Genomic DNA, 72089 nt, shown 5'->3' with positions numbered 1-72089 from the left:
TGGAAGAGCTGTAAGACATAAAAATCCATGTACCTAAAATCAGGCCAGAGCTCCCAAGGAAACTAAAAGGTTGTTTAATTTGTGGAAAATGACAAAAATAGATGATCACCCAACCGAGCCAACTGAAACATGCAAAAATTACCAGCCAGAGGGGCCTTGCTCCCTAAAAGGCACTAACGGGACTGTCACTGTTACAACAAAGCAGCATCCTCATTCAAACATTTTCTTTGTTAATGACTTCCACCATTAGTAAAACCCTTCCACAGTTCTGTGGAAGTGTCTCTGCATCTATACATGCACAGAGACACATATCAGACCAAATACCTGACTGCCTCATTTTTTTTTGTAATCAAAGAAAGTTAAATGTATTTTACAAGTTTAAGACTGGTGATAGGTGAAAGCTATTTTCATACAGGGACAGAGAGATTCATAACAGTGACTTGACATTTGCTTCACAATCGTAACTTCGTGTTTACCCTTGAAACTCTCTAGTTTACAAATACGAATGAGCTTTTCTCAGTCTTTTTCATCCTGCAGTAGGACAAAAAAAAATACCTGACTTCGAATTTGATTGTACGCTTAAAAGTTCGCAGTCCTTAAAAGCTAATGGTGGTACATTGAATGCATACACAACATGTGAAAAATCATAATGCCCAAGTACTCCAGCGCACCACTTTGGTAGGGTTATTGAGGAAGAGCCACAGCTCATGGCTGCGGCACAGGCACTCCACATTCTCTCACTGGGACAAAGCAGCCCTGCAAATTGACCCCGGACTGCCAGCGAGACTGACTGTAAGGAGAAAGATCCCACTGGGAAGATCAACGTGCGAGGGCTGTGGAAGGGCCCTTACAGAAGGACAGGGGCTGCTGCATCTGCTCATAGGTATTACAGCACTACCTCCAGCTGCTTTGCTCGGCCAGCTCGGGGGTACTTCACAGCTCCTCTGAGGTACCTTCTCTCCCTGCTCAGATGTGTGTTGATGCTCTCAATAGGAATTAACATTTTAAACGGTGAATTAAGCAATACAGAGTGCCAAAGGCTAAGAGAAACACAAGTCCAAGCAGATCAGAACTCTTTGGCATTGTTCTCAGTAAAAAAGTCAACTGCAAAAGAAACTGGTGTCAAAACCAAACACGATGTGGTGACACCAGGAGGGAACACGCAGCGGCATTCAGATGACAGTACCTCAGGATGTTTTATGTCAGTGACAGAACGACAAGACTTCGAGCAGACGACAGACAGACTTCTTTTGTCTGGCCTCCTAAATCCCTGGACCGCCGTTACCTGCCTCAGCATCTCATTCCTCAACTAAAACCAATCTGCAACCCGCACAAATTACCAGACCTGCAACAAATAGAAAATAACGGACTGCTTTTGGTAGAGGTTTCCCTTTGGCAGTGGGGGCACTTGAGCCAACTCATTAATAGTTTGTTCTTCCCAGCCGATTTTGGGTTAACTCCATCACAGACCCATGCAGCACTGCTAGGGCTGCAAGAGTAGTTATTTTCCCGAGCTTTCTTGCCAAGAAACGTCATTCGGGGACGGTGTCGGCGCGCGTGTTCCCAGCCTGGCAGCGCCGACCCATCGCCCCCTCCCCGCCGGGACCCCCGGGCGCCGGGCAGCCCCGGCGAGGCCCGGCCGCGGAACTCACCTATTCGGCCGAAGCTCTCCGATAAAGTTCTCCGCAACTTTTTCATCCTGCTGATCTTCTCGGCGGACTGCGAGTCGATCATGGCACACATCGGGGGGTGACCCACCCCCGCTCGCCTGCCGCCACCCCCGCTTCCCCGACTCCGGGGAGACAACTCCCCTACGGCTCGGGAGCTCCCCCCGTGCCCCGAGAAGCCGCCGAGCGCCGCGGGACAGCCCCCGTCCCGTTCGGGAAAGGAGCCCTACGCCGTGGCCGCGGCTGCGGCTGCTGCTGCTGCTGCTGCTGTTCGGCTCCGCGCCGCCACCGCCCGGCTCATCGCCCCGACCGCCCCCTCCCCGGGCTGCCCCGGCACAGCCAGGCAAGGCGGGCAGGGCGAGAGGGGACTCGCAGCGCCGAGCAGAGATGGAGGAGCGAAAGCAAAGTCCGGCGAGGGGCTGCGGGTGCCGGCGACGGGAGAGAGAGAGAGAGAGGGAGGGAGGGAAGAAGGGCGTGAGGAAGGGAGGGTGCGTTGAGAGAAAGGAGGAGGAGGAGCCTGGGCGGGCCGGGGAGCCCCGGGGAGGAAGGGCGGCGGCGGCGGGGGCGTGAGGGGGGCCGGCGGGGAGCGCTGGGGCCGCGCCGAGGGATGCTCTGTCTGGGGCGCGTCCCGGGCGCGGGGAGCGCTCCGGCAGGGGCAGCGCGGAAAGGGGTGTGCGGTGGCGTTTGCCGGCGGAGAGGATGCCTCGTGTCCTCCCGGGGGTGTCCGCGCCCCCCGCTGCTGCATCGTGGTCTCTGGGGACGCGCTGCGGTGCCCTCGGGCCGGCGGGGCCGGCGCTGCCGAGGGAGCGCTGCTCGCCCCCTGGCCGAGGCTACCCGAGGCGGATGCGAGTCGGGGGAGTTTGGCAAGTGGGAGAATGAACCCGCCCAGACTGCCCCCAGGGACGGTGCCCGTGCTGCTGTGGTGGGAAATCGTTTCTCCATGGGCAATGGGCACCCCGCTCATCGTAAGCACCCGACCTGTCAAGTTGAAACTTGGGCTCCTCTCCACGTGTGTCACCAAGCACAGCCCTATAAAGTGCCTTCCAAGTGCATTAGCCTGCAACTTAATGAGTGTTGGGAGCTTTTGATCTTATTAACTCACTTGAACCAACATTATTGAAAAAGAAATCAGTTTAACCCATCAAGATGGATGGTCATGACTAGTCTAAAATATAAAGCAGGTATTTTTCGAGAACAATACATGTTAAGTAACACATTCTAAAGGCAAGGTTTGTGTGATTCAAATTGTATTTTATTGCATGTTATCTGGTTAAAATGAACTTGAGTTTTAATGAGGCTAGATAACACATTTTACTGGGATTATACAGTGTCTAAGCTCAGTTTTAGAAGTACATTTGTCTAGACAAGTGTTTAGGTGAGTTGGGTTCAAGCCATCTGCAACTCTATGCTCTAGGATTGGACATTTCTACTACAATGTAACGGGGTGGACAGTAGGCAGCATCTCAAGGTGCAACTCTATAATTATCTACTTTAATCGACTATATGTAGACTGTATCTGTCTCTTGTGGCATAAAAGATAATGGGAACTTGTCCTGCTATATAAGTGGTACAGCAACACTGGTAAAATGTCTTATTCACAACCCTAGAATCTACAGACAGTTTGATAAAAAGGTTTTGAGAAACATGAATCCTGTTGACCCTGTTAACATCTTTGAAATGGGAGATAAAATGGCATTTTCGATGTAGTCTATGTCATATTATGGAAGGAAATTGAGTAAGGGTGGAAACTGGAACACTGCAGAGAGCAATGCAGGGAAAAGCAGGAGAAATAAAAACTAGGAAGAAATAGGCAAGGGGGCTAGAAGGAAAAAAGGAGGGAGAACAAAGGTATTTAAGGATATTTAATTCAATCACTGCAAAAAAAAAATTAAGTCCTTAATAATAGCTGATAGTTTGATCTTTGTTTAAATCTAATATAACTACCCGTGCTCTGAGTGGAGAGGAAAATGCCATCATCGTAAATAAAATATTCTGGTCCAGGAGCTAAAACCGAGTTTAGCATTTGAGCCCTTTTCATTTTCTGTGCATGCCATTCACTCTTTGCAGCCCTGCTGCTCGCCTGAGACTTGTACCAACACCACTATAATTCAGTCTGTGGCTTGCTTTCAGCAATTAGGGATATCATTCCTGAGAGCTTCTCAGGAACCTGTAATTAACCATGCTTAATTGATAGATGCTGTCTTACGTAGTGAATTAGCCTAGATCCTAGCACCTAGTGAATTTGGAACGATATTCCCATTTTTCTCCCTCTGTCTGGGTAAACTATCACTTTATCACTTGTGAAGGACAAGTCTCTGCCAGGCTACTGCAGTGGGTTCAGCTTTCTTAGAAGAATAGGCAACCCAACGTTTCTAACAGGCGTCTGGCTTTGCAGCTGCTTGGGAGTGATCTATAAGCATGTGTCAGGGTCTTTTAAATCAATGAAAATTTTGTCTAAATTAGACACCAATGTGGTGCCAGTGAGAGAAATCCAGGCCTTGTCTTCTGAAAATTGTATGACCTCGGGATGCAGAGGTGTTACACAGACTTTCTCCACCAGAGGAAGAATGATCTTCCAGCTGTGCACATATTCTCAAAATGCACACTGCAATTCATGTCATTTTTCCCTTCTTGGTTTTTACTCTACAGAAATATTTCTAAGCCCTTCCTTTGTTCTTTCCACAACCCAAACCTCTTCTGTTACCAAGGGCACTAGTGTTGAAAATTCATTTAATTCAGGAATGCAGAATCACTTTTGTAGCTTTGATCAAGCTCATAAGCTGGTGGTTCCTATTTCTCATCTCTGTATTTCCATCACCCACCTCAGGAAACCAGTAAAGCAGAAACATGTAATTTGTAAACCACAGAGATAGCAGCTACTCTGATGATGATGTTTTACTTCCTTGTAGGGACAGGCTTTCAGCTCTGGTTTTATATTTAAGTCTTGCAATTTGTGGCATAAAAAAATTTACATGAAAAACATGCAAAATGGTACTGCTTTTTGCTGCCTTCTTTCACAAGCCTCTACCAAGCTAAAGCATGTGTGCATTTAATGGGGTATCTAGATTATAAAAAGCCAGACACGTTATTTACAGCATCCTTTCTCACATCAGCTCCCTGAAGATACACCCTAAACAAAAACTGTTTGCAGTTACTTTATGACCCAAGCATCTCTTTGCCTGGCTTTGGTAAGAGTTCCCTATAAATCCTGGCCTCCACTGCTGACACTGAGTCATGCTGAGTCACTCTACAAATGTAAGTACTATCAAGTGCAGGAAAAATAGTTGCCAAGATATCACTTGTAAGTTGGACAACAGGAAACATTTTCCTCCCTGTATCATGCGAGCCAGCGAGCTTCATCATTTCAGTGTTTCACACTGAGGCATAGGTTATTTCTGAAGAAGGGGAGAGAGCAGGGCTGGCAGTTTGTTCTTTATTGTGTGAAGGAACATATTGTTTGGAGCTCTAAGCAGTGTGGTCATGGGCCCGGAGCACAGGGTGTGCCAGCAGTCTCCTCACTGCAGATGGAGCAGCCACGGTTGCGCTATTCATTACTTGCAGGGTAAGATGAAACGACAAAAAGTAAATCCGTGATGCATAGTGCAGATGGTGGCTCAGAGTGTAATGCAGATCTGTGCGCTTTCCAGATCTCGGGGCATTTGCTGTTGATTTTATGGGGTAATTTTATGTGGTCTGAGCTCTCTCTAAACCCCAGCGTTTGTCCCCCCCACCCACTCCCCACCTCGATAACATTTCTCCTTAGGGGCTCTTGAAAGGCAGTGTACTTAAGTTACATTCCTGGGCCAAGTGTTTGAATTTCAGAAACCTTAGGAGCACATAAACAAGCAGTGTGTGTTTGTGGAAGAGGTATTCAATGCCGTTGATTTGGAGTGTTATATGGACAGAGTAAGACCTTGCATCTGGTGGTCTGTCCAGGGAGTAAGACTCTCTGGGGTGATGACACAGTCAGTGTAACTCCCCTCGGGAGAGAACAGTCTTGTCAGGCCTTCTGCTGCCAGTGTAAAGTAGATTTTCATAAATCTCCCTGGTTGGAGACATTCTCCATTAGGCCAGGCTGCTCACCTTGAAAAGATCTCTCTGCTGCAGTGTCTGGGACCTGAGTGCTGGGAGCTGTGTTGCTTGTTAACACAGCAATCTTTTCATGACCCTCCAGTGATGAAGATGGATGTAAAGTCACATAACACCCCCCCTCATCACCCTGCCCCCACAATCTCACTTTCACTTGTCCTCTAATAATACTCAATCCAAGATGACTGTTATCTGAAGAGAAAGCCCGGCTCTGCTAACACAAATGGTGCTGTATCCTTAGGGACACAACCTTTAAGCTCTGCCAGCAAAACACATTAGTGACAAAAAGTAAACTTTGGCAATTACAGAACAGTACCTGTGTAATCGACATCCACATCAGAACTTGTTCCCCCAAAAAGGTCTCAGAGCTGACGTATTGTGTTGCCTTACTGGTTGGTGATTGTCGCGAAATCAAAGTTTTTATTAACCTGAGGAAATTTCCCCTTCTTGATATTCTGTGCATCCCTGCTGATGAATGGAGGGCAAACAGACCCTCCAGCCTGGCTGCTGTCACCAAACCTTGCCCTGTGGGGTAGGAAGGGATGAGTTAGGGTTCACACCCATGATTCCAAAGCCACAATGGAAAAAAAATGGTTTTCCTGGTGCCTTAGGTTTGGCTGCTGGTTAGAAGTGACCTGCTGAGCCACCCGTGGTTTTACACCTCTAGTACCCTCTCGTGGTCACTATATTACATGTACAAATAATGTGTGGGGTCACTTGCTTTCTGTTTCATTCTTACTTTGCACCATCACATTGGGGTGAAACGGCTACAGGTGGAACACAGCATCTTTGAAACTTGTAGTTCCTGTGCCTGTTAGGCAGCTTCCTCGTGGCGTACACGAGTAGTTCATTTCTAGGGAGGCATGAATTCTTTTTGGTTTGGCCATGACATAGAATTATGGGTTAACCACGATAGGCAGCTGAGCACTGCACAGCTGCTTACTCATATCCACAGAACAGAAGAGAAAAGTAAGAGCAAATATGAGAAAACTTGTGGGTTGATAATTTTATAAGCAGAGAAGAATTAGAGTAAGAAAGAAAACAAAAAATAAGAGACACAAGAGCAATCACTTGCCACGTCCCTGAGGCAGAGTGATGCCCAGCCTGTTTCTGAGGCAAAAGATGGCTAATTTACCTAAACTGTGCTCCTCTCCAGCGTACTGCTGAGCATATCATTATATGGCTTGGAATATCACTTTGGACAGTTTGGGTCATCTATCTGGTTGGATCCCCTCCCCACTTCTTGTGCACCCCTAATCTATTCACTGCTTGGGCAGCATGAGAAACAGAGATGGCCTTGATGCTGTACAAGCACTGCCCAGCAATAGCTAAAGCAGTAGTCTATTATCAGCATTGTTTCGATAATAAATCTAAAATACAGTGTCCTACAAGCTGCTATGAAGAGAATTAACTCCATCCCAGCCAGACCCTGTACACACAGATGAATAGAAATCACACTGACAATAGCGAGTGCAGAGAAAAAAAATCAGGACAATGTGTCAGAAACCTACATACTTCAAAGTAACATAATCACTGATTATAAACTTAAAGCTTTTACAGTATATGCTTCTGTAGAAATTGTACCTTCTCAGAGATTCTGCCAGGCAAGTGTACATATGTTAGATTTGCAGGAATGAGCTGAGTTTAGCATCACCTGGCTACCTAGCAACATAGAATTGATGCTGAATGTTGTCCCTGTGAAATAAGTGGAAACACCTTTTAACAAGCTCTTTTTCTTGTGCCATCTTGGTAAAAGTCTAGTAAAAGGGAAAATGGGATTTAATATGTAATGGCCTCAACCACTGTGATATCAGATCGCAATGTTTTGAAGCCATCAAAATGTTCCACAAATACTCTCATGATGAAAACATTGCAAAACGAAACAGCAGGAGGGCTGAGGTTGATCCACTTAGATGCACTGAAAAAGCATGTGTGAATCATGTCATTTGATCATAATCATTGAATAAAGGGTGTTTACTGTAACATCATGATTTTTCTTTGCAAAAAGTCTCATCAGCACTGTAGTGCTATGTGTACAACTCGAAGGTCTGTGCCTCTACACACACAAAGACCAACTGAATGGGCTTTTCCCAACTGGGAAGATATGATAACTGGTATGTGCAGCCAGGGGAACTTTCTCATGGGCAAGGGTGTCTTGTACATAACCCATGATTTTGAAAACACATAGGCACACAAAGCCGGTTGATTCTCGGTGTGAATTTTTAAGCACTATATGTAAAATTAAAAACCCATATGCTGATATCTCTTAGAAACAAGCTTGAAATATTAATCTTACTTTATTTCTAAGATCTCTCAACTTTTTCTTGATTTGTTTTTGGAATTTTATTCCCATTTCTTATCTAGTTAAATCAGTTGCAATTACTATAATTTACACACGATATTAGAGAAGCATGATGGAGAAGCGGTATTATTGGATGGACTCCATTTATTCATATCTCTCTGTTCCTTTTTGGACTGCTCAAGTCTGTAGGACAGAGCATAATGGGAATGTTCCTTCCCTATTCAGAGAGAAACTCTCTCTCAAAAATAATACAAAACATTTGCAAGTTTTGTATATGAAAAGCTGCTTTGTCAAAATGAAGATCTGACCTCTTAATATGAAAATCTAGATGGACTTCCAGCATGTAAGCAACGATTGTGTTCTTTCCACTCAGCACCCATCCCAAAATCAGCACCTAAGCCAGTTAAAAACAGTCCAGCCCAGCCCAGCCCAGCCCACATGCCTCTCTGCTGATGGAAGATTTCAGAAACTGTATCTTACAGTTTTATTTAGTTCCTATCACTGTGGTAACGAAGTACTGCACAAAATTAAGTACCACAAAAACACAGCTGAGTACTGTCCTTCACTACCAGATGGCAATATAGTTGGTTTTCATAGAGTCAGCACAAATGAGTGCTCCAGGTCTCTCAATTCAGGTCTTTCTTACAATGCACTAGCAGTACAGGCTCTGGTTGCCGTTTAGGGGGTTCATACAGTGATCAGGAGCCACACAGAAGTGATATCTGCACAGGGAATGCAGGGAGGATCCCTGTCACAAAAGTGTTGCAGTCAATGGAGGACTGTCGCTGGAGATGTGATAGTCAGAGAACTGTAGTACCCATCATCTGTAAAATGAGTCAGAAGCACAAGGCACGGCAAATTGGCCACTATGGAGTATAACTCCCAGGAAATATGAGGTTTTGAGGAAGATGAAAGAGAGGCTTTGTGCTTGTTTAAAGCTCTGCTTCCAGGAGTTAGGGGAAAAAGTATAAAGATATTTTAAGGAAAATTCAACTAAGAAGAGTTGGGAACACTAATTAGAGGCAGAGGTTGGTGCCACTGCAGAACTTAAGAAGTGCATGGATTTATGTAATTAGGAGTTTTAAAAGGAAAGAAAAGGTGGGGGTGTTTAATGCAGCAGAAGGTGGAGAGGCAGCAGAAAGAAACAAAGTGGGAAAGAAATACTCAGTATGATATGCAGGAAATATGACCTATAAAAAAGATTTTGGAAGCAGGATAAAGAACCTTTGTCAAACCTGAAGGCTAGAAGCTTGTGGCAGCCAGCCTGTGAGATGAAGAGAGTTTTAGTTGCATGAAGGAAGAGGAAAAGCCACACTGGACAAGAAGGGGCTGCTGGATTTAAAGAGCCTAGATCCTTGTGAAAATTAGATGTGACAATTTCCTCAGAATTTTTTTTTTTTAATAATGTATGGAGTAAATGCTAAAAGCTGAAACCTCCTAAAAAATTAGGAGGAGAAAAGCTCAGGTTATTGTATTAAATTTGTGATAGACTCCAGGCACACCAGCTAATTATGGTACTTGTGACAGTCTTGTCAGGACAATGCTGTGAAAACTCAAGGTGGCTGACCTATAAGCCAGGTGACAATACAAGACATTTTAATGAAGAGTTGTTCGTACAAACTAACAAGAAACAAGTCACAGCAGAGAGCATCTGCATTAGATTTAGTGAAATCTTCATTCAGTTCACTCCTGCAGCCTCTGCTATCCAGAGTCCATTCCATCCCTTGCCTGAGCAGTGCTGCACAGTAACAGTCCCCACTGGGATCCTGCTGCCTCTTGGAGGAATTGTATGTAAAATATACAGCTCTCCAAAGGCAGTGAAAAGAATCATGAACAAATATTGTTGGATCATGCTGCTAATAACATCAAGGTCATGGATTTGATCCCCATATGGGTCATTAAGAGTTGGACTTGATGATCCTTGAGGGTGCCTTCCATCTCAGAATATTCTGTAACTGTTATTGTGTGAGATGTGCTGGGTGGAGGGAGTGCTCTCCAAGGGCTGAGCAGTCTCTTTGAAACATGCATTTTTGTGGTACCAGAGCTGGAGGCAAGGAGGCACATCAGAGGGGCAGGGGTGAGAAGATGACATGAAGAGGACAGCAGTGGACTGGGACAATTCAGTTGAACACACAAGAGCAGCAAACAGAGAAGCAGGTTCAGATCTGAGCAGAAGGAAGTCAGTCTAAGACAGAGAGGAAGACCTATGAGTCATCCCTGCAAAGCTGTAAGCTAGAACTGCAGAGTGGCTTCAGAAGTCAATGATAAGAGGTCCTAGTATCCCACTGACCTCTCAAATCAATTAATTACTGTTGTTGGTCTATATGTAAACATGAATTATTACAAGATAAGTCTACTTGCATCAGTAATGCATTGATCCCAAAACACATGCAATTTTGCAACTAACTTTATTTAAAGTTTGTATTTTTTGATTATTTACCTTACTGAGGATTTAAAGATCAGATTTAAAAAACATTGACTTCAAGCCCAGGACATACTCATGTCTGCTAACCTCAAATTTGAAATGAAGTACCTAAAATCTTTGAATGAAAATTTAGATTAAAATAAGTTGGTGATTCAGAACTAATTCCCATTTTTATTTCTAAGTGTATACACAAAAAATTCACAGTCATGAGGCATTCTAGGAGGACTTCGTTTACTTGTACAAAAATTTTCAGAATATGTATTTTATGTTTCTCCGTTATAAGGAGACACATATATAAAATGTGGCAAAATGGACAGGACTTTCAGTATGATTCAGTTTATTACAGTAAGAGTTTAGAAAGTAAGCAATCCCACATTACTTTCTAAAGTATTTACAATATTTCTGAAATTCCTCTTGCAGTTACAGTCATCCAGAATGGATGTGTCTCTAAGTTTTATAAAAAGTGATACACAATATAAATAAGTGCATATACCCAGGGGAAAAAATCCCCGAGGAGTGATTTGGAAGACAAATTCACTGCAAAGTAATTTTTTTCTGGCTAAAGCTTCACTTGACAGATTCCATGCTAGGAAAAATGTCTTTCAGAAAAAAAAGTTTGTGAGTGATACAGTCCCAAGGAAAGCCCCTGATAATTCCAGCTTCCTGAGTTCACAAAACAAGTCTCTCATAATTGCATGTGGTGCTCCAAGCATCCCAAAGGAGGTGACACTAAGCCCTCATTCCTCCACACCAATTAAATGAAACAAAACCTCTATTGCCTTAGACCCATCTTTTTACCTGGTTCCTCCGGTTCACAGATAGCTACTTTGACATAGAAGAACCTTAAACCTTACATTTTATAAAAATTTATCTGTCTATTTTCCAACTGCAATTGAGAACAGAAAGAGGAAGGATGGAAAGCCAGTAAATCAGAATAACTCGTGACCTCACAAAAAGCTCCTTGTTATGAGAGCAACAGCAGAGCAAAGAAACTATCAAGCAGCAGAGAAGGGAGTATATTCTGGACATTCTTCAGGATAAAACAGACTAGGGGGTGAAGGACATGGTACTTCAGGGAACAGACAGATACCCTCAGCTGTAGTCAGCTGCAGTCAGCTGCATCAGAGTGAGGAAAAGAACTTCGCTGCAGTGATATGTAGATATTGGGTAACCTCTCTATTTATTTACTGCATGAGAGAGATACTCCTGGTGCTATCTGTCTCTAGACTGTTGATCATTTTGGACCTTCAAATCAGCAGTGTTGTAGTGCCCAAGCACTGCTACAAGCCAGATCTTTCTCCAGTGTGCTTCAAGGCACAGCAACCACACAGACCTCAAAGGGTTCATTGGATTCTGCAGCTCCAGATACTGTACAGAGACAGACATTTTCTGTCATTTAATCGAGTTCAAATTTGCTTTTTTTTTATTGTTTACCAGAAACAAGATGATTCCACTGCATCACTCTGGTTTTTCCCCTTTTACACTGAAGATTAGAGGTTGGCCTTGGAAAGTGATAGCCAGTGACCTACCAGGGCTTTCTGTGATGCAATGTTGTCCAAAGATTATCTATCTTTTCAAATAAACAATTCAGCTGCTGTGATTCATGGTCTGTGTTTGATGTCAACAAGAACATTGGTCCCACTAATGACAAACAGCTCAGGCTACATCTAGCCTTCTGTCCAGATGAGCAGCTTTCATGCTGAGTAAATCAGCACAGTTTTGAATCATAGATCTTCAGAGAATAGCTTAAAAGTGAAGACTTGCTTTACCGTGTTCAAAATTAATTAAAAAGATACCTGATACTTTGTGTCTTGCTACAAGTCCCAGTTACCAAGTTTTGCTCCTTGGTGCTTCAGTATGCTCTTCCATTAAGTATATTTTTATCTGTCTTAATTTGGACAAAGTCATTTATCTGTATTTTAGAAAGTCATGTATCTGTATTTTAGAATGTCATGTATCTGTATTTTAGAATAGAAGTTCATCAGGTTCATCTAAGGGATAAAAGTAAAAATGTATTTCTAATCTATTTGGTGTACTGAAAAGAATGTCAGGAAGGAAATTTGTAATAAAAGACAGGTTTATGGCTCCTTTTTTTGCTTCACAACATGATCTAATTAGGTACTCGTTCAAATGACAGCTCCTTTGTGATTCTCATTTAAGAAAAGTGCTAACCAATGCAATGATCAAAACCAACATTGTAGAACAATTCCATCATATTCAGGATCCAAGTCCATCACAGGACTGTCTGATCACCAGATATGCTGGTGTCTAGCCTGAGGGTATTAAATACCTTCTCTGCCTGACACGTTCATATCTATTTGCAGAGTCTGTCTATTCATGTTTTCCAAAGTTTAAAAATCTTTTGAAAGAAAAATCTTTCCTCATGAATGAAAACTAAGCCAGCACTGTGCTTTCCTTCCAATGGGGCCAACATCCCCAGGAGTTAAGCCAGGCTGTGGGCAGGCAGTTGGAGCTCTTCTCTGCACAATCCAGCACCGAGGCATGTGTGCCTGCTCGGTGAGCTGGGCCAGGGAACGGATTCTGCTGGAGATTCATTCACACACACGGGGCCAGCCAAAGGGCCTGCAGTAACTCCCACACGGCCTTCCTCCCTTCTGCTGCTGACACAGAGAGGAGAGAGAAAGGTCCAGCCAAGGCGTGCTTGCTACTAACAGACATGATAATAAATATGGAATAATTTAAGGTAAAATGATATAGAAAGTGGCAAGTGCAGAACACTGCCTCAAGGTTAATAGATGGCAAACCTCACCCTGAAGTGTAGGTAAGAAACAGGTGTCAAAGGGTTTTACTTATTTACCTCCCCACTCTCCCAATAGTTTCTAAACCCTTGATTTATTCTCTGAGGGAGAGGAATCTAGCATTTAAGTTGCCAGATTCAACAATATATGTCTGAAAACATCATGTATTCTCCCAAATGAAAGCAAAGAGATTTCTATCTTCCTCTACTTAAATCTGATTTATAATACAGTTTAACAAAGGATCTAGAAGTATATTAAGTGCCGTTTGAATGTGAAAATAAGCAAGAGCCTAAATTCTTGTAATTCTTTGTGTTCTTTTTTATTCCAGTCTGAGAACTAGACTGATAACATACTGTATAGATAACATTTTTAATTTATTCATTATATTGTGATAATTTTTCATATGAGTAATTACATTAACAAACTGGGCATAATCCTTTGAAGTTCAATTTAGAAAGTACCATGTTATCTGTATGTAATAAACCTCATGTATCTATCCTCCCTCTTCTACTATCATGTCTAGTGACTACTATTACAAGCTTTTTTAAATATTCCTTTGCTCAGTCTAACAGGGATTTTTACAGTATCATTACACATTCTAATTGGGCGATTAGGGGTTTCATGCTACTAATAGAAATGCAGGGTGAGTAACTGGAACTACTACAAATTATGTAAAAAGATACGAGCTACAAGGTTGGTAACAGTTTGACATACACACAGAGTGATGACACCCAGAGTCAAGTGTTAGGCATGGGCTGGCCCAGTGCACTGCAGCCCAGAGCAAAGGCCGCGAACAAAATGCATCTGATAAAAAAATCAACCCACCGAGAAAGGGATTCTCCAAATTTCTCTAGGAAGAGGGGTTTGTAACACTGTACAAAAATGAGTGTTTTAAGGTTGCTAAAAAAATTTCTCAGATCCTGGTGCAGCCTATGGGGGAGGAAGGGGGATGCACAACCACAACCATCCATTACTCTTATTCCAATTTTAAGGCCCCAAACCCCCTTGTGCTAGAAGATTTCCTGCATCCAATCATTTTATTGCCTGTTATGAAATTATGGTCTTAAGCTCTGCCAGGGGAGTTTTAGGTTGGATATTAGCAAGAAATTTTTTACAGAGGGAGTAATCAGGCATTGGAATGGGCTGCCCAGGGAGGTGGTGAATTCACCATTCCTGGAGGTTTTTAAGATGAGACTGGATGTGGCACTTGGTGCCCTGGTCTAGTATAGGCCATGGTGGTGTTAGATCAAGGGCTGGACTTGATGATCTCAGAGGTCTTTTCCAACCCAGTTGATTCTATGATTCTGTGATCATCAACCTGGGCAGCTTTGGCTAACCATAATATTTTACATTTGATGAGTGGACTAGCTCAGCATTGTGATAGCCTTGAAAACTCTCCTTTTGCAGTTTCATGGCCCATGTTAAAGCCTTAAACACCCTTTTAATAAGACATAGATGCCCATATGTATGCATGATAAGCTCTAGGGGAGAATTTATTAACCTATTTTGGTAATGTCAAGCACGCATCAGTATGATGAAGGTGGTGCTTCTGATATTCCTAGAACATGGACGTGTAATAAAGACAAGAGTGATTCTGCCTTATGCAAATATTCCTATGTTGATTATTTGTTATTACAAAGATGACTTTTTTTTCTTCTTCATATTTTTCTCACAGATGCGAATGGCAATTCTGATAACAGGGACATTGGAAATGGGCTTGGATTCTGACTACCTCAGCCTAATTTGAGTGTACTGTATGTATTTCCTCCCTGGAAGTCATAGTCCAGCTGATCCCACTGGCTCAACTTCACCAAAGTTTATTCAAGGTCAGATGGATTTTTCCTGTGTGTTCACTATCCCTTTCCTACAACCCAGGAGGTCAGGGAGGCAGGATTTCCCTTTGCAGATGCCATGCTGACTCTTTTGCATACTAAACTCATTTGTCCAGTGCATAACTGATCTGAATTCACTCCATGGCAATCTTGATTATTGGAATTTCAAGAATATACATGAAGAAGACTGCAGCATTAAAGAAAACTATAGTACTTCTGCAGTACAATAGGCAAAATTGTCACCTTCGAGATTACCACCTTGATGCATTGCAAACCCTCTTTTGCCATGGTTGAGAATTTAAAGAGGTCATTGGTTGTAAGAAGTGCCACATTCACAGAAAGGAAAAAGAAATAATGAAAAGAAGTAATGGGAGCTTGAAGGACTCCCCTTGAGGGCAAGAGTGGTGTGTGTGTGTGATTCCTGAATTGATGCATGGAAAATAAGTAACTAGGGCAGGTCTGAGAACACCAAGGGCCTGGTATTATTTCAAGTCAGGTGACAAGTAGGGGTACAGGAAAGGTTGTCCATGAGATGCAGGTCAGTGAAGTAGTGAGCTTAGGAACCGTGACAGAACACTGCTATGAAAATCCACCTCAACATGGAGTAATTAAACATTTCCTAATTCTTTCTACTGTGCTGCAACTTGACAGCTCCTTACACAGAGTAGACTGAAGGTCAAATGTGAAAAAAAAAAAAAAAAAAAAGCCAAACCAAAAAAAAACAACCCCAAAACAAAACCAAGTCTCTGGACAGACTGCAAATAACTTTATCTTTATCCTGCGTCTTACTTCATCATGTTAATACGCAGATGCAAGCTTACAGGGCTCTCAAAGTGACTTTGTTTAGTCTATCACCCATTTATCTGCCACACAACCACTTGACTCAAAGTGACAGCTGAAAAACTCTGTCCTCTATTACTTTTTCTTGTTTAGAAGCAATTGCTATATCAGCAAGAGAAAAGTCACTCCATTTGATTAATAATACATACTGATGGTAGAGACATTCAGTCAGAAGACTGATAAATTGTTAAGCTGCTGAACTCCACTGGCGGGTTTCTTTAGGTCTAGACTTACCTTCTGTCCTTCCTCCTTTGTGGAACCTCATGTAAGACACCACTAAATATTATCTTTGTAAACTGTGCAAGATAGGGAAAAGATAAGGAAGTCAGTGATTTTCAGGCAATCTTCCTACACATGGTAAGCCTGGTTATTGATACAGCAAATAAATCAACCTGGGAATGTCTGATAGAGTAATATAATGTAGCTGTGTATTTTGATTTCTACTTAAGATGACAGGACATAACAAAATATAAAATCAAATCTCATCAAATCTCATCAAACATGTGCAAAAGATAACACCTTTTTTTGACCACTGCTCTATTGTTTCCACACTATCTATTCCCTTTTGCCTCCCTTCACAACCCGCAACTCTTCCCATTCATGGATGGTTTGGTTCATTCACTGATTGCACATATCTGAGCCTTTACCACGTCACCATGGTTTAAAAACAGCAAGGAAGAGTCAGAGTGGAACAAAGAATTCTGTTTTCATCTATGACATTTAATATCTGCTGTAGGAACTCAGGATCAGAAAACCAAGCAGAGATTGTTTTTCTTGATAACGAAAGTGTGCTGTTGAGGACAAGCACACTTGAACTCACACATAACCAGAGACACATGACAAGAAGACCTAGCCAGGAAGCTGACACGGAGTTGACAAAATAGAGTGCTGGGCTTGAGAATCAACGCACACTTCTAAACATTTAAACATCTGATCCTCTCATGCCAAGTCCAAAGCCTTTAATGATGTCACAACAAAGACTAAATGTGTTTGCTCAGTCAGATATTGAGCATAAACCATGTGAAGCCATTAATTAAAATAAATGAAGCTTTTGAAGGTTGTTTGAAGGTATCAGAATCATGACTCTTTCTTCTCACGTTTGGGTGAAGCAGCATTTGGGGAATGGTCTCAGAGGATTCTGCCAAGTGTCACCAAGCAGAAACACGACATTAGGAATACTCTGGAGATGTTGATACTTCAGTCACAACATGCCACTTTCTATGTATTTCGACAAGCGTGCCTCTTTTCTGCCCTTCAAGTGGCTGTTCTGGGACCAACAGAAAAGATTTACCACAAAATGGACAGCAAGCTTGGCCCTGCTGCCTTAGGAAAGATGAGAGCATATGTGAGCCTTGAAAAGCTTTCACCCACAAAACTTCTTCAATTCACACTTTGAAGCACCAACGCAGTGAGAAATGCTGGCTGATTAGAACTTCAAAACAGAGGGTGACCAAGCCTAGACAAAGGCGGAAACTGGGGGCACAGTCACATGCAATTGCTGCCAACTTCACCATCTCCCCAGGCTATTGACCTCCCCAGTCCCACACTGATCATCTCCCCATTATTTCCTCTCAGTGTGTCTTTTTAGCTGTTCACCATGTTTCTGTTTGGTCCCTGAAACTCAGAAGGAAGACAGGAAAGAAAGCATGCCATCTGATTCTCTCCCACTTTCTGGACCAGCTAAAATGTAAACTGCATGTTCAGCAGTTCAGTTGGGGGCATCCTAGGGATGCAAGACACTGGCATGCAGCCCAGGGCCCTTCCTCACACACGTACTTGGTGTAATAAGAAACTTTTGAAAGGACAGATGATAAGAGCTATGTATGGGAGTCTGAAACAAAGATACTCTAAGGAAAAAAAAAAATTACCCTTTTCCAAAGTTACTTCCAGGTGTCTATTTAATAGTCAAATAACAATCAAGTAAGACATGGTACAGACAACTTAATGAAGTCATCATCAAATCCAAGATTTCAGAAGTGGTAAAAAGTATGTTCCTGCATTAAGGTAAGTTAAAACAACACGCTTCAATTTACTAAAATTTTCTTTTCTTAAATAAGTAACACCCACCTACATCTTAAACCTGACCCACTTGATTTTTCAGCACTGGAAGTTCTATCCTGAGGAAAGACAAACACCAATTTTAACTTGTTCACTTCAGAGACTACTCTTCAGGTAGTAATCCTTCAATACTAAAATTAACAGGTAATAACCACTGTAAGTGTACAGAGGAAAGAGAACAGATTGCAAATGAAGGGGAAGTCAGAAAAACAGATGATTAGGAGAGACACAGCTCTGAGGTTTAGGTTATGCTGCTTCCCTACTTGCATTTTGTTATTATGTTGCACCCCTTCTATTTCTTTTGTTGAAAAATTGTGGAGGGGAAACTTACACTGAAAATAGTAAACCCCTTTGTTTCCACACCTGAGAAACAAAGATACAATGATACCTCTTAATACAGTTGTTTTCCCAATTTCTTGTGGCTACACTGAAATACAAAGGCAAGCAACCCTTTTATTGATAAGCCAAGGTAATATTTCTGTAAAAGAAATAAATACTGACATAGAGGAAAGCAGAGAAGGTAATTAAAATATTGAAATATGGGTATTTTCCATCCAATTAATTGCTCCAGTGAACAGAGAAAGAAAAGGCTAAATAATCTAAAGTCTAGAGCTTGTTTGGGGATTTCTGCCTTTACTATTAAGCTGCTGTCCACAACAGACTCATTAACCTCATTAAATGTGTAAGCAAAATTATATTTTATTAATTGTCCAGCTTAACATTTTGTATAAACTATAGCCTAAAGTTAGGGCTTAGTATATGGTAAGTCTATTTAAGATAAATTTGATCGCAGTCAACACCTTTTGATGTCCACAACTGTGACTTAGGAATGTTAATTCTGCCATTACCTAATCTCAAAATATTTTGGTTCTCCAAGTACTTTACCATCTTTGAAATGGTAAGAACGGTTGTCCCTCCTCCCCCTTTTGTTAAAATACATGACAGGCCTTTGTATGCTGTAGCAGTGCTGAAGAAAAATGCTCTTCTATTAAGTCAGGAATGTCACTACTTGGGTCGTGAGACAGCAGGCAGACCTTCATCATTTTTGCAAAAGTTATCTCCAGGGAAAACCATCAGCATGTTTTATTTCCACACTATCAACTCACTCTTATCACAGACCATCATTCTTCAAAGACAGACATTTGAATAATACTTCAGACTTGACAATGGCTGACAGAAAAAGAAACATGAAATTAAACACAGTGCCTACTAATAAAGTGCTAAATACAAGTTAAGGGGAAAAAAAAAAAAGAAAAACTAGACCAATATTCCACTAACATGAATTACAGTACAGATTCAGGAAGTGGAAAACATATTTTTATACAAATTCCTGAGAAACTCTGTTCGAGTAGGTAAAACCAGTGAAAGAATGGAAGCAAACACTGTACCAAAATCAGTGATAAGCGACAGAATCACAGAATCAACTGGGTTGGAAAAGACCTCCGAGATCATCAAGCCCAACCCTTGATAGTTACTAAAGCCTAAGTAGAAGCAGGTTCTTTGGCACTGGAAGGAACGGCAATTCCCCTCTTCATCCACAGGCAAGATCTAATTCCTGCTACAGAAAGCCAGCAACGTTTTTTCTTCTCCCAAACTCATACTTGATAACTTCTTTTAAACCAACACAATTTAAAATTGTATGGAACAACAGAACTAACAGAACCAAATTCAAGATGTTAAAGTGTTTATTTTAGGAATGTGGATAAAAATAACACGGACATCTTCAATAATATACATTTGTGTAATAGATAATATACAGCAAGGGAGATTATTTAAAGTGTACAGAATAAATGGGAATGTACATTAGACTGGGGGGGGCAGAAGAGCCCTTTGCTTGTCACATCATACTGGTAAGCTACTAAAAATGCTCAACGAAATACCTCTATGAAAAGAAAGACAGGAAATAAATCACATTATAGAAATATCAACAGAACAATAAAAGGTTAAAAAATACTTCTGTATTCTTACTGTACTGGGTCTGGCTGGGATTGAGGTAACTTTCTTCACAGCAGCCCGTATGGTGCTGCTTTGCTTTGGGTTTGTGGCAGGAACAGTGCTGGTAACACACCAGTGCTTTGGCTTTTGCTGAGCATTGCTTTGCACAGCGTCAAGGTTTCATTTTTTTCCCACTCTGACCGCTCCAGCAAGTAGGCCAGGGGGGAGCAAGAAGTTGGGAGGGGACACAAATGGGACAGCTGGACAGAACTGACCCAAATGATATTCAAGGGTCACCAAGAAAAACTGAGGGGAGGCTGGGCAGAGATCTGATTCTCGGAGGTGGCAATTCCCTTTGCACGACTTGTTCCCACTTACCCTCCTCTTCTTCACTTGCAGTGTTTTTATCTCAACTCTCTGCTGTTCCCATTCCCTCCCTCATCCCCCTGAGGGAGGAAGCAGCTGAGCAGTGCTTAGCTGCTGGCCAGGGGCAGCTCTGGTAAACTGCAGAATCTGGGCAACTTTTAACTTTTTTTTTCATTATATATTAAGCTCACAAAAGAAAGATTTCACACAGACTGAGGTTTCTTATATTTAGGCACGCAAAACCATGTATATTTCAAGAATTACCTTCTTCTGATTTTGCTAAGTGAAGTAGTTTTTTTTTCACATCAGTGCTATATCCAGAGTACATATTAACATTTCCACAACTGAACTGAATTATTCAAAGACAAATATGCTCCTCTCTCTCAATCCTTACACATTACACTCTTAGAAGATCTTTTTCCAGACAGAAAAAACCTCTACCCACAAGAACATGCGTGATGTATTTTCTCATCAACTATTTCTGCCATGTGAAGCTGTGCTTCTATGTTTCTTTTTATTTTATATATATATTATATATATGTATATAATATATATATATAATCTTAATTTAGGAACAACTGTTTTAAATGGCAGTTAAGACTGAACTCAAACACAATTGTGACTATTAACCATCTACATCAAGTAATAAAATACAGTTTTAAGAAGAGAAAAGATAGTCACAATAAAATTCAGCAAACATTTCAATAACAAAAAAGATTTATAAAAATTAGTTCTATGTAAGTAGGAGACAGAAACATGTTATTTCATAAAGTCTTTAACCGCTTCTAGTTTTACAACCAGGAAAAAACACTTCAGTGAAAAAGCAAAAGAGCACAGAGGGCAAATGAAAACAGTTTTCCTGTATGCTGGAGTCACAGCTCTAGTGGAAGGTGCTCAGCTTTATTCATTCTCAAATCTGCTGTATGGGTTATCAGAATCCTGGAGAAGACCTGTAAAACAAAACAGGACCACATTTACCACTTTCTTACCAGTATCACAGAAATACCTTGAGTTACTGACTTCACTTCAATAGGTATTCCAGAAGACAAATCCAAAAGGCAACTCTCGTAATAATTGCTCCATTACCTAAACACTCAAGTATTACAATAAATTGAAAGTGTTCTTAAGCACTTGTATTTCTCCAGCTATAATCATGAATAAGTATTTCATGATTTAGCAGGGAGAGAACATTTCTGTATGAAAAATTACTATGGAAAAAACATTTCTCAATTGTGAGGTAAAAAATGCACTTGTGAGAGTGAAGCTGACTGTAAGATCATCATCCTTTTAAAATGTAAGATTCTGCTACTTTGACTTAGTTCTACTTCGATTATACCCAACCATCTGTCACATTCAGCCACTTACAGCTTTTCTGCAACAGGACAATAATCTCTAAGAACAAATGAAGATGACTTCTACGTGCACTAAAACCTCCAGGGAATAGAACAAGAGCATCACTTAATTCAGGTTGCAGTATGTTTCCATCACAAAGATTCTTAATGACTTTACCACAATACTGTCACAGTAAGCACTGCAAAGCTATCCAATTATTCTGAGTGTCTGGATATGCAGATCATCCTCTGTAAGGGTTAGTTGAGCAATCACTGTTCCACACAATAATTATTTCAAAGAGACTTGAAACCACCCACCAGATTTGGGGTAGGTAAAAGCACTTAGTAAAATTAAAGGAGTCCTGTAAGAGTCCAGAGGCTGACCTTTTGTTGTGAAAGTGAAAGAACAGGAACACTACTGCTGTCTTTTCTCCTGGGATTTTTATACTGATGTTTGGCAAACCTGGACTCTTCTCTAGCTCATTTATTTAGGCATGGAGACATATGACAGTGCAGCTGAGCAAATAACAAATGTTCAGATTCACAACAGTGAAAACAAAATTACACTAGTCACTGCCAAATCTTGTAAGAACTCCCTCAGACCTTTTCACATCATACCTCTTTTTTCACATGCACCTGGCACACAGATATTGAACTATTTTACCTGAAAGTCAAAAGCTAATTGTGCCAAAGGCAGACTAGACTTTTGCCCACCTTGTTGCAGTTGGAGAGCTTCATTTGAACTGCCAGGTTATTTAAGATTCCAATCAAGAAGCACAACTGCTTAGTGTTGATTACTGTATTAGTTACTGCAACTAACAACCTGATAGGGAATAGTAAACATTAAGGAATAAGTATGAAAAGTCTTATAATCACTCAAATATACAAGATTATGAGTAGTCAGCTTGTAAAAGGTTAATATCTAAACCAGCCCTCATACAATGGCTCTTACTTATGAAAAAGGAGTAAGGCAATCACATTTATAAAGCTTCTGCCAAGTAACATGAAATACAGCCTATTTACCTGGTATAGTACCTTGCACCAGGGGTACTATCCCCTTCTCTAACTGTTGAAAAAAAAATTATGCATTTGTGTAATAAGAATATGCTTAGGTTGAAAATGGTCTACAATATTTAGAGATTTTGAAATTTTTATATTTTTAAACTTTTAGAAAGTGGTTACTTGTCAAATTTTAATCTTGCCTTTCATGCATTTCAACAAAGAGTTGTGATAGAGTCTACTCTATCTGACAAGTAAGCTAACACATAATAAAAAACTCCTCTTATCCTTGGCCTGCCATTCAACCTTTAATGCCTTCAGGTAACATTCCTGCATTAATATAAGCCCAAACCAAACAGTGAGAAGAAACATTTTCTTTATTTCCAGACCATCACCACCACCCCCTCCTTCCTCCAGACTTGTTAATAGTTTGGCAGTTAGAATATATGGATCCTAATATATTTAGTTTCCTGAAACACAACTAAGTAGTCCAATATAAAAAAAAATTGCAGTACTTCAGTATTTCACCTGTTCCAAATAAAAAAACACATCTACACAACATTTACAGAAAATCAGCATCAATTCTAGAAATTGCCATTATTATTACAATTGCCGTTGCATAAACTCCCCGCACTCATTAAGCTCCACTTATAAATAAACACACCAAACTTCAAAAACCTTTCCACAAAGCGGCAAGTGGTGGTACCAGATTCCCTGACAAAATTAACTTAGGCTGCATACTTCTCTCTACAGAGTCTGGCAAACGCTTAGTATGTCTTTTAGATACTTCATTCAGGATACATATTTGACACTTCGTAGGTCTGAAAGTAGCACAGTAAAAGATACTGTTCTTTACACCTTAAATCCAGTGGAAAAGATTTTCTACATCCATTAAACCAATTTCAAATTAATCAGATGATGGTGTAAAAGTCCTGATAAACTTTTCCTATACCATTCTGAGGAGCAAATATACTTTTCTCTGCCCCTGCCCCAAAACACTTGGCTAAAAGACATTTTAGAAAACTAATCCTCATATTTCAAGGGAGTATGTAACTTTTATTCCTCACTGAAAATGCCATTCCCAGTAGTACTTGCTGTCATTCTACTGAATTATGTTTAGGAATGAACAGACATAATCACCACCAACTAGGCATCAGTATGCTTAACTTAAAATCTCTGTTTTATTGTACAATACTGAAACTGAACAAGTCTTAAGAACTTGGATCAATCTAGTGGGAATACTATTGGTCATGACTTCAGAAACCGATCTCCCAGGAAATACGGAGTCCAAGAGAAATGACAAGCCTTCCTTCCAAATGAGAATTAACCACAGGTTACAACACCCAATACACTTTGCTCTCAGTCTTGCTCTCAAACCTGCATCCACTGTTTAAATTTCTTTTCCTCAGCATTCTAAGTACATCATAAGGTTACATTAAGTGAGAGGAGGGACACAGCAGTTCATCACTTCCACCAGTTCTTATTGAAGAAGTTGTATCAGGCTCCAGCAAGTGGACCAAAACAATCTGGACAGACACACAAAAAAAGGAGCGTGACAAAAAGCTCCTGTCAGCTGCTACAGCTGCTCTTATCTGTGCCTCTCCACAGAGCTGTGAGCCAATGCTAATGGGACAGCATGGCTGGTTCAGCTAAAGCTCATGTGCTGCCTTGAACCATGCACGAGTTGTCTCTCTGCTGTTTCCCATTTGACGTGAGAGCGACTGCCCAACTTGTCATTTACACTTAGGGGTTCAAAGAAGCCAGATGTTTGTTGCTTCAGGTTTGCAATCAAGTCCATTACATGTTACTGATGAACTTCAATATTGACACACAGGTCACTTACAAGAACTTTTAACATCTTACTTCTATTTACGCTCATTTTGAGGTTAGTATTTGACCTACTTAGCAGTATCTAAGAAACATTCCAAAATCTGAAAGGTATAGTAGTCAAGTATCTTTCGTTAGCTTGTATGAAATCATGAGGCCTCCTAATATGTATGAAATGAAAAAGCAATGGTAAGAAATTAATACTTCTTTCCAACATATTCATTTAGATTGTATAATAACTACGCAGGTTCTCAGTCACTGAGATCTGACTCTCATAACATATCAGCACTGCCCAAAATCAGAATTAACAATAGAAATACTTACAAGGGTCTATGCTTGGAAAAAACCCAACCTAGTTTGCTGCATATCTTCGCCCCTTATTAAACTTTTCCTCTTTATTATTAACCTACAGATTGACTACTGTATTCTTGACAGAAAGCTAAACAGCTTTCAGTGTACAGCAATGAAAGGTTTTCCTGCCTTGCATTCAGAACAGTAAAGAAGGTCAAGGCAAAGTTCTACCTTCAACAGAAAGAATATTTACTGTGACAAACTACTGAATATAAAAATCAATGTCTTACATAAAACAAAGGAGATAGGATTACATATCATTAAAATAACTGATCGAAACCTTTGCAGAACTGAAGCAATGAAATGGTAGTAATTTTCTAAAAATTAAGAGAAAGAATCCTTCTACTAATACCAGGCAAAATCCTGAAATAAATAAATAAGAAAGCAGATCTATACTAATACTATACTGAACACACAATAGCAGCAAAAGCAGCAGGAATTAAATTGTAGCTGCTTTGTATACTACACAAGCTGCAAAGTCTTCTGAATTCTACTTTAAATTTTTCCTAAGAGTCAACATATAATTTGTGTAATCATATTGCATTCATATATGTGAACAAATGAAAAATACCATCAAATTGTGCAACAAAGAAACAATTCAAAGTGTGTACTCCTGGTTGCTAAAGCTCTGTATTGCTTCCAATGCTCCCAAAGGACTGTGGCTAGAGTGACACCTGCAATGCATTATAAATGTGTAATTACCATTTAAATGGGGTATGGAAAGCTGGTGGATGAAATGGGAAAAGGCATTCCCTTAAAGCCAACCAAATACTGAAATTTCGGCCATGATCATCTTAATCTACAGAGTCAGGTTAACAAAGTCATTGTTGTTCTGCCACTCACCCATGCCTACTTAACTGAGAATCCACTTTGTTGTGTGTAAGAGTGTAAAGCAATCTAGTGCCTCCATAATTATTTGCAGCAATTTTTCTTATATTATGTTTAATATGCTAACATCTGTATTTTCTAGACAGTAAAAACTGAGGACAGCAGATGCAAGTCTACTCCATGTCTCACTGAATTATTCTGACAATCATTTGCATATTATCAGAATACAACCCATATATACTATAGCAATTATATTTATTATACTTCAAAATTTTTACATATTTTGTATTTAATGTTTACTCAGTTACATACACTATTTTAGGATGTGCCAATTATTTATGTAAGAATTAGGTTTTTCTTTAGGACAAAAATTAATTATGAGAATCCAGGCCTCAAATGTATACCTGATAACACAAATTAATCTTTGCTTAGGCAATAAAGCAAACCTGCCAATAAATAAACTGCATATAGAAGTTTGCTAGTATAGAAGTGCAGGTAAACTGCACTGCAAAACACAACTGCAAGATGATGTCAGTATGAACTTGTTTCTAGTTGAGTCACTGACAGACTAACATGCTTCAAGCAGAGGCAAAATGACACTGGCTCTCATATGACTGTGTGCACGGTACAGTTACAAGCAAGATTTGCTGAATTTGGTGTACGTATTCCAGAGGCACTGATTATGCAGTTATACACTTCAGGAAACCCAGGTACTCCAACAAGATCCAGCAAAGCATCCTGCAGAAGTCTGAAAGTAAAGCACTGAAGAGAGAACTGTCTTCACTAAAATATAAGGGCCATCCACTGACTGAACAGAACTGAACACAGCCTTCTGAACATTCCCAGTGCAGTGCTTTGGTACCAGAACTTCGGACCATTCTTGGCTGCATCAAGGAGATGCAAAGGCATGTGCATGTCTGCACAGACTGCTGCAAGTTATTGTGAGAACACAGCCATCGTCCTAAGTTTTTGACCAGATCTACCCCAAACTTGTTGAGATTGACTCTGAAGTCTCTTGTAAGGAAAAACAAACACAAGAAGCCTGTGTTGTATTTTGCTGTTTAGATTTTGTTTGCTTTTTTTACAGCTGAACTATTGATGTCAACCCCCCAAACACTTCTTGAAACTGAATTGTGGTTGGTATACAGGGTCAATTATCCTATAAAATACCACAGAGATGAACTTCAATGACTGATGTTTAACAAAAAATTATTTCCAGTTTCCACACCATCTTCCTCCTGTATCTCAAGCTTCAGTGTAGTTTTTCTCCATTCCAGCAAAGCAACATTGTTTTGCAAACGCTGTCCAGGCAGAAAATTCCCTAGAGAGATTGTCTGTATCACTTCTGCATCAGCCAAAGGGCAGGTTGCAGATTCATGAAGACATCCCCAGACTCTGCCAATCAGTTTAACAAGAGGATGAAAATCAACAGCTTTGAGTGACTGTTCAGACCCCTAGAATCACCCCCTCTGAATTCAGAGCAATCTGCATAATAAAAAATGCAGCAGAGATTTAGCATATCTATTTCTGAATACACAGTACTATTAACCCTATGAACAAATCAAATGAAAAGTGCAAGCACTGACAAGCCTACATAATAAGAGCCTCCTATACAGCACAGCAGGTCCTATAGTCTTGTGATGTTATACTACTGGACTATAGCTCCAGCTAAAAACAAAAAAAAAAATAACAATTTTAATCCCTACATTAGGCTGCACCCTCCATCCTTCTTTTCCAATCTTGATTTAAAAAGCCTTCTATCTGCTAGCCAGTCTATCCTCCTTTAATAGCCATGAGTCTAGTAGCAAAGTTCAACTAGCTTGATTTACCATGTTCAAGAACAAACAAACAAAAAAGCCCCCAAAGTCAGTATTCTTACTTCGGAACAGAAAGAACCACTTATTTTAATCAATATATTTAAATGCCCATCCCAAGCAAACCCCCCCATCCAGCACACTGCGCCTTGCCCAGTGGGAGCATCAGTGCAGGAAGAGAACAGGCACATAATAGTGCTGAGATCAGGTGTTCAGGTGTCAGAAGACATGCATCAGTGGGAAACTGGGCTTGATTACTTCTGCTGCTCATAAAGCAGCTTGTTTCTGCTGTGAATTTTAATAATAATTAGGAAAAAGGAATCAATTTAGATACAGAGTATTAAAACAAGATAGCACATACCATACTTCTTACGTATTTCATCGTGCTTCAGTTTTCTTTCATGTTTCCTGCAAGAAATAAAGGCATCAAAAGAACATTCAGACTGTTTTGAGCTGTAAGCAAAATATAATTACATCCAAAACAGACAACAGCATTTTTTACATTAGTAAGCAATTAAAAATTTTTTTAAAATCACATTTAGCAGTTATAGATCTTATCTCTATATATACTTTATGCATCTACAAGACACCCTGTAACTTCTCACCAACCAATAATATCAAAATAAGATGTATTAAAATAAATAATAAGAAACAGGTTCTTTCTGTATAAAAGTAATGCATCCACATATATGTACATAAACACACACTGAGGTTTTCATCTCTAGATAACAAGCAAGGCACTACACTATGCTGGAAGACTCCCTAATGCTTTCCAGCAGAGAGCATAACTGTAACATTTAGCTGTGAATACAGTATGCTTCAGAATCCTAATTCAACATAACAATTCTAAAAAGATAAAATGTGTATTGTTGTTTTGTTTAAGCCGTACAGCAAGTGTAAGTGAAAACTACTGGTGTCAAAAATCCAGCAAGGCATCCATGCAGAGAATAAATTAAAATATGGTGCTATATAGAAATTGTTCTTTAAGTTTCTGATCATAGGACAGTTTTCAAGACTGTATCTAATATTGCCAAACTTTATTATTTGCATAAACCAAGAGTCTGATGAGTCAATTTCTTCTTCCCCTTCGCAAAGGTTAAGGGGGAAGAAATTAAGGATGTTTAAATGGAAGCCATTCCATCATTCCTCAGACACTGTTTTCATATATTTCAAAGGAAACATATATTTTGCTTAGTTTAAAAAACAAACACAAAAGCTCCTACACATCTGTTTCAGAAGTATGATCCAGGATCTATATATTTTGAAGAAGGGACATAGAATTTGGCAAATCAATGTCTCTCTAACAAAAATTTAAAAAAACACCGTTTGCTGTCCCTGTCAAAATTCATTCCAGTTAGACAAGTTGTGACTTTTGCTGAATTCCAATTTGCACATATTCAGCAGAAAGCTGTTCAGCACTGACAGCTTAATTCACCAAAGATCCCAACTGCCCTATGCATATTCCACCTCCAAACTATTCCTACTGCTAATCAGATCCTGTGTGTCCTCAGAAGCAATTATCCTGCTTCCTACAGAGCTGAAGGGCTGAACTTGCCTTTTCCAGCAACTGCACTTCTGGAAAAGCAAGCACATAAAGCATGATGAGAAAAAACAAGCAAGACAGACTCAAAAACCTTCCACTTCTGCTTCCCTGAGATACCCAATCTCCCTTACATCCCTTTCCACTATTAAGCCCAGGTAGCACAGCAAACAACCTGACCAAATGCGGGAAGAGGGGACTGGTTACTAAGGGCGATGAAATTCATCTAGAGGAGGAAGTCAGGACCGAGATGCTGAAGAGTACAGAAAAAGGATGGGACAAATGGACCTACTGAGGGTAACCTGACAACAGGATTTCTGCTTTTTGTGTTACATAAGAGGAAGACATTATATGAGGTAAGGGATCTCAGAGAATAGAGAAATTCTGCTGAAAGCACATCGACCGAGGAGAATCAGATGCAATTCTAAACTGGCAGTCACTGAATCAGCCGTCCAGGTGACTCACCATCCACATCTTGACATTATGATCAGCTGAAGTCACTTTAATCTTCCAAGCTGGTTCTGTTTCTTAACACTACTGCTATTACTCCATCTTCTGTACACTTTCTGCTCTCAAATTCAGATGCTTATGAAAACAAGTCTGCATCCCTTTTCTTCTCAGATTAAGTTTGCCATTACCTTACAACGATTCTCTCAGCTCCTACCAGTCAAATACATGAGTAAAGCAAGCAAATGCATCTGTAAGACCATCTTACTAAATCCCACTTCTGTGCCCAGTCAGAAATGTACTTGCCTTGTCTCCTTATGCACATCTGTAATAGAGAAACTTTATGTCTTTATGCAAGAGCCCCACAAGGATTCTCACATGGAAGCATGCCTTGCTCCCTAACTCCCTGCTCATATTAACAATCAATCCGAGTTCAGGAGAAAACAGCAGGCATCAGGCAGGCAGTGAAGGTGCCCTGTTACTTGGCAGATGAGTCTTTAGAGAACAAAACCAGGAAGTGGCAAACCTAAGATTAATTTCCTTGTCAGCATGTGGGGATTCAAACCCATACCTGACAGCTAGGACACTCTTGTCTTGCTGAAGGCTAACTCACTGTGAATCTCAAAACTGAAGACCATCAAAGGAAGTATGATTCAAAAGGTACATCTCACCTGTACCAGGCATCATTGCCCTATCTATGAAAATTGCTTATCTAAAAAAAAAATGTAAAACCCATCAAAAGTCACAGTAGAACTAAGGCATAAACATCTACATCTGAAGGAATGCAGTTCTCACTGAGAAACACTGTATGAGGGCTGACTCTTGCACTTTTTACACTGTGATACAGCTTTAGCAGAAAGGATGGAAATACGAAATTAAGGCTACACTGAGGTCTAAGGCAAAGTTTTGAGTCCCTGAGCCAAATTTCAAATAGGTATGTCACTATCAGCTTCTCTCTACAAACTACCTTTCCCAGACAGATTTAAAAAAAAAAAAGAACCAATAACCAAATGTATCCAACAAGTGGATCTCACCTCTTAATCCCAGCCTCACTTGGGCATTAACGCATGCCACAGGCAGGCATCAGTCCAGGAGAGACTAGACAAGACTTCAGACACTTTCCTCCTGTTTGCTCTTGGCTGGTATAGAGTACTCATGTACCTGCCACAGTGAGCATCAACTCATTTGCTCCCTGTTCACTTACAAGAATACGGGCTCCTAATCAGGTTCACCAATCTCACAATAAGCCCTGTTTTGTAAAAACCTGACACTGTCACGCCTAACTTCACAATGCCTCTCTGTTTAGTACTCCATGTATTCCTTAGAAAGGCAGAATACTCCTATATCACCAAGAAGCATATCAAGCTGTCCAGACTCACCTCTGAAGAGACTGCAGTCTTCGTTCCTCTCTCTTCCTAGCTAGCTGCTCTTCTTCTTCATCTGGTCTACTACAAAAATAAGGAGGAATGGAAAGTGTAAGAGAGGAGGAAAAAGCAACTTCACTGCTAAGCAATCATTATTTAGTCACTTGATTTGTTTTCAAAAAGAATTTATAGTCTGACCTGAGATATTCCTTCACAGTCATGTAAAATTTCATTACTGAATAGTATAATTGACAAGTTTGTGTAATTATCCTTTCACATTTTGTACTATCTAAACGCCCTGCTCATTGTAGCTATGTGCCCTTCAGCCTCAACAGGGTAACTTACAGCCTCTTAGGAACAGGCTGCAGACTGTTCCAGAAGCAGGAGTCGTATCTGCCATTTTCACCACGTGTCACCCCCCCTTTTAGAGTAAGTGTACTGCACATGCACAGCTAAGTCCATTGTCCCCTGAAAGAAGATTGATGGTTCATAAGCCTTTGATGCCAGAACAATTTATCTTTTCAACAACCATTGCTATCCAATCTCAAGCTGCCCTCAGGAAAGCAGTCTGTTCTGGAATGAGCAAGGATTTACCTGAGTGCATCAGCTGTGTGATTCTGGGAAATGCTGAGCCTACACAGTACATCTGAGCTGTGCATGTGCTGATACGCTCTACTGAATACAGGCACTTAAGCTTTGTAACCTGCTTTGGAAAAGGTTCACCTTCACTTAACCATTAGGGAGACTATAAGAATTGTAGAATGCTAAAACAAATGCCAAACAATGTTTATGTCTTTAGCTTTTTCCTGACAGAACTAATGACAACTCTTCATCATTACTAAATGGACAACTGCTATGCTAATCATCTTCCAGAAGTGAATGCACTTCTGAAGATGTTTGAGATGAATATTTACAAGATTAATACACTTGAACAGTTGCAGCACCACACATCTGCAGCATCCAGCCTACAAGCTAAGCAAGGGTGACATCCAGTGGTTAATTACAGCATGTCAAATAGTTTAATGTACAAAATTCAGACACTAGAACTGGACATCTGAACTTGATTCTTTAAGGTGCTCAATCAGTCCATTTATCTCTGAACATTTTAGTCATTTCAGTACAACCCAGTAACTCAGAATCCATGCAATGTTCCATATAAAAATTTTCCAGTTCCTCCTTTTTCCACATAAAGAATCAGAAAAATCATGGGGAAGTTTAGCAGGAGGAAACACAACAGGTCACCTTTACTGGAAAACTATGTTAGACCCTTTTATAAAACTAATCAATTCCACATATTAGCGTGTCCAGGAAGACTTTGGTGCCCCATTCTTGGACACTTTTCAGTAAAACTACTTTACTGGAGACTCCAGTATAACTAAGCAACAATCTCACTGTACACTGGTGTTGCAAAATGTGAAAACATCAAATAAATAAAATGCTGGTATATGATTCAGAAAATACATTTCTTCCCTATAATTAAAGAGCATTAAATATCTTCTGATTTGTAGATACCTTGAGGAAATGGAGTTTTTCTTCAATATTCAGAAAGTCTGAGATTATACAATTAAGAAAAGCGGTTGGTAACTGCAGTTCAAGAGAGTCAATTTACTATAGTTTCACAAACAATTACTAGTCGTGAAACTATCTCAAGTGCATGGAACCATACTACACGAATTCCAAAAACAGATTATAAAAACAATGAACCGAAACAATGCAACAATAATCCTAGAATTCCTGCGGTAGGAATGGAGACAGGTGAGTCACCTGCATTACTGATGTGGGGGTTAATGCATTTAAGTATTCTCTGTGTTCACGGAAAAGGTAAGTGCTGGCTTCCTAAGCACTGAAACACCACAGCTTAAGAACTCCCAGAAGGAATACCTATGCTTCTGCAAAACTTTACACCTGAGATCGCAGACGACATCTAAAGAGTAAATAAAACAGTAAATTTCTATAAACTTTCCTTCCTCCAATTCATAAAAAAAAAAAAAAAAATTGTGTGGAAAATGAGTCCACTAAAATGAGGAAAAAGAGAGCAAAAGAATTCCTGCTAAGAATCAGTGGGTTTAAAGCCAGTAATACATCAGGCTTCACTGTAATAACACATTCCAAATCCTCCTGAAATAAGCTGGACCCCACTTTGACAAGACCTTTAAATCCTCTAAGGGTCAGAAGATTAAGCTTGACACCTTTGGAGTCCTGGCATAAGATGACTCTTAACTAACCCTCTGTTTGTCGAATTAGATGTTGCAGTACTGATTGACAACTTAGCTGCTAAAACTGAAGTCTGGCACAAATATCTCTTTTCACAGGATCCAAGCTTTATTTGTTGGCATGTCAGCCACAGGGGCCTACTCAGTTGTTCTGCAGAGGATGCTGGCAGATCTTACATAAGATCTAAACCTGTTCATACACCTCCAGGGCTTATCAGCACAGGGTTTAAGAGTTATCCATGTCTGCACTAGGGCAGACTTGGTAGACCAACCTACCAGCAAAACAGGTGCATGAAATCTTCCTCAAGGAAGAAAGAAAGGAATGAGATGTTATTAACAGTTATTTTCTCATTTCTTAAAAGTCACAGACGTACCATATTTCTCTGGCTTAAAGGTTAGCACAAAACACTGTACAGTTATGTAAGTTCTTTAAAAAAAACCCAAACACAACCCTTAAACAAGAACAATGAGTCACATGTACTTGAAAAAGTATACAAATTATTTCAGACCAAGAAATAAGGTCCAAGTTTTATTCACACCAGAAGTACTGAAGGACATAAGGAACAGAGATAAATGAAACTACACTGCCCAGAAAGCTGAGCTTTAAGCTTCAATGATAGAGGGAAGCATACTGTGCTGTCTCAATAAACATGGCCTTCCAGGTGATTCGTTAGGGAATAAGCACTGATCGGTTCACAAGGCAGCACTGACTTATCTATTTTAACTACTCATCCACTATTTCCCTCCCTTTAGAGCCAGTTAAAAAAAGAGTCCTCCAAGAACATTTAGTTTTTGCAGTATTACTTTATTCAAAAATAAGTCAGTCATTCTTAGTATCTCAGAGCAAAAGAAGTATTATCTTACATTTAGAATATTTTGTTCAAGAACACTTTGTTACCAAGGACAGGTCATCAGTTAGATACTGACAGATTCTAGAGCAATGCTGAAGCGTGGATGCCAAGTGCTGTAGAACATTGTTGCTCAGTTACTTATTATCCACCTGGTCCCTTTTTGCTGTACATGAGGTTGCCTTGAAAGAAATTATTTGTTCCATTATCACAAGAAGTAAGGATTTATTTGGTCATTAAAATCTTTCATGTCCACTCATAATACAAAAGTGTAAAATGTAGAAGTAAAGCAACAGCTTACCTAAAGTTGAACACATCAGCACTGTAACCACTACAAACATCACTTCAGTGTCATTCCAGCATCATTTTCAGTGTCAATACTGCCTGTCACTAAACATGTCTTTTCTTGTCTTTCTCAAACAAATAAAGCAAAGTGACCAAAACTCCTTTCAAGTGAAAATATTCTTAGTATATTGGAGAGTAAAAACTGTAGGAAAGACCAGCACCCAATGTTAGTAAAGGAAACAAATATATGTATTTACCTCCTGGAACGTCGTCTGCAGTAACAGCAGTAACAGCAACAGACTGCTACAGACACCAGGATGAGTCCAGCTACTACAGCTATGGCAATAATTAAAGCCTCAAAATTTACTGAAAAATATTAACATATTCAACTTGTTAGACTTCAGCATTAACATTTCTCTTTCTAATAATTCTTCCCCTCCTTCCCAGGCATTTTTTCATCTCTATATGCAAAACTCTCACATAATTCTGTGCAACTACCCTGGTTAAAATTAATATACCACATTCAAATGTTGCTATTATAGGTAATCCAACCTGAACAGACATTAAGCAACGTTTCTCTTTATACCAGTAAGTCATCTATAATACCTTATGTATTACATATCTATCGGTGTATTTCACAGTTCTGTCCTTCTGTGGTAAGAGTCAAACTTAGCAAATGAAGTTCAGAGAGTCTATGCTCTCTAATCACATGCACAAGCCAAAGAATCTGTTACTTCTCTGCAGACATCATCTCATGCCTGGCCAAGGCACAGCCTTCACACATCCTGCCAAAGACTACATGCCAGCAAGTGCTTTTGCTTCCGTGTTATCATTTACTGGGTAAACACAGTTTCTAATTACAATACACTGGCAAATTCCCAAATGTAAATTATGAAAGTAACACATTTCATCATACCACATTTCTCTCCCTGTTACTTCCCTACAAGTTAGAAACAATTACATATAACTCTTTCAGTAAACATAAAAATTTGTTTTAAACAAAATTTAATTAAGTACACTACTTAATTGAAGCAAAAAAAAATTTTTGAACCTTTTAACAAACTGCAGAAAAAGACTGTCAGTTTTCAGTCTACATTCCTGTCTCCATTACCTGTTTCATTTGCTTATTAATTACGAAAAAAACCCACAATTAAGCTACTTTGTATTATACTGCCTCTATACTGTTCTTCACTTCATGCTGGTTAATAATCTGTCAACACATCTTATTTCACATAAAATTGTAACTGGAAGCCAGTCATTTGTTTTTAATTTTGAGAGCTCCAATATTCACCTTCATTTTCAGCAACAGTGAACAACATTCATCTCTTAATTTTATTTGCTCAAAGGAAAAACAGCACCACCACCATCACAAGTTAATGAATTCTCCTGCTGTGTCCAAAGGGGACAGTCTCAATAAGACTATATAAACCCATGGCACACTGCTGTCTATAATTTGTAAAAAATCTATTAAGGAAACGTGTATTAGACTATTTTTTGTTCTTGTTTTGGTTTTTTTTCTGAGAATGTGCTCCATTATGAAGTATTAATTTAGTGTTTAAGCTACAGTCAATCTAGAAACACAGACGCATAAGCCATATATGTATAAGCCAAGCTATAAGCCATTTCTACAGTAGCAGTAAACTCTCAAGAACACTCTTAGTATCAGAAGTCACTGCTAGTCACTGTTTTGTAAAAGGACGTGTTTCTCTACTTGGTGAGTCTGACAGTGTTAAACTTCATAGCAGCTGGTTTGATGCTGTGCTTTGGATTTCTGGCTAAAAAGTACTGGTAACACACCAATGCTTCTGGCTGTTGTTAAACAGGCTTGAAGAGCATTAAAATACTCTCTTTCCCCCCCCTTCTCTCTGTTCCCCTCAGCGAGCAGGGCTGGACATAAACAAAAGACTGGAGAGGTCAGGAGGGGATGCTGACAGAACAATTGACCCAAACTAGCCAAAGGGGTATGCCACACCTTATAATGTTGTGGTCAGCAATGAAATCTGAGGTAAAAAAAAAAAATAAGTGCAGGGCATAACTGGTTTCCAAGGGGCAGTTTGGGGCCATCTGTTTGGGGAGGCATCAAACTCTGTGGGAGGTGGTAAGCTTTGCTTGACTTTTTCTTTTCTCTTCCTCTTTTTCCTTCACCTATTAAACTGTCTCTATCTCAATCCATGAATTTTCTTGCTTTTTTTCTACTTTCTCCCTCCGTCTCACAGGGATAAAGGGAGGGAAGCAGGAAGCAGCTGTGTGAATACTTAGCCATTGGCAGGAGTCAACCCTCCACACTTTCAGAAAAGAAGTTTGCTAAATATTTCATAGTAACAGCATTTATTATGATATTGCAAGTCCAGTTTTCTTAGAAGCGTGCCTTATTACTGAAATGATGTCTCTACTGTACTCTAAGAGTTCAAAAGCATAAATGTTTTTTCTCAGAAAACAAAGTCCAAAGCCCTTCTGTAAGAATAATGAATTTATAAAGTTCTCCTGTGCTGTTTAATCTACTCACTCTGTTTGCAGGGATTAAGTGGTAGTGTTCAGAAACACGCATGTTCCACTTGAACAGCAATCTTTTACTTCTGCTACTCTGATTTAGACTACTGCATAATCTCTCTGTGCTAAGTGTGGGAACTTTCCTCTAATTTACAGTTAACAGTCACTGATAGTTCACCCTGAATTGTTTTTGTTCTTTAGCCTCCTGGTGTCCATTAACAAATACACAGAAAGCAGTAAGCCTTCACTTTGCTGGACTGAAGTTGAACTCTTGTTTCATATGACAACCTTTCCAAAGTCTAATTTGTTCTCTGTTACAATCTAGTCCAAATTAATATCTGTATGCACAGTATTGGAAAAATAGCCCACGATGGCAGCATTATGGTCTGCACTGTATTTTGTAATAAAACATGAAAAGCAAATGGAAACCTAAGAACAGTTAAATGATGCAGTACTAAAAACCTACATGGTCCTCTGCAGCTTCCTTTTTAATCTTATCTACACTGCCTTCAGTGCCACAGACTACACCGTTATTTCAGTTGTGTAAGCAAAAATAGCATTCAAGAATTTCTGTGTGACTCTTTCCTGTAGTATTTGTTCACTGATGCCACTGGAATATAATAAAGGAACTGCAGATCTAGACAAATCATCCAACACTTCAAGAAATTTTTAAAAAGGTAAAAAAGTTTTAAAGCCTTTGGATCAACATAACTACACTGGCTGTTTACAAAGAGACCTTCCTTAACATTGACTGTAAGTTCAGAAGATTAGAGATCATGGCTTCAAACCATAACCACTGCCTTCTCCCCCACCCCTCCACATAAATTATCAGGAAACAGCTCTAGCAAGCAATAGGCTTATTTTAATCATACTCATAAGTAACTCTCTACAGCAAAAGTAAAATTAGTACCTACTCCAGCAAACTCCCCATCGAGCATTAGAGAGGGAACACAAGGAAGATGGTGGAAGAATGCTTCTTACAGGGTAATCAATGCAAGTGTTGTTGGTGTAACACCAAAGGCACTGCAAAAGAAATAAAAAAACCCTTAATTATTCATCTTCAAAAACAGTTAACAATCTAATGCACCTCTCCAAAGACAGAATTCTTCTGTGAGTATACAATACTGTAGAAATAGAAGTGCTTTACATTATCAAGACTACTGAAGTCCTGGTACAATTTCTCAGCAAAACCTAAACTGAATTGAGAGCAAGAACATTTTGTACTTAAGATAACAAAGCCTGAAAATACATGGGGGAACATATTGAGGTACTCTATATACTTCAGGATAAAATAGCTTGGGTTTAAAATTACTGGAATTAATAAGAGGTACAAAATCAGAAAGCCAACTGTTCAGGATTTTCAAACACCTGGGATCTTAAAGAATAATAATACACTTATAATCTTACTTCAGCCCTGTATTTGATTATCAACAGAAAGAAAACAGTAAATGACCCTTACAATTCTACAGGAGGTTTTGCTGCAAGGTAATAAATGATACAGCCTTATCCAATCTGTGCTGCAAAGTACATTGTGTGCCTTACAGTTATGGATATTTTCAGAATTTAAAATTTCTTATATTATAGTTGCAATGCCAGCACAACATTTCTGCTTTTTAAGCCATTACTGGGCATCAAGCTTACGTTTTGGTTTTCATCTGTTAAAATAAATACTTATTCAAAAGTCCTTTACCACACAACTAAAGCAGTGAAGTAGTTTTGAACAACAGTAATAGGAATCTTTGACAAAAGACGTTTTTTTAGGATTCATTACAGAAAGAGTTCATTCAGGAACTACGCTTTATCTAACAGTACTATCAAGAACATCTCTGACATACACCCTTAGTTGCACAAAACCTGTTATCTTGCTCTTAATGGGTTAGAAAACGTTAAATACAAAGGAAACCACTTGTAGCAGATTCTGCTTTCTTGAGAAAAGTGGACGCAAGAAAAATGCATTAATATTTTGTAGCTGCAAGACTGTGCAAGATAAACATATCCATACAGACACATCAACAAAAATAATAAGGAAAGTAAAATAAACTTTGCAAAAAATTCTGCCCCTTTAATCAAGAATATAAGGTAAAAAATTGGGCTTTTTTTAATCAAATATTTAATAAGAATTAAGAGTTAAAAAATAATGACTAATGGGAGGCATAGTAAAAGTCACTGGTAAACTCTGAATGTAATGTTGGCCCTGTTTTGAGTAGGAGGCTGGACTAGGTGACTCATGAGGTCTCATCTAATCTGAATGACTCTACTGCTGGTGCCAACAAGGGGCCCAGAAAGGCCAGCTGTATCACTGATGGAGACTCCTGCATCTAACTAGTAAAAATGTGTCTAGCCCAAAAGGCAATACCTGATACAGCTACTGACTGGGGCGGAGGCTGAACTACATGAAAATATTTCAATTGACTCATTCCCAATGCTAAAAATTGACCTAATTATCAAGTTAGAGAAAGCCCAACAACTCAACATCCAACGGTGAAACATTTCCTTAACTTTGATCCTCATCTACATAAGCTAAAAATGAAGATTGAAAAGACTTTATTTAGAGGTAAGTCATATATCCTTTGCAGAGTATGCTAGAAACAATGTTCATACTCTCATGGCTATCAGTGACTTTATTGTAGAACAGCCTCAAATGGATAATGATGTCCAACATCATTAATTCAGTCGACACTCATTTTAAAGACACATTTTCAGTATTAAGAGAGATACTACAGTAACTATGAACACAAAATGAATTCTTCTTCCTTTGTATTCAGATAAATGTATGCAAGTGACTGTTATCCCCATCCTTCTCTCCAAAAATTGACTACATTTCTTGATCACAATTTTCTATAGCTGCTTTTAGCTTTTTTTTTCTTTTTTTTTAATGTGTAGCATGCTTAAAATCCACTTTCCACAAGAATTTAGATTCCATACATTTATTATCAGGACAAAGACTGAGAATGACAAAAATAAATAGCTGAAAGGAAAAGCATATTGGTAGACTACTCAAAAGCTAAAAAGAGACTTTGGAATATTCTCCAGAATGCTGAGGCTCTACACATGCACTCAAGTTTTAAAATGAAGTCCTATCTCTAACTAGTACTTGCATCACATGCTGTCACAGAAGACAAAACTCTCACAAGGTGTTAATCAATAAATATTATCTGGTAACAGATAAAGTTATCAAATTTTAATATACCTGGTAATCTGCTAGTCATAGCAGTAAATACTATTTTGAAGTAAGTAAACTGAGTTTCAGAATTCAACAGCTCTAATCAAAACCCTTATATGTTACCTTTTAATGTGCCATATTGTAAGGAATAATATGAAATTCAATAGTCTATCTGTAAAAGTGCCACTCAGAACTTATTGATAAAAAACACAAAAAATAGGTATTCATCAACCCAGAAGATGAACCCATTTAAAATGATGATCAACGAAATTTGAGCATTCTGAATTATAATTTTATTTAACTGAAGTAAATTACTGCATTTTATGGATGGTTGGAATTATTTTTATCTATTCACCAAAAGTTTAATTTTCATTTTTATATGCTGCTGCTATCTATTTTACCACCAATACGAAAATCTGATTTTTTTCTACTGAAGCAATAAAAGTAATTTCAGCAATCTGTTGCTTTTGTATTGCTCACAGAAGAGCTAATGGCTTTGTTCTCTAGCTTCTTTTTTTTTTTAATGTATGTGCAAATTATCTGAATCAAGTCTAAACTCCTTTCTTCAAGGTTAACACCGGTGCTGTTGAAGCAGTTGCCCTGAATGATCCATCATTCTGTCACCAAAACAAACCTGGACGCTGTCTTTGATGTCAGATTCTGAAAATAATGTATCCATAACTCTGTTAGTGTCTTCGGCACACAAACACAGCTAAAGGATTTATTTCCCTCACAGGGTGAACATGTAGCTCTCAGGTTAACAAAAGCTGTGCTCATGTACCTGCAGCAGCACTTATTTGAAGTTAGGGTCATGCTACTGCCAGTGCTGAACATTTAACTGGTAATTTTCCTTTTCCTACTCGATACTTCTGAAGATGAAGAGTTCTTTACACAGTGCCATTCTTCTGACAACAAATATTCATATCACAAATATGCGATAACCAAATCAATACAAGCTAATTGTATATATTTTTAAATAAAATATATTTCCCTTAAAAAGCCAAAATATGCATAAGATGAGGTAAATTCAGATAGTCCTCAGTCTTCCCTAGTGAAAAAGTTTTGCAGTGACATATGTAACTTAAAGACACCTGAAATATTTCTTCTCAGTGACATCTGAAGTTTGAATTTGAAATAATCTCTCACTTTACTCTGGAGGGACCGATGCCCTTTGCACGCTTATTACAATCCTTACTGTGGAGCCAAAAAAGTTTTCAGCAAAGGAGAGAGAAACAAATTCTAATGTTTAAATGTCTGCCTTATTGCAATCTCACTGGAAATCTAAATATTTTGGTACAAAAACAGTGACCCAGCCTGGCAGTCTTAAGCACATACAGTCTGAGGTAGTCAGTGGAGAGACCAACAAACCTGGACATCTACAAAGTGCTGATCCAATCTGCCTCAGTTAAATGGATTCTTGGGGCATCTTCAGAGAAAGGCACTTTCAGTTTATTTACATTAATTTCCCAGTTCTTCTTTTCAGCATACAAGAAATGCAAGGCATTTTAGCCACATAAAATTGAGTTTATCTTGTTCTTTTTTAAGATGGATTTAGCTAAGTGCTGCTCACAAAGTAAGTCTGAACCAGCACCAACACCATCTTGCTCAGTTGAGCTATGAAAGCCCTGAGCACACACTGACACCGGAAGCCTGGATTCAGTCTGTCCTCTTCAGACAAAGCAGAGAAACACTCTGAATGAACGAATCATGGAGCACCCCTGGCAATGTGAAAGCACATTGGCAGCACAGAGGAAGCAGCACATCAGTTGACTCCATCATTCAAATAAGAATAGGTAACAGAACTGACTGATCTTGACTTCTTCTTATTATGGGGAGTTTGAGTAGATTTACCATTAAAAACAAAATAAGAACCCCACCAAACAGCCAAACAAACCTTAACAATTTGACTTCATATGAAGTGGAAATTTACATCAATCAAAAAAGATGTTAAAAATCTTACCGAAACATTTCTTAGACATTCGTCACAGGACTTCTGGGAAAATGCTGAACATGCTAGAGAAACAAACAAACAAACACGCAGAGATTATATATTTATTCTACAAGGTCAAGCATTTATCATAACATTTATCATTTTCTTTTTTCTGGTTCTAGATACAAGCCACAATTTTGAAAGAGGTAATGAAATTTCAGTAACTCCATTTCAGGGGAACTGCAGCAAACAGAGATAAAAAACATTTAAATTTGACCTCTGATACAGGGAAACAATTCAAGGTTACCTTTAACTTGCCTTTTTTTTTTTTTTTTTTTCTCTACGGACAACACAGGAGATTTAACCCAAAAGCCTCCCGTATCTCTGCTGAAGTTCTAGGATTTGCACACTTCAATTTAGGGAACATTCTGAATTTTGCAGCTTTGGAACCTTTGCAAAAGCTGACCCTTGCGTAGGGTTGATCCCCTTCCATAGATATTAACCTTTTTTCTGGGGGAAAAGTTTTTAAAAGATAAAGCTCTCCAAATAACATGATATAACAATAAAAAACCACTTCCAAACACAGGACACAAAGTTAATTTGCAAGTGTTCAACAAGAACTTTAACAGAAGTTTGAAAGACAAGTGACACAGAAGCACTTAATGCACATTCTCTTTGGATGTTAAAAAAAAAAAAAAGAAAATATTTACTGGTGTTCACATTTACTTCATGTAGAAGTACTGCATGTTTATCATGTTAAGACCAGTCTTTTTTTATCCATAACTCAGAAATACCTTGTTGCCCACAGGACCACATACATGCCAAAGTCTTGACCTAGATGAACTACTTGAAAGATGAGGGCAAGTCTCTTCTTGTCTAAACCTGGATTTTTCTTCCAATAACTGTAGTTCCTTTGATAATTTTTATACTATTTAATGAAACAAACTTTTTATTATTTCTATAAATATCACAAATACAAGGGGAAAATATCTCCAAATGAGGAATTCAATTAAAGCTTTACTGAAAAACTGCACTAGTCACAAGCAGTTATCAATATGAGCTCTATTATTTACTTGTGAGACAACTATATATTTCAACATTTTCTTTTCATAATTCAATATTATATCTTTCTAGTACTAATTCCTAACATTAAATGTATTTTATATACTAGTATACTCAGCTTTAATTAATATTTTTGTAGCGAAAAACACCCTACTACTTTATCTGGTACCAATTAAATTGTTACCAATACCAAAATAGTGACCCAGCCTGGCAGCCTGGTACTGGTTAACAGCTTCAGTGTGAGGCCCATACACCAATTCATGGAAAAACATCCTGAAAAGCAGCTTTAGAAACAGTTCTCAGTTTAAACTCAAAAATTTTCAAATGGGATTATTCCACATGGAATATCACCATGCTTACTATAAAAATGCTTAATTACATTTTCAATTTAAGATTTAAAACACCCAAACAAACTAGCTTTCTGAACATGAATTAGCAAAGCACTGTCAGAAACATGCAAGTACATCAGACTAGATTTAGGTTAGATTTAGATTTCTAAAACGAAATTTAGGTTACATTTTCAGTACCTGAATAATCTACAGCAAAGTGAAGAAATATAACATTCTTTAGATTTTTATCAAACTTTTCATGCTGTTTCTTTTTTAAATGCCTTCCTATTGCCATATTATAGCAGATAAGCTCTACAGACATATAATCAAAAGACAGAGACATAAACTGTTAAAAACAATTAGAATAAACATAAATTCTAGAAGTCTAAAGAACAGCAAAAATACTTCCAGATATATCGCAATACATATCTCAAAAATGAAACCAATGTTATATACCACTGTTACAAAATTTAACATTACTATGTGACTGAAAACAAAAATTTTTCATTCTGCTTTATATATTTTCTCCAAATCACATTACTTACAAAGATATACAAATTTCCTACCAGTTACAATGTTCTCCACAGGAAAAGGTAGAACAAAATGTCTCTCAAACAGAAAACGAAAAACACAGCCATCCCCTCCAATCTACCTTGCTACAGCATTATGTGTACCAGCACATTAAACAAAAATAACTTTGAATTACTTTTTTTTACATTCAAACATATATGAAGTTGACAGTCTCCCTCTAGTATTTCAAGCATATGCTGTATTATCTGTATTAGGGAAAAAAATAAATGTAAACCATACTATAACTAGCAAAAGTAATTCACAATGTATTTTAAACAGTATTTTTCAAACATAGTAATTCCTTCTATACTGCCATATAACATCAGTTTTAATGACCTAACATACAATAAAATGAGAAATCGTTTTTACATACCAAGCCTGGTTTACTAAGTAGTGGAAGCATTATTTTGACAAATGCAATTTTTACCAAAATAGTATAGTGCAACACCTTGTACAGAGTGAACTGTAGCTGTATGAAGATTATATTCACACACAATAAGAAAAAGCTATTACTGTCCATGCACTTTTATTTTTTAATAACAACTAAAATGCTGCCCAGCCATATAGGAATTGTACTAAGTTAATTATATACTATCTGTATGATCTTACTTTTTAAGAGACATCCTTATGGACAAGGAAAACTGCACAAACACAGAACAAAGTCTGTTGCTCCACCAAATACAGGCAAAACAGAACAACACTGATAATAAAACTCTATTTTGCTTAAAAACAGCTTTTCCCCCTTCCCAATATGTATTTATGCATGAAGGTAGTATATGCAGCATTGGGATTTTCTGGTTTCTTTTTTTCCCTCCAGGAAGACAGGGGTCTATACAGCACATACAAGGACTGATGACTGCTGTACAGCCTTAAGATCAGTGAGGAATTGGGGGTGATACCTTTTACCATCCCACTAAAACCAAACAACACACTGCTCAGACAGTCAAAAACCTTCCAACATCTACATTAAGCTTATTCGTAGCTGGTTTATTTTAATGTCATCTCTGTCTCCTTTCTTAGGACACCACTGTTCTTCAACGTAAAACAGCTGTTCCCTCCTTCTGGTACACAAGTACCTTCTCCCTCAAGCTTCCCTCTGCTCCAGCAATTAAAACCATACTCTTCTTGGTATTTTCTGAAACGGGGAACAATACAGCCTTTGTAGTCCTGCTTTATGCCAGTCCAGCCCTGTTGAACACAGGTGCTGAAGTGGTGGAATATTTAGCAGGATGGCATACAAGGTCCCAGTTTTGCAAAACTACCACAGAACTGTCTTCTCTGTCTTCGGGAGAGCATCCCTTCAGTAACTGATATGCATCTGACAGTCAACAAGCCTACCTCCCTACTTTTTTCCAACTGTTTCAATTTAAGATTAGCACAATACGTAATACTCATATGGCATAACAATATTTTTTTTTCATGTCAAACATATTTTTAATATTTATTCCATAAAGGTCACCCACATCTTTCTGTGTAATATCATGATCCTTCTCCATAACAACCAACTTACTGTAAAGAGTAAAGTCCTGTACTCCTGGAAGAATAATAATACATTAAAGCTTCTTCCTAGGGAATCCATAAGGAATACCACTATGAATTCAACAAAGTTTTTGACTCCAAACTCAATCTTTGGTTTTGTTTACGTTTCTCAGAACTACTAGAAAGAAGCTGATTAACTTGCAGTTGTTGGCAGGTTTACCTTTTGTTACTTCCTCTCTAACAGCTGAGGAACACTGACAGTTCCCTTTCTGTGCTGCTTCAAGTCAGTTGTCTCACAAAGTTGGAGACTCCCTTTTCGATTATAAACCCTTCACTAAAAGCAACTAAACACCTCACACTGGAGTCTAGAAACACATCAAGGTCCACTTGAGATACCCTAATTTAATGCCAGCTAACCCAACATGCACCTTTGTGGTCACATCTGTGAGCAGCAAGCAAATCTGAGGCCGAGCTTCACCAACTGGCTGCCAAAAGCAGCTCTGACATAAACGATTCCAAGAGAACAGGGTGAGAAGAGCATCTCCATCAGCTTCTCCTTCCAAGCCACGTTCCTCCTCACCCTCCAGGACAGAGCAAACCTAGGCGACTGTGTGCTCCGGGATGACCCTGCCTCAGCAAGGAGGTTGGATCAGATGACCCACTGCGGTCCCTTCCAACCTGACCCATCCTGTGACTCTGTGACTGCCGGCCTCCAGCAGCACAGCTCCCGACAAGCCCGCAGGCCGGCAAACCCCACCGCCATCGGCCTGTCCTTCGGCCGGGAGCGGGCTGCTCCCCCCGCCCCACGGAACCCGCTCCGGGCCGGGGGAGGAGCCCCACGGCGAGCCCCTCGCTCCCCCGGCTCTCGTGAGGGCTGCGGGCGGCGCTGGGCCCCGGCAGGCCCCGGCCCGTCCCCGCCGTGCCCCGCTCAAGGCCGAGCGGGGACCTCGGGCACACCCGCCGGGAAGGCCCCACGGCCGCACCGCGGGGCACAGGGAAGGGAAAGGAAGAGAGCGAAAGGGAAGGAAAAGGAAGGGAACCCTGCGCTCCCATGCTGCCCGCCCCGCCTTACCCGGCGCCAGCGGGGCCCCGGTGGGGCTCTGCGCCAACCCCATCGTGGCGCGGCCCCAGAACAGCGCCAGGCCCTGCAGCCACAGCGGCCACCGCCGCGCCCCCATCGCCGGGATGAGCCGGGATCGCGCTCGCTCCGGGCCCGGGTTCGCTCCAGGCCCGGCCCGCGCAGGCGCTGGAGCCCCGCGGGGCGGAGCGGGGCGGGCCCGACGCGGTTGTGTCGTTGCGGTGCGAGCGGCGGGACTGCGGGGCGTTTCACTCGCAGTCACAGCGGGACATTTCTGTGATACACCCGGCCTTTTCCTTTCCCACAGGACATGTAGGTCTTTGGATGTGACACTCTTCTTCTCCTCCCTTGCAGTGTGAACTCTCCGGTGCCTGTGAGGGCAAGGAGGTGGCGAGGATCCTGAGCCCTGGCTCCTGTTTGCTGGTCCCTCAGTGAGGATGGGCCAGCAGGCTGCCAGAGCCAACAAAGACATCCCCAAGCAAGGGCTGTCAGAGAAGAGAATAAAGAAGTGGAGACAAACTGAAAATTTGCCATGACCTTTTCATTAAAAAAGACTAGTGAGTTGTTGGTTGTGCACAGTGACCCACCTCTTAGGGCCTTACAGAAGCATTTAACATTCTTTGGAGTGCCAAGGGGTGTACAGAAAACCCACATCAGGCTGCAAGTTACAGCACAGGAACAAAAGAAACAGACCCCAAACCCTCTGAGACGGCAGTGTAAGGACACACAGAACATTTTGGGCATCCTAGACAGCTGTGGTTAGGCGCTGAATCAAATCCTTAATGGCCAACAAGTGAGATACCCTGCCATGCTGAGACAGCCAAACTTGCTTTAATTAAATGATCCCATAGCTGAACTTTGAACACCATGACCATGTTCAGGAATGGGAATTTTGGTATTGGGCAACCAATAACCGAAGTACTGGTGTAGGATTTGTTAGTGCTCAAAGATTCTGCTTCAAGTAGGAAGCAAACACTCCCTCCAAATATTTCATTGTTCAGGCAGTGGTGACTCTAGCTGCTTGTGACCTCCGTTCTCAAACACTCCCCCTCTTCTATTTGGACCCCTTGAGCTTTTACATGGAGTAAGAGGAATGTGCTTCACAGCAGCTGACCTTGCCATCCTATCTGTCTTTAGAGACCTGACTCACTGCAGAGATTAGCCTCCCTAAACACCCACAAAGTAAAAGATGAGTAGCTCTAGCATAAAGTTCAGAGAGAATTATGACAACTGCTATTAACTTTGGTTGCTTAGGCCAGTGTGTAAAATTGAATAGATCGAAACTGAGTAAGGTGCCCTTACCTTAAATTAAGTTTCAATCTTTGCATTAAAAAGTTATTTACATTTGATTTTGTCTATATCATCTTTTGATTTTTTTGCAGCAGGTTTAGAGTCACTGCTCCTTGGTCTTCAGGGATGTTAGAAAAATAAACGCAAAAGCGTGGGTATGTAGGTTATATGGACACAAAGATATTTTTTTACCTGAGGTTAATGTAGGACAATACTTCCTCATGATGTCAGCCTGCTTCAGCTGGCAGAATCATTGAATGGTTTGGGTTGGAAGGGACGTTTAAAGGTCATCTAGTCTCACTGCCCTGCAATGAGCAGGGACATCTTTTGCCGGGTGTTCAAATCTATAAATCTTTATGCTCTGAAACCCTTCTTTTTTTTTGTTTCTTGAAGTCACTTGGAATGTGCTCTTGGAATAGCAGAGACACACAGATGACAAAGAGTAACAAAGATAAGGAAATATTTGCAAGTAATAATTCAATAGATCATAGCTACAGAGGCATATGACAGAGATATATAAAGTCATGAGTGGCACAGAAAAAGTGAATGCAGAATACTTCTTTCTATACAAGACCTGGAGGGCAATGAATACAATTATCAAGTAGAAGATTGAAGAAAAAAAAAGTACTTAGGAGAAAAGAGGTTAAAGTTGTGAAACTCTGTACTTGGATATTAAGGACACTACAAGTTTAGGTTAGGCCAAAAATCTGGAATTTTTTTCCATGAATATGTCTTTTAACAGTTATTAAATACCAAGATATTACCTCTGGTTCAGAAAGTCCCTGAACCTCACTGCCAGAAGCCGTGTGCAATTGCTGAGGAAGACGCATTATATGACTGCTTTATTCTGACATTCTTCCTTAGGCGGCTGTTGTTCACTGCCATTCTAGGCGAGATACTGGGCTAAAAGTGCCCTTGAAATGACTTTATACATCTGTTCTTATTAATTTTCTTTTTCTTCAGAGCTTATGTTATATTCCACATGATTTTACTGAATTATGTTTGAGGCAAAGGGGAAGTCCTCTAGCTAATTTTTTTATCTTAGGATTGGATGGTTTTATATATTCAGTGAAGAACAGCTTCTCATAAAACAGCTCAAATTCCAAGCCAGATTTTGTGATTTTTCCTTGAGTTGCCTCTGGCATGGTTATGTTAGAGGAAGTATCTTTTAGCTGGAGCCAAATGTTATGGGAGAGGGGGAGAAAAACAGAATTTGCTGAGAGCTCCTCAGAACTATGGTTATATCCATCTTCTCTTATTTAGCTTTATTTTTCCTTTGGGGGAAGAAAACATTAATATAATTTATGAACAGCTACAGTAAGTAATTCTCTCACAATAACTATTTCTATAGTAATGAAACACATTTTTTCTTGGTTAGGTAGCCACTCCCTCAGCAGACATAAATTCCCAGGAAATGGAGTGTAGATGACAAGAAAAAGTGATCTACCAAGTAACTGGGTTTGGAACAAGCTGCATATAGTAAGATTGTAAACAAAAATCTCTGAAGTAAAACAGATTTTTCTTTTTTCTATCATAATTCCATGTGCATTTCAAATTACCAGGATTTTTGTGTGCTCTGTAGATTTGAATGCTTTTTGAACAGTTTTTTTCTACTCATGCATTTTCAACATCACCTTTGGACCCTTTTCCTCATCTCTGCTCCAGTTCCTCTGTAGTGATAGAACAGCTGAATGAGCCATTCACTGGATAGCTGAACAAAGAACAGATTGGGCTGACAGAATCTTGTCTTCTTTTTTTAGCTCATTTATTTTTCATCATTACCAGCACTAACAATCTCAAAGGTGATCATATGGGATACAAAGTCTCTGTGTGTTCAGTTGATTCCCTTAATGATAGTATTACTTCATCACTGTGACTGAGTTTACCCAGCTTGCCTGATTGCAATATGCTTAAATAATTCAGCTGATAAATCACAAAAGTGATTAAAATGTCACTTTTTTTTTTCTTTTCTGTGTTGGGCTTATGAACATAGGTCCTGGCAAAAGGTATTTCACTACAGCAATACATTATTCAAAGAGTTTGTTTTAGTTTGTGGCTGGCTGGAGCATGAATGTGTCTTCAGATCAATGTTTCCAAAAAAAATCAGTCTGTGCTTCTCTGTCCCTGAATACTTGTGTTCTTGTATCTGAAAACCACTGCGGTATATGAAGAAAAATGTTCCTGCATGCCTACAGTGAATATGAGATCAGTTGATTGTCTCTTCTGTGCAGGGACTAACTGTGGAATTCCTGGGTCACCCAGGGAGTTAATGAGTTTTGGGCAAGTGGAAGTCAGTTGCTGTGGTTCACTGAGCACGGTACCAAATTTTTGTGCTGGCATAGCAGAGGAGGAATTGTACCCCCGAGGGTTTTGTTTGTTTGTTTGATTTCTCAGTTGCAGGACCAGCTGAAATATATGTTGGCTTCATATTAAGGCTTCAGGGCTTACCCGAAGTCATGCAAGGGGGTATATGTGCGGTCTAGTACTTTGTTAAAGTACTAACTGATTAAATACCTACAGGATATAAGAATGTGAACCTTCATATTGTCTTCTTAAGAGTGTATTCAGACTTTGATAAAATGGCTTCTACAACTATCTTCCTAGAATTAAAAATATTAATAATACTATTTTATGGAGGAAAATGTGCAGCCATGAGTTCAGGCTATTTCTCAAGGTCAAGTAAAGAAAATTAGATCTTCCAGGTCAATATCCACCTTCTATCTTATAATAACCACTCTTCCATAAATCATCTTTGCTGAAACAGAACACCCAGAGATCTGAATGATTAGAAGTTTTAAGTATCATAAACAAATTAGATCCAGTCCTGCAAACACACAGATGGCAGATATTTGCAGGGATCAGAGCAATGCAGTTTATTCAAGGGTTTTGTGGTTTTGCTATAAATGCCATGTCCCCTTTTCATCTTTCAGGCAAACCCTGATATTAAACAGGAGATTAAATTGGCTGTTAAATGGTCTTAATAAATTCAGACGTGATCAGCAGAATACTACTGGGACAGTTAAAGTAATCAGTCTTCTCAATTGATGGGGGCTTCTGCTGTCATGGAAATAAGATTTGCACCCACGGTGAGTTTTCACTTGCAAAGAGGTAACCTAGGGGAATATACAGGATCAGATCAGTGTGTCTGCTAAGAGTGCTGGTAGCAACTGATTTTCTTTGGTTTTCATTGGACTGTACTCAGGTGACCATTCACTTAATATTTAGGGAATAAACATACTTTTCAAAAGCATATCTGCATGATTACTGAATTATCTTGTGGTTATACTGAGAGATAAAAATATCAGTCTCATCAAAAAAAGCATATAGTGAAAATTTTTGCCTTCTAACTTTCTCAGCTCCTGTTACATGGGAATATTTTTGAAAAAGAATGATTGTGAATAGGTGTATGTGCACTGTTTTGCAGAATAGTTAACAGTGCTGAATTGCAGTCAAATTGAATTATAGTCTATTGTTAGATTTATTGTAATACTACTGTGACCAAAATGACAAGCCAGGTGCTTCAAAACTTGTATTTCAGTCAAATCTGGCAGTGCATAAACAGCTGTTAACATTTAGCTCTCTCTAATATTTCAAACGAGAGAGTAATGAATTTTCTAATATATCTTGTACTGAACTAATCACTCTTAGCAGGGCTAACTAATTTATTTTGAAAAGCATTGGACTGAATTAGGCAAAGACTATTTGTTATATGCACCATTTCTTTGATGGCAGGGTTGATTTGTTTTTTGGCTGAGCAGTGTGGCACAAAAAATGGATGGAATGTTCAAGAAAAATGATGTCTGGGGCCTTGGCATAGGGATATTGCTCAGATCTTCTTAACAGGATGGTTGGTTGCAGTCTGGGTAGTGACAGGAGTTGCTGGATCAGAAGAGACTCCCCCAACTGCTTCTCTGCTCAATTTTCACATGCCAGCTGGCTCCTGTGTGACTACTTCAGCATGTGCATAATCCATTGTTGTAGATTATTTTAAACTAAAGCATTGTTCTCCATTTACTGTGTGCAAAAAGATTGTCCTATGTGACCACTTCTATCTCTAAAGGAACAGTTTCTACAATTTACGAGCATCCTATCTGCATGCAATCCAGTCAGTGCTGCAGCAGGAGCCTTCTCTGGAAGAGCCAGAGTCTTTACCCAGGATGTTATGTGACAATTTTAGGCATAGAAATTTGTCTTGGGACAGCAGGAGCTGCTTGGGAGGAACCCTTAGGACTGTCTGAAATCCCCATCTGCAGATCTCTCCCAATAGTTAGTCAGATCCTTTTTTGTGGAGCTGGTGAGGAGCCAAGTCTGTCACCTTATGTTTGCTCAGTTGATTGTCTCTTCTGTGCAGGAACTAACTGAGGAGTTCCTGGATCACCCAGGGAGTTAATGAGTTTGAGCACTGAGTGTGCACACAGGGACACCCCTAAGAACCAGTTACACCACAATTATAACTAAAGGACAACTTGACTTTCATCTGTCTCACACAACACTTAAATACCATGGCTCCTGCCACAGCACCCCTGTAATTGAAAACTATGCAGAACAGCATTCATCCAGCTGTGAAATAAGATAGGCAACTCGTGATTTCCTGTGGGTCTGTCTTAAGGTTTAACAAGGCCTGGGAACATGGCTATAATGCCACACAGATCACGCTGTTTTGCTTTGTGCTGTTTAAAATTGCTGTTGATCTCTAGAGAAATGTGTTTCCAAGATTCTGCTCTTTTTTCTCCGAATGAATTAATGTAATGAGACTTAATTGCATGTTTTGTATTTATCATTGGCTTTGCCTTATTAAGTCTTGCCTCAGTCATAGCTGGGGCAAGAGACACTGTAGAGCTGCAATCAGTTGGGGTAGGGTAAATGGGAGAGTCACAAAATGGATCAGCCCAATAAAAGAAGGATTCTGTTACATTCCAGAAATTAGTAACTCCACTTGAATTAAGCTATTGGCTTAACAAACTGACAGAAAATATCCCTCGGCTCTTATTTCCCAGGCTTTAACAACAGAAAGACTTCTGTTGTCAAAAACTGGTAAAAATCAGCTAACAATTTAATGCTAAAGAATGGGATAATTATTTACCCACACAGCTGCTCTTATTTAGTCCATTTTCTAAACTGAAAGGGAACCAGGTTTTACTTGGCATTTCACAATCTATATCATATGAGTTAACAGACTATTTCATTTGGATATTGGATCTTTTTCTTAATACTGTGTATTTCCAGCTTGTCAGTACTTCAGCTTTTCTTCTCCCTGCTGCAAACTTGGATTTGTTTCAAAATGTCATATAGCTATGAAAAGACTGTAGTACTGAAATCTCATATATCTCTGTTCTGAGTATTTTCTATATAAAGTGCTAATATAATTTGCTCGTTGAATCAACTTAAGTAATTGAAGAATCCTAATACCAAAACATCCTGCTGTAGTTTTCATCTAAGGCTAATTTAAGGATAAGTAAGAAATTGTATCTGTATCTAGTTATTGTCCAGCAATTTTGTGCAATACCAGTTCTACACCATCACAGAAAAGGAATCCCTTCTATTCTTCTTTCATATGCAGTATAAAATTCCCATATTTAAAAATAGGAATGTATTATCATCCAGCACACATCCCAGAATTACTTCACCTGGAATCTTGACTGTATCGAGTACTTATATCTTGCTCCTTTGAAGAAGTTCAGATACAGAGAAGATAGTGTTGATTACCCTGCTTAGTTTCACAATATAGACTCACCCGTATTACCCAAAGCAGAGAACTACTGTTTCAGAAAGTAGCAGCATTACAAAGGTTCTAGTGAACACAGCATCCTGTCCAAATCTCCTTGCTTGTGCAACGGAACTGTGATGTTAGGAATCCGGGAGTTTACAAATGCCTGCCTTTACACCACAGACATTTTCAAAACAACTCTGATCAAATCCTTGCTTTGATTTACAGATCGTTTCTTTCTAGGCAAGGGGGACAGATTTGTTTAGCGTGGATCATATACTGAATGGGGATTTTCAGTTTAAACCCGATGTCCAAATTTCTGATTTTTTTCCTCCATGTCTGTGCCAATGGAAAAGGAAGTTCTGCCTTCTGCTACATCTTCCCTTCCCATGTTCAGTTACAGTTGTGCACTTTGGATAAGTGACAAGACACACAACAGGCATAGTGGATGGCCACAGACATAATTTTCAGGAAATGTTATAGTAATTTCAAAGTATAGAGGAAACTTTAAGACCTCAAGAAAACAAATTAGTAGCTTTCTGCCATTAGGAACTTGTGTTTATTCCTTTTAGGAGACAGAAGTGACAGCAGGGCCAGAAATAAAGCCAAGAAAATGTGTTGAGTTACTACAGTAGAGGATTATCAATAACAAAATAAAATGCAAAACATTGTAAAAAAAGCTGTGAGAAAAAAATAATTTCCGGAACCAACCCAGGAAGCAGGATTAATTTTAGTCTGTTAATTTACAATAACATTCAAGCAAATCCAGTCATAGGCTGTGTTATCTATGACAGACCATACAGGAGCTTCTGCAGCCCCTCTTGCCATCTCTGGTGCCCTGCAAAAATAATGAGGTATCATTTGAGATATTGCCATGTGAAATATGCTTCCTGAAGGGCTGCTGTGGACACCTGAACCCAGAGAACTGACTTACCCATGCTAGGAAAGCAAGCAGAGAACCCTGGAATTGTTTTGGGAATGAGGCCATCCATGAAACAAAGAGAGGTATGACGTAGAGAAAGGTTATTAGGAGAAAAGGATAATTTTCCAGGGACAGAAACTGTCAAATGAAACATTTCTTCTAAAGAAAAGGTAATTTACTTGGCTGACTTGAGAATCAAACAAAAGCTGCAGTGTTTTAGTACTTCAGCATGCATACATGACCAGCTCTGGGGCGTATTTCATCAAATTATGTTGTTTTCATGTTATCTATCTAATAAGACCTTTTTGAGTTCTTTTCCTGGGTTTTAAACCAAGAAGTCCTTGTGATGTGTTTGAATCTTACCATGAGTAGCGAAATCTACTCCAAGCAAATTCTATTCTGCCATTCTATTCTGCTCAAGATCTTCTATAGCAGCTCTAAGCAGATTAGCACTGAGAGCCAGAGAGAATTACAGCTCTCAGAGGACTTCTCAAGTGAGGCATCAGCCATCAAGATTAGTGGTTCTCAGGGTTCTCATAACTCCTTGGCTAATTAAGGTGCAGCCACAGCGTACATGCAAACTAACTGGAACTGTTGTACCTTAATGAACGCTGAACTCCATAACCCAGCAGCAGCTGACACTGGAACTGCTGAGAGCCCTGCCAGCACCTCGGTATTTGCTAAGCCGCAGTGCCAGAAACCTCATGTGCTGTGACTGCCTGTGTGCCACCAAGCTTGCAGAGCCAGCTCTTTCCCAGCTGTTAGGCTGACTCTCCCAATTATTTGCAAGGGAGATGTCCTCACCTCTGCAGCTGAGGAGGTCAACACCATTTAGTCCGAGTTGCAGATAGCAAGTTAGACCTGAAAGTGACCGCACCACAAGCCTAACAAAGAGCAGAAAGGTGAATATGTTTTTTTGATGACTGGGCTCCTTATTCTCAAGGCCTTCCCTGGGAGATGTATAATTGAATCAAGCAGAATAGTCAGCAACAGAAGGCAGCTAAATTTGTGCAGTCTGATTGATCCGAAGCTATAAGGTAAAAACATGCCCTCCACTAAGCCCATTTTGTGAGAATGCAATTACCCTTCAGATGCTTCCCAAGATGATACTTTTGCCAGGAAGTTCAACCTGTCTATAGGACATCTTAGCACAACAATAGAAAGAACCTGAGCATTTTATTGTTGTTGACTTGAGGCAAAACAGTGAAACAATAGTAACCCCTGGTTCTGAGTCTCTACAGATAACACTAAACCATTCCCATACAACCTATAAACTAATGCAAATATCTTAATATCTGGCACTAATAATCGATTAAAAATTACCTCTTGTCTTACTAATATCATTAGCAGTTGAGATTTCTTCATACATACATAATCTAAAGCAGTGTAATCTTCAAATTCAGAAATTCTGTGCTTCACTACCTCTTTTCCGTGCCATACTATCTTTTTCTAAGTGAATTAGGATGAAATGGAACAAACTTTGAAATGTTTTGAAACGTGATTTTTTTGCCTTGCTAATAAACGTTCAACATTTTTCTCCAAATGCAGCATTTTTCAACAGCTTCGACAATTAATAAACACAAACCACCTTAAAAATTTTTCAAATTAACAGAGTCTTTCTTATGCAAATTGCTCTTTAGGTGAGAAAACAAAGGCATCAAAGTAAGGACTCATGAAGAATCAACCTAAAGCTGCCATCTTGCCCTTCTACTTCCACTCAGATTTGTGTTGGCACTCGTGACCAGGAGGCAGACTAAATTAGCCACCTGGGGGGATGAAAACTAAATAAGCAGAGAAGATAAATAGCAAAAGGAGTAATAAGACATGATTTCATCTTCTGGTAGCAGAATATATTTACATCTGTTTAAGTCCATTAAAAAAACACATGCTGAAGCCTTTTGAATACTAGGCCAGAAAGTGTCTGCAGTACCAGGACCTGGTTTAGGAAACAACCTACTTTTGGCATAACTGCTTAGTATTTATTTAAAGTCCAATGTGATTTTGTAAGTGATCTTACATATTTATTTATAAGTATGTTGCGGCTTTGGGAAGAAAACTAGTGCAATATCAATGGTTACAGACCCCTCTGACTGGAGGAAGGTCTGTAATTTGGGGTGGTGAGATCACAAAGGGACTGAAGAGGGCTTTGGTGCAAAAATGCCAGCCTTGGCAGTGGTGACTAAACAGCATCTTCTGGCATGGCATATAGCTAGGAAGTGGTGCTGAGCACTTGGTCAACATCTGTGGTCCCCAAGGACACATACTGCTTGGGCAGTACTTTTATGCTGTGTTTTCCAAGTTTGCTTATAACCTTCTGGGAGTCTGGCACTGAGTAAAGCTTATTCAAATATTTTGAGCTTTAATTACTCTTGAAGTCCAGCTGTCTGTTCTCTCTCCTCAAAATAGTCAATCATTCCTGCCCTACAGCTCCACACAACTGCTGCTGCCCTGTGCTCAGCTGTTACAACTCCTTGCAGCTGCCACACCCAAAAGACAAAGGTCCCATACCTAGAGTCTAATACCTGAATAAGCAAATTGACTGTTTAGAATACAGATAAAAAGCAGTTTTGACATCAGAAACTACCTTCTGATAAGGCTTCTGGATGTCTCTCTGATGCAGCAGTATTCATCAAGAATGAACGCAGTGGAACAAAAAACATATAAAAAAAAGCTTATGCTGTTTCTGAAGTGTGTTACCTGCCTGCTCAGTAGATACAAGAAGGGATAAGTAACATTACATACCTGATGAACCACATGTGACTCCAGTCCTGTGAAATAAAACAAGGGAAAAAAACAGGCAAGAGATTTGTTTTCAATGAGCACAAATAAGTGGGGTAGCTTTTTAGGAATTTTAGGAATTTTAATAAGGAAAAAATGAGGCATTCTCACATTTTGGGAGAAACTGAGCTCTCTGCATCCCAGTATTTTTATCAACATCCAACTGTACCCTAAGTTCATACCAGCTCATAGAGATAGGAGGCCTGTCTGAAAGGGGCAGCAAAGGAGGAAATGAAGAAGACTATAAAATAATTTTTTCACCCCCTCATGTGAGTTTTGGTACTGACAACTGCTTATACTGTGCCGACTCCATGAGAACTCATATAACCATTACTTTCCCAAGCAGATAAAAACCCAGCCTCCTAGAATGCCAGCTTAGAAGACTAGAAATCCAGAGGAATTACCAGTAAGCCTCACTCCATTCTGCATAAATAATACAGGTTTTGTGAACCTGCACTACAGCATCAGCATTTCTAAGACTCTTACACTGTTACTGTGCCCCGTAACAGTGGGGGAAGGCTCGGCACTGAGTCACCGTGGCGCTGCTGAGCTGCAGTTGCCAGAAGCAGCACACAACAGAAGTGAAGTGTCATGAACTATCCCCCTTGCTCCGAACTGTCGCAAGTCCTTGGAATACCCAAATGACTTTCACACGTCCGGGCAGCAGCACTTTCTCCAGCTGACAGCCGGCACAGCAAAGGGAAGGGCAGGAGCATGGCTTATGCCACAATCCCCCTCCAATGTGACACTAACACAACACGAATCTCACCAGTCCATGGAAATATTATCCCAGCGTGGAAGTTTTCAGCTGGGTTAGTAAGCTGGACTGGTTAAGTGGCACAATTGACACAGGGAGAGATGGGGCTTTGGGCACAGGGTGAGGACTGTGCTCTTTGCTGTGCCATGCTGATACTCCGGCTCTCTATGTGGCTGGGCCATATCCCGGCCCCCAGACCACACTCTGGCCACAGGCAGAGAAAGGGAATCCTGTAGACTAAGGGAAATCAATCTTGTCCTTTTAAAGGGGCAAGGGATGCTAGAACTTATGACTGGCTTACAATAAAGTGAAATTAGAAATATCAGTCAAGCTTTTAGATGGGTTTGTTTGCACTTTTTGGTGCTTCTTAAAATTATTTTGTTTTGTTTAAAGGAGTTCTATAAAATTAGGGAGTTAAAATGCAGTATGCACAACATTTTAAACCTGTTAAGGCATCTGGTGATCATTTTTAAAACAGATAAAGTCTTTCATATTCTAGCAGTTACCATTTTCCACAAAATTAATCAACACAAACTGCATCTGTATGAGACTGTTTTATTAAAAATACATATCTTCTGTTTCACATAAAAAGAACCAACACTGTAACTAAACACAATTTAAGAAATTGGACAGGAATTACTTGAAAAAAATACAGGTTCCTGTAATCCCAGAGCACCCAACCTTTGACTGCATGAGCCACAAATTAAAATCTGTGTTCAAGACCCAGAGTGCTTGTCCTGCACTCAGCAGAGTGCCCAGGAAGGGGCAGCTGGTCAGAAGAAGGGGTGCTAACTGCTCCCCAGAGGCTGTTTGTTCCCTGGCAGACACATGCAGGATACATGTGTTGTTCCCTTCAAAACAGGAAGGCCTGTCACTCCCCAGCCCTGAAGCTGGGCACAGTGGCAACCTTAGCAAGAGAAAGCTGGCTCAAGTGTCACAGGTTGGCCACCTCTTTCTGTAACAAAGAAAATACAGCACAGCACTTCCAGATAACTTCATTTAGGATCCAGCAGAAACTCACATTAACAACACTGTTGAAAGAAACTCAGCCGTGCTTTGGTGATACAACAGTCTTTTTGCTGGGACCTACACTGGAATCCATTAACTTCTGGATCTCTGCTTTTCATAAGTCACTCATCTCAGACTTTTGGAAAGACACAATTTTCAAAGCAACAAGTTATCAGCTTAGGCAGCAGCAAATACTCATTGAAAGTTTTGTGCATAAAAACCAAAGTCGGAATACAAAAGAGCTGTCAGAGACATCCGCTATTAAAGTGCACAGAAAACAACACTGGCTGCATTTACTTACATTCTTGTAGAAAACAGTTTGCCAGGATGCTATTCTTGTTCTGGAGATGCTGAAGATTCAGCTCATTTTAAAATCACCAAGACATATATTGATCATCTCTCCAAAATGATCAAAATGCTTTGTAAATTCAGGCTCAAAAAGCGTATCAGACACTGACAGTAAAGTAACATTTACTGACCAAATCATAACTTCAGCAAGGCACAAAGAAGAAAAGACACTGAAGTGATGGGGAAGCGAGCTGCTGTGAAATCACAAACCTGTGGCCCCCTTGCTTTGACCTTACAAAGCCTCCAAGGATACAGACAGCTAAAACAGCAATGGTATCTGTGGCTGGACAATGAGAGTAACAGTAAAGCAAAGCTCAGTTCTGAAGAAAAAAAGCTGTCTTGCACATCATTATACAAAAGAAAAAAGATCCTTCATACTCTCATACCTTGTAAACCTAAGAGGATATTAAACTCATGTAACTTTGGAGGCCTATCTCTTTAAGTATTCTTTATCATCTACAGCGTTAATTCCTTAGACTGCAATTTAATCAAGCACTCTGCAGGAAAGAACTGTCTTTTCACTGACTATGCTGAGAATATGACAGAGATCAGCTTCCTCCCTCAATCCACCGAAGTCTGAGGTCTATCAGCTAAATCACAATGATTCCTCTTAACACACTGTTATTTAACAGAACAAGATTTGCCCAGCACAGTATTTGTTCCCATTTCTAATACTTAGAAGAGGAAACTCACTGATTTTCAGGACCTTGGATGATTTTTCAGAACTAGAATTAAAGAACTTGATTTTTTTTTTAGAAAAGTAAACTTATTCTGGAATTAATGAAATGCAAATATCCACTAAGCTCCAGAATGCCACTAATCAAAACAACTTTCCTTACTGGGATGACATCTTAAACATAAGATCTCAATTTGCCAAAATCTGAGAGAATCAATTACTTGCCTTAATTATAGCACTCTTCAACTCACTGTCATCAAATTTCCAAGTAATTTCAAAGCCCACATTGCAGAGCTCCAATCGTTAGGGCTCACCTGCCACTCTGCATTTTAGAAGGAAAAAAGTGATTTAAAGACATCCTAGGCTGGGAATTTACAACTCTTCCTCATCCTTTAGAGCTACAAGGCGAAACTCACAAGTTATTCAAAACCTCATCTTACAGAAAATGGGAATGGGAAGCTTTTGGCAGTTGAGAGGTGGCAGCAGAGAAAATAACTGGATTTTAAAATAGCTGAATTTGAAAGGTGTTGAAGAACAAGGCTGAAAAAGTAAAGCCTAATCACTAATTAAATAAGCAACAGCGTGAAAAGTCCAACAACCATAAAGATCAACTCTGAAAAACTCACAAGCTCATTGCTACTTGTATATACATTTAAAAAAAAATAGATTAAAAAATATCTCCCCAGGGATATAACCACTTTCCTAGAGAGATGTTGTTATAGCTTGTGTACAGTGTTCCAAAAGAATCTTCCATAGCCTTCAGAATTCTTCATGGCTTTCCTAATCCATTTTGTAGTGACACTTCTCTCCAGAACTGAACACTTTATATCCTACTTCAAAATCCATTTTTAAGAAGGCCTTCAAATAAAACATTCAAGCTTCTAAACAGAATTTTAAATACTAGTGTTTTTTTTTTAATCACAAAATAGATCTAACAAATTTGCTAACTTAGTAAAAAACAGACTAGAAATAAAATTGGCAAAAAATTTCTAGCCTCCAGTAATTCATAAAATGCTATTACAGCACAAAACAACATTCTTAGTTAAATCAATTTTATTCCTTCTGATGGCTACTTTGAAAATAAGGGTAATTTGGCATTAATTCTGCTAGAGAAGTTCCTAAGCGAGTAGCTTTTTGTGTGTGCAGTGAAAAAAAAAGAACCATGCACAGAACTGAATTAGTCTGCCAAATACCCTTTTCAGACATCACATAATAAAATACGTGTGTCTAGATGAACAGGAGACTCAGTGAATCTCCTGCACTCAGTTCCACTGCCTGCATCTGGATAATACATGGGTGCAAGGGTTTTACAACAAGATCAGCATCTAGTAATAGCTTATCAAATATCTAAGGGGTTCAAACCTGCTTTGATGTCAGTAAGCAAAACAATGGAGGGATACTATTGTTAGTGTACTGTCCCAGCATTAGCAGCAATTTCGTCTGTAGTGAGATTAGAGTTAAAAAAAAGAAATAAAAACCCCAAAAAACCAAGTTGTTCAAGAAGTAACAAACAGACCAGAACAGCAACGAACTTGGATTTCCATTGCTTTGTGCCCTAGGAAACTTGACCTTAAAAAGAATTATGCTCAGTGCAGGGCAGCAGAGAGAATCAAGCCTGCAATTTTCATGGTTTGAATGAGCACAAGAGCTCAGCTTCCAAGACTTTGTCTCCTTAAGATGAATGTGTCACAACAGGAATGTCAAGTTCTACAGTAGAGAGGCGGGAGCGTGTGGAATAGGGCTGCGAGGCATAGCTGTGCATACTGGGGGCGTGGGAATACAGAGGCTGCCAGAACGGGGAAGGGAGGCTTTTGCATGCACAGTACCACAGGAACAGCAGGATGGAGGTGAAAAACAGACCGCCGGCGCTGGCAATGGCAATAAACACAGAGATGTCAAAGCTAAAGACAGGCTCGTATTTTCTGTTCAGATAATTGTTATAAAAAATGACCCAGACGGACGGAATGAGACAAATGGCACAGGCAAGCAAGAACAAGAGGCCAGCCACGAGGTGGCAGCCTGCACTGTTCACAAGGCATTTGGCCAATTTGACGTTTGGCACGGTGGATACAAAGGCTGTGTTACACATGCCAATCATGCAGAGAAACAGAGCTGAGACAGCAGTAAACATACTCAGAGGAAGGGCAAACTGCAGAACACGCAAATCCAGCTGATCGACAGCAGTGTACCACTGTGGGTCATAGATCACACAGTCTCTGCTCCCATCAAAGCGAGCACACTTAATCCAGAGTCCAGTGTAAACGGTCACGTTCCTCTCATTCTTGTTGTATGTGTAGAGTCTCATTTGCCTCCAGTTTGGAAGCAGAACTGCTGCAAGGAGTCCGGCTACGGAGGCTGTTCCACTGAGGAAGGCCAGTACAGTTGCTGCGTGAACATCCCGGCAACCCATGTTTGCCCACAGAAGTTGTTTCCTGCAATTAAAAAGAAAAATATAAAAGAAAATCAGTAGGTGAAAGCTTATGGACACAGGACTAACTACAGTTGACTAATGGCAGGTTAATAAACTTACATGGCAGCTGGTAGGCACTAACTCTGTGGCACCTTCTTTGTCTGACACACTTAGCGGTAACACTACCACATTCACACTTTATTGAAACGTCAGATTATTTCACACTGTTGTGACTGCTCAGCTGACAGACTGCTACATTCACTGTGTTTAAGATGAAAAAGGAGCACATTTCAATGTGCAAGTCTACACAGCCTTTCACTCTGTGTCACTGTATGGACTTTGTCACGGAGTCCAGGTGAAGCTCACTGCGTGAGCTTGATTTGAGTTCACCTGTCCTCAGCTGGCAGCTTCCTCTCTTCAGCCCAAATGTAGTTTCAGAGTACACCAGTTCTACCACGCTGCCATGTGAGTAGAAGGGAGTTGCCTAAAACCTGCATCATTAGACTGGCACGGAATGCATATGTAGGCAGTTATACACATTTATATAGGCCAAACTGTTGGGAGAGCTGTGAGCTAGTGGTGGAGGCTCTGCTGAGTAATTTACTATGAATTTTTCAAAAGCAACTGACAGTTCCTCCACGCTTCTTTTGCCTTTCAAAACCAACTGTCCAAGCACACAAACAATTACAGAAAGCAGGCAACTTTTCACCTTTCCCTCTTCAGACCAAGTGTTGAAGAATACTGCTTCCTTTTCAATATAACCACTGTCTGTGTCCCTAGTATTGGCCCCTAGTATCTGCAGTCCTTGCCTGCAGAGGTCCTGCAAAACAGTCTCAATGATGGGTCTTTAAAAACCAAACAACAAAGGAAACTAAACAAAAAAAAAAGACTCAAGTTATCCCTTCTCTGCACGCTCAAGACACTTTAAAGAAGCCTAATTCATAATAGGCACTGAGCATTCACCCCAGAGTGTACTTGAAGCTGGACACTAAGAATTACAGTACCTAAAAATGAGCAGATATTTTGCAAATTGTTATCAACTCCTCCTGAAATGTCTTCTGAATCATTATACTGCAAGGTGCATATCTGTCTAAAGTCATAAAACACTTTAGGTATGAGAAGTTTTACCTAGCACATATACAAGTAACTGAGTATCTGTATTGCAGAAAGGTTACAGAAATAGCTGCAGCCAAAGAGGCAACTGGATCTGATCCCCGCTCTCCTTCAACGTCTGCAAACATCAAATGGCCAGGGAGTTCCAGCTTTCAGATAAGGAATTCCCATGTATACTGGAAACAGATTAAAAGCAAGCCATATAGACAGCCAACATTTATTGATTATTTAAAGACAAAAAATGAAGTCTAATTTGTTTCATAAGAAACTATTAGTCATTTATTTTATGCCACCTAACCCTGAAGGACTGCAACTGACTGAAGGCACCACTTGAGTGCTGATCATACTCTTCTTTAGAAGCACTGAAGTGAAAAGAAATAATGACAAGAACACATTTATGCTAAAAATGTACCTTATTCATCAAAAAGATGGCATTATGTTGTTGCTAAGAGTAGCTGAGTGTGGACAAGCCACTGTTCTCATGACAGTAGCTTTTTTACACCGTGGGTCATTAGCAGGAGGACCCCTGGGTAGGGGGACCTGAGAATTGCTGCCATCATGATTGATTTAATATTATGCTTAATCTCAGCTTCAGTAAGGTCAACACAATCAACTTGCAAGAAAATGGAACTTATAACAAATGAGCTTGAGGCGTAAATCTAATATAGCATCAGATTTTGTTCTCCTCAAGCTTGATACTTTTGCTTTTCCATAAAGAGCTTGCCTTTACCTGGATAAAACTTTCAGGTAGGAATGCCCTGCAGACAGGACATTCTCCAAGACAGAGCTCTATGAGAAGCAGCTGGAATAAACACATGACCGAGCAGCTTCAGAAACCCTCTGCTTCTGAAAATTCATTTACAATATTAAATTACTGCAAATAAGTAAGTTATCTATGATCCCCACATCAGGTGAGACTTGTCCCATCTTACAAATACTGCTGGCAGTATATAGTATATATAGCTGCATTTACAGATCCCTGATTAAGACAGTAACAAAACTGATGTTGTCTTAAATGGATCCAGTACTTACCAGCAGTGTGTCCAAATCAAGAGAAACCTTAGCAACTTTTAGAAGTAGGAAAAAAGGTCTTACTGCATCTAAGAAACAGAAAAAAGAAAGTCAGCATCACATTTGTCTCGCACAATTTTAGCAACAGTGTTTACACTGCAGTTGAGAGATTAGGAATATCAGACATGCTTGCATGTGATCAACTCCATCACCTTGCTACAATTTCCTCTTATTTAAAAAACAAAACTCAAGCTACTTTACTTTTCTTCCCTTTTTTTCCCCCCAGAGCTTGTTTTCTACCTACTCATCTTAAGAGATAAGGATCACAAAACTCCCTTTCTTATGGGTGTTGTGAGGAACACAGATATTCACACTCTAAATTTTATGTTTCTAGCAAAAAAAATCCATGTAAAAATCACACAGAATGATTATTTCAGATGTTATCTTCAAAGCTGTGCTTAATCAGCAGGGAGGAAGAGGTGCAATGATTATTTCATGTCAGAAAACAAAACACAGGCTCTAAATTGTTTATAAACTTGTGGTTCTCTATTCCTTTCTGGCTTCTACACAAAGGTTTCAAGGAAACGTAAGACAGGAAATACAGATGATGTCTTTTCAATGGCTGTCCAGCTTTTCCAGAGGAAGAGAAAGGATCCTCTTGTGGATTCTCTTTACCCCTGCATCTAAGTCCCAAGAGCAACTCTGCAGGCATAATACTAAAATCACTTTTCCACTGCACAGCACCAGACCTACAAGTGTGTCATTATGTGACTGTTAAATGCTACAACGTAAAGGTGAGTTTGCTGGACTAACATGTACAAGGACATATTCTAAATTACCTATATCAAAACATGAAATATTATAAAATTCATATACACATAGGCTCCTGGGGTGCAACATCAAAGAAATTCTGATATCAAACTATCTAGCCAAAAATCAAACTTACAGCATACACTCATGCATCTTAATTTTTTCACTGAGAGAGTAATCTCCAAATCTGAAGCCCTCCAATATGAATTGCTATGGCATATAATGCAAAGAAAATGCACACACAATCAAATTAAGCATCTCTTGGGATTCCCACTGCCAGGTTCATCAAGACATGAAGCAATTTGGGAAAACTAACTGCATCAGCACGTTCCACTGCATTTGGAGACACAGCGTGCCCCTTTTTTTTTTTAAAGTTTAGATATCAAAAACGGAAAAGTATGACTGCAAAGCTTGGAGCAGCAGCTTTGTTAACTAACATTACTGACTAATTTTCAAGCTCTCTGTGCACTTCCCAGCAACTGAAGCCAAGATAAACACACAGACCTCCCTCAGCAGGTTCACACCCATAAACAACCGTAACAACCATAATTAAGTAGAAAATTAGTACAGGCAAATAAAGCTGTCAGAGAGAGCTGTGCCCAACCCAGCAGTCCCTCCCATGAAATGATGAAACCTGTGACCACCAGCTGTTGTAATAAACAGATACAGAGCAGCTATGTAAATATTCCACAATATTCAACTCAGAAAGCCACCAATTTCGGTAGACATTTAAGGTTTTTTTCCTCTGTTTAGTCCATCTGATCTTATTGCCTATCACTGGTGGTGCTGAACAACCTCAGCCACTTCTGAACTAGCTGTCCAAGAGAAGAAAGCACACTTTGGCCAGGATAGATAAAACCCTGCCTTGCCTCAGATTCTAAGCCCAAGGATTTTACAATATATATACTGTATATATGTATATACATATATATATATATATATACACACACACAGTATATATCTACTATATATATACAATTTCACGGACAGATTTTACCATAACTTCTACTCTAAAGATCCATGTTGCTGTAACAAGAGATGCCAGCTGAAGGTCTTAATGGCCCACAAGATAAAAAAATGAAACAAAGAAAACAAAAAGGACATTTACTAGAGATGTAATTCAAAGGTGAGTAAAACCAGCTCTGTTCCCTTGCACGGCCTTGAGAAGACCACGGTCTGGGAGCCCTTGCTGTTCTGTAAAGCCCTATAGAAGACAAGTCACAGTATAATTGATAAACACAATTTATAAGCAGATGGGCTCTCTAACTATCACAGGAGCATTAGCAGTTTAACATTTATTATGAGTTTTGGATAACTGGCCATCAAAACCTAAAGGCCAACAGCTCTCCTGTTTCAAGGTAACTGTTAGGAACTGCTTCAGAACCAGTGCCACCACTCATTTCGGTCTGGGTTTTTTTTTTTTTTGTTTTGTTTTTGGTTTTTTTTGTTTGTTTGTTTGGTTTTTGTTTGGTTGGTTTTGTTTTTTTCCTTCTGGAAATCAATCACGCAGTTTCAATTCTACAAAACTCCTTTTAAAATTAAATTCAGATGTACTGGGTTAGAACTAACAATCCTAGCCAATAGATTAGGACTTCCAAGAAAAACCTGGAACACGGGTAATTATTTTACCGACTGATTTGGAAAGAGCAGAAAGAGAACACACGGAGCCCGCCCGAGGAGCGCCCTCGACCCCCGCCCGCGGGAGCGCTCGGAACCTGCCGCACTGCGATGCCGGACTCGCGGGGGGGAACCGGGAAAGGCCGTGGGGATCGGGATCCCCCGTGCCTTGGCCCCGGACAGCTCCGCCGCGGTGTCGCCGCTCACCTTCCCGCCGCCCAGCCGAGGCTCCATGGCCGCTGCCGGCCCCGGCGCCGCCGCTCCTACCCGGCTCTGGGGAGGCCGCGGCCGCGCGCGGCGTTGTGGGGCGAGGCGGCCGCGCCGGCGCAGTGCGAGCCCGACCCGGCACCACAGCTCCCGGCGGCCCCTCAGCGCCCCCGCCTCTGCCCGCCTGCGAGCGAGAAGGGAGGCACCTCCCGGCTCCTGGCTGGGACAGTCCGTGCTCTAAAACATGGTCTGCCAATACGCCAGCTGTCCGTGGTCAGAGGAACCTGAGCACGGCACTCAGGTCCTGCCCAAAGCGGCCAGCGCCGTTCAAAACAAGCTGTGTTTTTTTTTAAACACACCCCACTCCATCAGTTACGTGTGAGATTAACACCAGAGTTCACAAAGCCTGTCCAAAAAAAAAAAAAAAAATTTTCGTCTAAGAGAGCAGCTGCGGCTGCGAGTGGGCAAAGGTGGGAGGCAGCGCTTGTCATCACGCTCACCTCGACAAGTCCTTTGTCGCCACCCCGAGTGCTGTCAGGGTGGTGCCGTCTCCTGCCCTCAAAGCCCTGTGCTCCCGGGGACTTCCCTGCCAGAGGGCAGCCAAAGCCAACGGGCACTGATGTCTGCGCTCTCGCAGGTGGCTGTTGTGAGGAGCAGCTGGAGCAATTGGTGGAATTTCAGTGCAAACACGTTCTGGAATCAGGTGCCTAGAGGGGTGGCTGTGGGAGCATCTTGCAGCACAGCGATCTCTCTCTGGAGAACATCCAAGCACATCCCAGCCTGTTGCCCAGTGTGCCTCGTTGGGTTTTTGCAGTGATGCTCCCAGGCTGCCCCTTCTCCTGGCACTTCCCAAAGAGTTTCACGTTTATTTTCACTTCCAGGTCCCCAGTACCCAGGAGGACCACTGGGGCGGGGCTTGTTAGCCAAGTCTGCAGGAGGGATACGCTGCAGCCTTTCTCTCTACCCAGGAGCGCTCCGATTCCCGTCCGCAGCGGACAGCCGCAGCGTGGAATCGTGGAATCACTAAGATTGGAAAAGACCTCTGAGACCATCAAGTCGAACCGGTCCCTCAGCACCGCCAAGCCCACCACTAAACTATGCCCCCATATGACATTCCTACACGTTTTTTTGAACGCTTCCAGGGATGATGAATCCACTACTTAGCTTACAGAATCAACACTAGACCATGTTGCTCCAAGCCCTGTGCAACCTGGCCTTGAACAAACACTTCTAGGATGCAGCGGCCACAGCTTTTAAGGGCAACCTGTGCCAGAGTCTCACCATAAATGTTACACTACTGCTTCCCCTTTTTTTCATCCCATTGCATCAGCATCTCCCAGCCTGCAGAGCCCTCAGCTGACAAGTTTTATCTCCCCAGGTAAATAAACCAGGAGCATTTAGGATGCTACTGAATGGAGTAACTTCAAGCTTCCCTGTGATGATTGACCCAGATCAGGCCGCTCATTGCAGCAGGACATTCCCCCCACACCCAGCCGGCACGGAGTTTTGGCAGGATTCTTGCCTGCCTTCCATGCCCTTCTGGCAGCACTTAACCAATGCCCTCCCAGATTTCCTGGCAGGGAGGACACAAAACAGACCCAAAATCCATGTGGGGCTGGCTCAATTCCTTAGCTACAGCAGGCTGGACAGGCTGAAGCACTCTCTCCAGCATGGCTGGATGTCCCAGGTGGCACTTGAACTTTTTTACCAGGCAACTAGCAAGAGGACAAGAGGACAGCCTTAAACTGCACCAGGGAACTTTGGTTTGGAATGAGGAAATTCTTTACAGAAAGGGTTATTAGACATTGGAATGGACTGCCCAGTGAGGTGGTGGAATCACTATCCCTGGAACTATTGAAGGAAAGACTGCATGTGGCTCTCAGTGCCATGGTCTAATTGACATGGTGGTGTTGGGTCATAGGTTGGACTCAATCTCAAATGTCTTTTTCAACTTGAATCTGTGATTCTTTGAAATGGAGTATCAAAAATTGACAGCCTACACTTAACTTTAGTGAAAACATATTAGCCTCAAACACAGTAAAACTAGAGGAAAATCAGAATAAGATCCAACATAAAGATAAAAGAAATGTATGAAAAACCGTACCTTTCTTAAGTCTTAAGTGACTGCTTAAATGAAATTTAGAGAAGCAGGGTTTGATACATATACTTACAAAACAAAACAAGACCAAACTAAGAAGACTGATGTATTCAGTCTTATTTTGCTTTGCTATCCATTTAATAGCTTTGAAGTAGAAAACACCCTGACAATAAAGAACTTTTTTTTTTAATAAAATGTAAGTGTGCCTTTTGTAATACAAAATCTAGAACATCAGCTATTCCCAAAATTTACAGATCTGATTGAAAAGCAATCATTTTCTTCACCAAAAAGTAATATACCCAACAACTCCATAAAAGGAGGGAATTACAAATTAAGCCTGGAAATTTGGAATCAGGATTTATACAATTAAGAGGACTACATAGGCACCAGCAGGTGTCAAGAAACCTTCCAACATTACATTATCAGCCTTGCTTTTTGTGCTTCTTTAAGTCATTTCCTTGCAGCCATTTATATGTGTTTTTCTTAAAATCCTTAAAACAACAAAAACCCTCCAATCCAATGCCTGTCACAGTAGCAGAACTGGTTTACCTTAGGAACACCAGACCCTGACAAATTTATCCATGAGAAATTCCCCTTCGTGTTTCTGATGCCTGTGGCTCAAGATGTAGAGTGGTTGAACTTGCTCCTTTGCTATCTATGCAGGTTACATTCCCTCCATTAATCTCATTTGGCAAAAAATATTCCAGGAATCATCAGCTGTTGCGCTGTGCTTTGAGTTGGACAAATTTTAATCACTAACTTTACCTACTTTACTCTGTTAAGTAGGTAGAAAACATAAATCAAAAAAACTTGCCCTTTTCCCCACTGTACCCAAGTGCCTAAGGAGTAAATGGGAGGGAGCAGGGAACTCTGCAGTGACGGTAGAGAGAAAAAATAAATAGAAGGTCTGCATAGCAACAGCTTCATGTACATACTAAAAATATTAAAATGTGTTGGACCAATGCAGGAATGCTATCTTCTATTAATTTTTTCTTCTTGGGAAGTTCGTAAAAGTTGTAGTTTATTTTTCCGATATTCTTCATTCTCCTGCTCTGCTTCCTCATATATGGATTTTCTTATATATGCTTTTAGTTCCTCAATTCCTTCTCCAGTATACGTAGATATAGGAATTACCTCTTTGAATTGAAGTGTATTTGCAGGAATCATTTCTTCCTCTAGTAAGTGTAAAAAGTCTGGAAAATCATATGGAAAGAGTTAGTACAATCTCCAAATACTGTATCACTACAAAGTCCATAAAATCCCATTAAATATGGAAAATAAACTTCAATAAATCACAGTAATAAACATAACTGCAATTAGTATACAGCTATTCTTTGTTTAATTAGTCTTTTAAAAAATAGCCAAAGCCTCAGAGGACAAGCAGTATCACAGCAGCTATCCTATCCTTAATGCTGCCATGAGAAGACACTACACACTTCCAATGAGTGCAAAGAAATCCCAAGTTGTAGAGTATGGAAGATCAATGGTCTTCAGCCTTTCTGGTTCTTACACACTCCAGAAAATAGAAAGCTATTCACACCAGTGCAATTGCAAAACTGAAGTAAATCTACATAGATCTATGCAGAATTTTCATGTGTATACATATATAATTGTATGTATGTCAGTGTCTGCAAGAAGACCCTCAATGCAGGTTACTCTTATTCAAAACCCCTAGACTGGAAACTTACTGTCCCATCTCATAGTTGGGAAAGATTGTCTAGGATATCTCCAGTTTATTAAAATCCTGCCCCAACAGTGAAACCAATGCCACTACCAATGGGTATAAACAGAGCTCTAAATGCAGAAAGTGATTTTAAATATATGTTCAAATAATAAATTTACTATCTGATTTCATTTTCAAACAACTCTTTGCCAGTGCACAGTTACCCAATGAAATCTTAATGCTACTTTTGTCAAAGGTTATTGTTGGAATTTCATTTACCCTGAGGATTCTGTAGTTGTGACATAAGTTCATTCAAGTTGTCCTTTGCACAAGGCAAATCCATTTTATTAATGGCAAGAAGTGCAGGCTTTGTTACGAGTTCCTCTTTGTACAGCTCCAGTTCCTTAAAAGAAAAGTAAATTCACCTTAATTAGTATTTATAGTTTAACAAGTGCTACTTCAATTTTACATTTCCTCTCTCATTTGTTTAATTGCCTAAATAGCCTTTCATGCCTAGGCAGCTGTGCGATTGACTCAGGTGCTCAAGGCTGATATATTAAAGCAGTCTGATAGAAGAGAATAAGTGATTCAGTCATTTTTTTGCTCAAAGACAGATTTCAGGTAAACAGGCTAGCTCATTCTGAAACGGCCCCTTATTTAAGAGAACAGTTCTAGTTTTTGTTCTTTTCTGATATCCACAAGCACAAAATCAATTTCAGGAAAACTTCAGACCTATAAAACGTATAAGAAAATTATTGGGAAAGTTTTCTGATTCTTAAGCATTTTAATGGACTTCAATTAATATCAGAAAATCACAACCATGAATAAAGTAAAAATAAACAGCAATAGCTGAAATTCAGAAGATTCATCAACTTAAGTCACACAGAAATAAATTTGAAATTACATGGTGTGTATTATTTTAATCAGAAGCATAGGTAAGAGACAGAAACAGTGAAAGTCTGCAAAGCTGGGGCCTGATGTCTCAGCTCTGTTAGGCTGTGCAGTCAGGACAGCAAGGCAGGGATTTAACTGCACACATGTATTTCTGCTTCCTAAAATGCTACCAGACTGGGGAACTGAAAATGATGCATCTTATTACCGTTACTTGACTGTAACAAATACCCCATATGCTGCACATATTAATGACTTTTATTATTAATTATGTTGTACCCAACATAAACTGGAGTGGTTTCACCTGAACAGGTAAAAATAAAGACTTCATCATTTTGGAAAATCCTAAGCTCGTTAACTGGCCTTATATTATAAATCCAGAAGACACACTAACATTTGAAAGTTTCTTGATCACAACTGAGCCATTTTCTTGGCTCAACGTGTAACTACAACTGCCAAATTGGAAAATAAGAACTTACCTTTGTTAGAAGCAATATAGTTTCAAAGGGTGTTCTGAACTGAGTCTTAATAGACAGTTGAAACCCAGAAATATCAACCTGAA

General features: G+C 39.9%; 3 protein-coding genes across 6 annotated transcripts in view; all 3 read right to left on the bottom strand.

The window, feature by feature from the left end:
- Positions 1 to 19639: 19639 nt before the first annotated feature.
- On the bottom strand, positions 19640 to 46353 carry LOC114064362 (pituitary tumor-transforming gene 1 protein-interacting protein-like). 3 transcript variants are annotated; one of them, XR_003572742.1, is made up of 8 exons: positions 46216 to 46353; positions 41734 to 41786; positions 37525 to 37633; positions 34378 to 34486; positions 30790 to 30858; positions 27785 to 27831; positions 22319 to 22427; positions 19640 to 21223 (listed from the first exon to the last, which is right to left on the bottom strand). XR_003572742.1 is itself a non-coding variant. In XM_027897343.1 (7 exons), exons 1-7 carry the CDS (start codon positions 46319 to 46321, stop codon positions 21174 to 21176), a joined length of 543 nt encoding a protein of 180 aa, XP_027753144.1. In that variant the 5' UTR covers positions 46322 to 46353; the 3' UTR covers positions 19640 to 21173. The 3 variants fall into 3 exon arrangements, 2 of the variants coding, with proteins under 2 accessions (XP_027753144.1, XP_027753146.1); XM_027897343.1 differs by lacking the exon at positions 22319 to 22427; XM_027897345.1 differs by lacking the exon at positions 22319 to 22427 and having other exon boundaries at positions 30790 to 30855.
- Positions 46354 to 60358: 14005 nt separating this feature from the next.
- CLDN12 (claudin 12) lies at positions 60359 to 67552 on the bottom strand. 2 transcript variants are annotated; one of them, XM_027897349.1, is made up of 3 exons: positions 67376 to 67552; positions 64263 to 64330; positions 60359 to 62139 (listed from the first exon to the last, which is right to left on the bottom strand). In XM_027897349.1, exon 3 carries the CDS (start codon positions 62115 to 62117, stop codon positions 61380 to 61382), a length of 738 nt encoding a protein of 245 aa, XP_027753150.1. In that variant the 5' UTR covers positions 62118 to 62139; positions 64263 to 64330; positions 67376 to 67552; the 3' UTR covers positions 60359 to 61379. The 2 variants fall into 2 exon arrangements, with proteins under 2 accessions (XP_027753150.1, XP_027753149.1); XM_027897348.1 differs by lacking the exon at positions 67376 to 67552 and adding an exon at positions 66876 to 66961.
- Positions 67553 to 69078: 1526 nt separating this feature from the next.
- The window catches only part of CFAP69 (cilia and flagella associated protein 69), a 58106-nt gene continuing 55095 nt past the window's right edge, over positions 69079 to 72089 (bottom strand). Inside the window, exons 29-31 of the mRNA XM_027897346.1 lie at positions 72007 to 72084; positions 70916 to 71039; positions 69079 to 70166 (exon numbers count right to left, since the gene is read on the bottom strand). Coding sequence (XP_027753147.1) covers positions 69946 to 70166; positions 70916 to 71039; positions 72007 to 72084 — 423 coding nt within the window. The 3' untranslated portion in view covers positions 69079 to 69945. The remainder of the gene's footprint in view (positions 70167 to 70915; positions 71040 to 72006; positions 72085 to 72089) is intronic.

This window comes from Empidonax traillii, unplaced genomic scaffold (genome assembly GCF_003031625.1).
Source record: "Empidonax traillii isolate 1590-97213 ecotype Southwest subspecies unplaced genomic scaffold, ASM303162v1 scaffold536:size430271, whole genome shotgun sequence".
NCBI classification, from domain to species: Eukaryota; Metazoa; Chordata; class Aves; order Passeriformes; family Tyrannidae; genus Empidonax; species Empidonax traillii.
This window is presented reverse-complemented; position numbering and strand designations above follow the sequence as displayed.

Coding starts and splice junctions, on each gene's coding strand:
- CLDN12 (XM_027897349.1), bottom strand. CDS start 62,117: ATGGGTTGCCGGGATGTTCACGCAGCAACTGTACTGGCCTTCCTCAGT.
- LOC114064362 (XM_027897343.1), bottom strand. CDS start 46,321: ATGGGGGCGCGGCGGTGGCCGCTGTGGCTGCAGGGCCTGGCGCTGTTC. Junction 41,787..46,215: donor CGGGGCCCCGCTGGCGCCGG/GTAAGGCGGGGC, acceptor TTGTTTCTCTAG/CATGTTCAGCATTTTCCCAG. Junction 21,224..27,784: donor TGAAATACGTAAGAAGTATG/GTATGTGCTATC, acceptor TTTGTTTTACAG/GTCTTCTCCAGGATTCTGAT.